This window comes from Taurulus bubalis, assembly GCF_910589615.1.
Source record: "Taurulus bubalis genome assembly, chromosome: 4".
In the NCBI taxonomy this organism is placed as follows: domain Eukaryota; kingdom Metazoa; phylum Chordata; class Actinopteri; order Perciformes; family Cottidae; genus Taurulus; species Taurulus bubalis.
Window position 1 is genome coordinate 14,192,244 of NC_136592.1, and position 72,089 is coordinate 14,264,332.

Consider the following 72,089-nt stretch of genomic DNA (forward strand, 5'->3'; position numbering starts at 1 on the left):
CAGCAGTGTAATTACACCTAATGGCTGGAAATGCTCCTGTTCAAGACATCTTGGTGTATGATGTCTGATTATGGGTGATCATTTTCTGCTTTTTGGTGAAAAAGCACAGCTCCCTGGACCTGGGTTTTACTGAAGATAGTGGTTTAGAACAATGGGCTATTGAATGGTATTGTCACTATCCCAGCTTAAATGTCAGAGGATGAGGCTGACAAGAAACCCAGGGTGCAATTTATAGTAGCATCCTCAACCAAAACTAAGAGACGCTGGTATGATGCTTTCAACTGAAGCAACCCTTCCAACATAAAATATACACTATAACTACAAAAGTCTGCATTTAACATGTGAAGAGATATATTTATTCTTGTTAGTGCAGCGTTCCAATAATTAGCTTAAATTCTGATGATCTTTAAGAAGAGCTGTCACTCATACAAGGTTTATAAAATGAGTGTTACACAGAAAGAAAACCAGGTAGCCTCAGGAACAGAAACATTCTGCCATATTAAAAGGGAGTACGATATACTGTAAGTAGAAGATAGATTACATGATACCGGACTGGCAGCAGTGGTGGAAGAAGCATTCAGGTCCTAAATTTAACCTGCAATATCACATCATCACCCTTTAAGTTAATATAGTAAACTTTTTAGCAGACAATTGCCTGTCTTTACACATTCAGCAGTTAGAGATCAACCTAATAATACATGCTGTGTCATATTTTACTCTTGGTAAATGCAAGTCCAATATTTATCTTCCTTTTAACTTTGTTTTTGGTATATCCATCAACTATCGAGTGAAATATCTGGCCCCTAAGCTTCTAAATGTTCCTCTATTTCTTCCCCAAAGTTGCTAACGGTTTGGTGGTCAGCAGGTAAACTGTGCAGTGTATTTTTACTGAATTCTTGCTAAAAACAGCTGCCTGCAAAGGCTGAAACAACGCCATGAGAGCAGTGATAGTAAACCAGGGTCGGACATCTAAGCTGAGGGGAGCTATTCAGTTGGTAATTGTCAACAGGATCATCACTATGAGTGACCCCTTTCACATTGTCAATATAAAAACATCAGTTATATCTGCTTCAGTTTGCAATACCTGTACAATACATTACTATACGTCCTCCAAACCGTTGCTAAAGTTGATTAAAACACATTAAATAGTCGCAACATTCTCAATTTATAAACATCACTTAACACAACCATAACCATAAATTACATTACATTACATTTCATTTAGCTGACGCTTTTATCCAAAGCGACTTACAATAAAATAAGTGCATTCAACCATGAGTACAAACTCAGAAAAGCAAGAATCAAGAAAGTACAATTTATTCATGAAAGTCCAACTACAAAGTACTATCAGTATGTGCGATTTAAGTGCTACTAAGGTGCTACTTTCTTTATTCAAGGTATAGTCAAAAAGAGGTGTGTTTTTAAGTTTGCGACGGAAGATGTAGAGACTTTCTGCTGTCCTGATGTCAATGGGGTCCTCATTCCACCATTGAGGAGCCAGGACAGCAAACAGTCGTGACTTTGTTGAGTGTTCAGCTCACAGTGACGGAGCTAAAAGCCGATTGGCAGACCTGGGGTGTAAGGTTTTACCATGTCCTGGATGTATTTTTGGTTGTTTTGTGATTAAAAAAAAGAAATTTAAGTTGTGTTCAAGGACATATCAACGCTGCTAGTGGCTACTCCAGTGTCTCTGGATCACCTTTCTGTCAATTACAGACGTCTCTGTTCATTTGCATAATGTACGAAATCCAGCGCCAACGAGCCGATCCACAGCCTTGCATGTGAAAACACGGTCTCCATCTGGTGGATGAAATGCAGCCTTAAATAATCTGGACCAATGAGGACTAACTAGAGAGTAATCATGAAAATGCAGAACAGGTGGGACTGTGTGTGAAATCAGTCGCTTGTTTACTCAATGCTCGTTTACTCAATGCTCGTTTACTCTCTAGTCAGATTTACCTTTACTCTGGTAACATTCACAGTCTATCACTGGTTGACTTGTCACAGCATGAAAAGCACAGGTGAAAGTAATACAATGAACGATGCCAGTGAGCCTGGACCTGTCTCACTTAATTAAAAGGCAGCCACTATTAATATAATTAATTACCACTGCCATTTTTACCCAAAATCTGAACTCAATCATCTGATCATAGGATACAAATGAAATGTGTCACCTAAACAATCACTGTAGTGTAGTTTTGGAACATCTATTCACTTTGTGCGGATACTCAGCCGCTAGAATTAAGGTTCTTGAATTAAAATGTTCTCAAGGAACAATACATCACTCTCTCATCATATTCTTTTCCAAGCGGTCTCTCTTTTCTGACGGGAGCATCTATATCCTTGGAGTCCACCTTTCAATAGCTGAAAAATTGTTGCTCCAGTACAAAAGTAAAGCCAATAATAGAGTCTAGCGCTCTCAAAAGTCTATTTTCTAAACAGGAAGGAGGACATTTGAAGTATTACACATCTACGTACAAATGCAGTATCTTGGGAGCTGGATTTCATAAGAATGCATGGCGAGAAAGATTAAACAAATAATTACCTTTTTGATCACAGATGGAGTAACCAGAGGGCTATAGATATAACAGATATAACAAATAGGTTTGTGAGGTAGTCCTTCTACAGCCCTTCTCTGCCTTGTAGAGGAAGAGGCAGAATTGTGCAGCTGCAACTCCACATTTCGCTGAATATATTGAGTGTAATTATTTTGTCCATGGATGTATTATACACTTATTACAAATATAGGCAAAATTGCCATAAGAAAACCTGTATTAGTTAATACTACTGGAGGCATTTCCAGAGAGATGTTTGGTGGGTGTACAAGTCAATACAGAAAGCAACTAGTTTTATGTAAAAAAGACTATTTTGCCTTTTACCTTTTAAAGCCGAACTAAATTGCCTCTATGTGGAATAAAATGTAAGTAAATACCTGTGACGTTTTTCCAATTGAATGACTATAATAGTGATTTAAAGTTTGACCCCGTTTACATGTGATTGCATTGTTCTAAACACAGTCACATGCCGTGTGTAACAAGAACATGCGTCCCAGGGAGGACTTTCCAAGTTTTTATTTAGTTGCCATTTTCAGACGTGCTTCTTCCTTCTCACAGATATTATAAAAAAAGGAGAAAAATGCCAGACAGCACATATCTCTTCATGATGTTTGAGCGAGGTCTGGACAGACTTCCTGTCAATCTGAGTAATCTGAATGAAATTATCTGAATAATCTGGACTGTTTTGTATTGACCAAGGAGAATTGTCAATGGCATGCTTTCTGGTCCATTTATCTAAATCTCAAGAAATATACATATTAAAAAAATGTAATATACAACATACAATTAACCCTTAACTGACAATCTGAGGCAATGTAAAAACAATGCAAAACCATGACATTTAAATTAGCAGCATATTAAAACAGATGCGCTCAGTCAATTTGAACAGCTTATTGGAATTTTGGGGTTCAAACTGAAGCAGAAATATTTGAAGGATTTTGGATGTGAAGGCTGTAGGGTTTGCACTTCTCGATTTGCTTCATTAAAAATTGGTTTGCAAATGTTTGTATTATGCTCTAAGCACCAGTTGAATTCAGAAGAGAATTCATTCAAGGATCTCAAGCAAAAACATTCTTTCTGTTAATAAAACGTCCTATGAGGACACAGAAATGATTACTGAATACTTTGTGGCATATTTTCACATTTAGAGGGATGGCGTTTGAAATACAACACTGAAAAGAAATAATGTCTTTATTGTGCAGCTATAGAGCTATGAAACTGTCAAAATTCAGGAAGAGATTGTCAGTCACATCAATAGGCTAATGTCAATGAATGATACAGTTCGATTGAGTTAAAATGGAGTGAAAATAGAGCGTTGTACCTTTGGCTCCAATCAATTGATCAAACGGTTTTACTATTTTTTATTTCTGGTTTTCCCAATGGTCTACTATTGTTATGATTAATGAGATGGGTGACTGACACGAAAGAAAACAAAAAGCATCTCTCTTTTGAATCAACTTAAAGGAGAAGAAGCCTATCCAGCTTCAGGTTTGTTTCTAATAGCTTTATATTTTGTCTTTACCCTCTGTTACTAACCAACTGATCAACAGCATGTTGTCAGTTTCTGGGCTCCACGTGTGATTGAAAATATGATTTCTGTAAAAAGCATTATTAGCAAAATGGAATTCAAGTATTAAAGTTAAAGTATTCAAGAAAAAGTGCAGATTAAGTGTATATAAATTCAACAGTGTATATAAATTCATCAAATGTTTTGTACTTAAAATCTTAATCTGCAATGCAACTAAAGATGCAAAATAACTGTAATGGAGTAAAGATTAAATGTCGAGGAGTAGAGGAGTAAACTTCCACCAGTGATTTTATGTTCTTTTTAGTGATTTTATGTTCCTGTTGTGTTGGACAGCCTCGTGGTGAGGCTTTCCTTTCAGACACACTAAGCAACAACATGTACAACATTACTTTTCCTGCCCAGTTATTATGATTAAAGCCTTTTTCTCTTCAAGACATTTTCCATGTTGTTTCTGTGCGGCCAAACAGACTGAAGCAGGAGCTCAGTGCAGACAGAGAGGAGCCTCGTGGGCCGGCAGCATCACTACACTGAAGACAACTTCATTGTTTCTTCCGTCTGTCCAGCGGCCTTAACTGTAATTCTCTGTGTTGTGTTATTTGGTATGAGATGGTCAGATAGGCTCTGAGTGGTTTGTTATAAGATATAGAACGACATAGGCTGCCATTAGCCGTTTTCTTACGTTTATCAATATGAAACAGGCAGCATGTTTATCAGCTCCTCTGTGATGCTCTGTTATGTGTAGAGCCTGTTTATACTGGCATTTGTTTTGAAACATGTTTGCTTTTATGTCATATAGCAGCAGTGTTTTTTTCATTTGAATATTACCATATCAATATTTCTTAATAGCCTTACTGCAAAATATTGTAAGTATTGGGAACAAAAATCCCCTGAAATGACGTCTGTTTATTTTACGTTTTATTTTCTCCTGAGAGGAAATGTAAATGTTCAAATAGAATAGATGATTTACTCCTTCAGCCCAGCAAATGTCTCTTATTTGTGTTTGACTCTTTAAAGGGCGATTTGCGTCAAAGTGCTGAAATAATGACATTATATTTTTAGATTAATTTCCTCCCAGCTTTTCTATTTTTTTTCAAAAGCTTCTGCAATTTCAATGCAATTTCAGGCTCTGATTGCTCTATTGCTTGGATGCTAATCATTGCTACCTTACAACTTGTTTTCTATTCTGCTCTTTTTGCATTTAAGGAGAAGTCATTTCATAAAAAAGAAGAAATGAAAAAGTTACAAGAGGTCAGTAAACAGATGGCAGTCCACAAGAGATCCATAAACAACAAAATGCAGGGACTTCTGATTTTGCAGGACTGTGTTTTATACAATCACAAATGGTTTCTTATATTAGTCAGAGCACTAGCTCTGTATTGAAATTCTCTTAAATAATTAAAATATTTAGTGATCGTCGGTCTATCATGTTGTCAATAGATTTGCATCAACTGAGTTGTTTTTGTAGGTTTGATGGGATGACAATCAGATTTAAAGAAATAAATTAAGTAACATGAGCTCCTTTAAAGATCTCCCTCAGAAAGGAATCACATAAATATTCCTGCAAATTAAACACTCTTATTGTTCATTTAAACAAATATGCGTCTGGTTAAACTGTTAAACTAACTTGATTTAGTTTGTTTCCTGTTTTATTTTTGAAATTCCCTGACCCTGCTTGTGTCCTTTGATAGTTTGACTTCCTGTCTTTGTGGTTTTCCCTCCTTTTTATGTGATCACCTGTGTTGTGTAGTATCTCGTCAGCCTTTCTCTATTCCCTTGTATTCATCAATCTGCCGTGATATAAACACTCAAAATCCCAGATCCGTTTGATGACATATCCAGATTGTATCCAGGTATGGACAGCAAAAAAAAAGCCACATGAAATGTGATTATTGCGTATCGGATCTAAACCACATTTGGAGATGTGGTTGTTTGGAGGGCGAAATGCTACAGCATTGGAAAGCCGCGTCAGCTTAGTATAAATGTAGTTACTGACGCCAACCGTGTTACCACAGGGAGCCATGCAGATAGGTTGGTGATGTCTAAACACACAAATCCTGATCTGATCCCAGCAAAGAACAGTGTTAACAGTCTGTTCATCACTTCAACTGACCCCTTTCACATTGTAACTCTGTTTTCACATTGCCATTTGATGCATGGCTATTATACAATATCAATCATAGCTGCTTTAAAAACACAATGCGAGAAGCACACAACTATTGCTGAACAGCAACCTCTGTGGTCTCAAGTAGCAATTACAGGACAATAGACCATTGGACTTCCCTGCATTTTGCTGCTGCTTTAGAGACACCATGATTAGGTGATCCGATTGAGAGGAGAAACTAATGTCAGAAAACTGACTCAGTAATGTCAGTTACACAGAAATATCTATCTAAAACAGCCATTAGTCATATCAGACCAAGTGAGGCTTTAATATGAAATACACCTTTGGGTGTCTTGATATTAAGCAACAGTTATTTTGTTTGCTTATGAATTCTACTTTTTATTTGTAAGACTTTTATATTTCTCATATTTGAGAATCTCAAAGGATTTTTAAGAAACAGACAAGAGCTGAAGTTTAAGTGCGTAACATGCAGGCTTCATGTGTGAACTTGTCTATGTGTCTTTTTCTAAAGTATACAGTAAAATGATCAAAGGCTGTTTGTATTTTGTATTTTGTTTGTAAGGCTGCTCTCAAATCCTAAAATCTGCTGGGTTTTGCTATCAGTACCAAGTTAAATATTAACTTGACGGAGGTGAAACTCAGAGTTTTTTTATTTTTCATAAAAATGTTCAACTGTGAATAGCTCCGGTCTAAAGTACAGATACTAATGCAATTACAGAGAAAGAGAATTCAAGAATATATAAAAACAAATAAGACTGCACACATTGAAAACCTAAAATATTAAAAGCTCACATCTATTTTGAGTTTTAGGATTAGAGGAAACCCATAGAGGTCACATCCATAAGATGTATATATTCCATTTAATATCTGAATGCCTTTATACAAAGCTGCCCTTTAAATGACCCATTCATCAATAAGATGAGGGAAGTAACTCTCGGACTACTCCGCATACACGAGGCTACCCAGCTAAATTATCTCCTCTTATATTCACAAAGTGCTGCCATCAAACTGAGTCAAATTGTTGGTCTTTCTACTCTTTGATTCTTAAAAACTTGTAAAGTGTATTTAACCAAGTCAGGCGATAATGACTTTCATTCACAATATGAACTCATTTAGTAGAGTCAAGGACTTCTTTTAGTTCACACTCTGAAGTACTATTGTGCAACACTTAAAATAATCTTTTGCACTAAGCAATTTCCTCCAGTCAATAGAGACCGAGCCATCCCAGCTCCAAGTGCATTCCTCAAGAGCTTCTAACAAGACACAGGAGAGCATTTTCCTTTTAAAATGTTAGACTTTATGACTAAAGAGGACACAGGGAATTAATCTTTTATGTGCTTTATAAACCAGATTTTAGCCAAGTTATTCAGAGATACACAGGTCAATTTCTGCTCACAGAGAGATGTGAGGGTATTCATGAATTTTGTTGGTCAAGCTCAGTAAGAAAGACTTGACTTTCCTATGGGATCTTTTATTTTAAAGATTACTCTGCACGAAGGATTCAAGTAACCAGTTTGATGTACAGACAAACTATTTCAGTCATTGCTTTCAGTCCTTTACTCAACTTTTTAATATACTAGAATCACACTGTAATAAGCAATTAAACTGAACCAGGTTAAAATTATTCAACATATTGAAGTTTGATAAACAAAGTCAGATGTCAGTCAACAACACATACATTTATTGAGAAATACTGTGGCACCAAAAGCAATCCAGGAATCACTCAACAAACAAAGAATAAACGTTTTACACACTTTCAAGAAGTCAGCATTAATTATAAACAATTATATACAACAACGTCATGAATAATTATAATTATTTAATGAATTAAATCTCAGTCCTCTGTAGGGGAAGTGACACCTCACTTGCGTTGCAGCTTCTGAATGAAAAACAAACAAGAAACAAACATTGTATTGTACATCAGAAGACCTGCACACTCTCGACTGCTTCTTACAATATCCGTTTCTTGAAATTGTTAAGGATCTTTGAGGTGTTACGTTGAATACTAATAGTACTGCTAATTCATGTTCAAGTTTAGAACAAAGAGGAAAAAACATGAACTTGTTCTGGCAGCTGATGCCAGAAATGATCATCAGTCTTTGTATTTATATAAATAAATAACAAATATCTTTCTATGTAGCTAATTTCCTTTACTGTGTAAACCCCTGATAATTTGTTGGTCTCAACATGTGCTTACTGATTAAAAAAAAAAAAATGTAGAGATGTAGGGACACACAATAAATGCTAAGAAGTTAGGCTCTGTCACATTCTGTGATCATAAAACAAGCTTGTAGAGGCTGAAAAGCTCTTAAATACTGTCAAAAGTACTAGATTATATTTTGTTGGGGTGATATAACATTGGAAGAACAAAGATGCACACAATATTTATACATTTAGAGCTGACAAAGGAAGGAGAGGATAATGCATCAGCAAAGCATGTGTTAGTTTGTTGGCTGTTGTGGAGCATGGAGTCGAACTTTTGGTGCATAAACAACTGCTGGTTTAGATTGTTATGTTGTGCTAGTAGTAGTAGGAGCAGAAATCATGATGGAAATGTTAAATGGTGGACATCTTATTTATATATAAAAAAGTATAATTATCCTTCAATATTTACTTTCAAAGCAAAAGAAGACAAGAAGAATCTAAACTGGTGTTGTAGAGTCAAGGACTTTTTTCCAAGTAAAATCATTTATCACAGCAATTCCTTAAGTCACTGTGCACAAAGTGCATCCCTGAATAGTTTCCAACACAAGTACTTCTCATTTTAAGATAGGCAGATAAATGCCACTAATGTGTTCTATAAACCAGGTCAGTTGTGAAGTGAAAATATAAAGTTAGAGAGGTCAATGCACACAATAAAAGAGGTTTCTCTAAACGGTGCTGTATTCAACCTCTAAATGGACGCCAAGCCGTCAGGTGAGAAGGCAGACAAAAAGCACAGGCTATTCTCGTGGTCGGGGACAGAAGGCTATATGGTGGTTTACCATGGCAGAGGCAAGGAAGTCCAAAGGCAGGGTCGGTAACGGGAAAACCGTCTGTGGGTAAGCGCTGGAAAGTCTGGCATAATGCAGTGAACGATGTGGCACTGCGTGTGTGCGTGTGAGACTGGGGTTTATATACCGGAGGAAGTAGGCGCAGCAGAGTGGGCAGGTGAGAGTGATTGAGCTGATGAGGTGGGTGTGACTAACAGGTGCACTGAATGAGCTGATGAGGTGGGTGATAGATAGTGGCAAGAGAGAAAAGAAGCTGAACTGTGATAAGAGTATCAGGCTTGTTCACATGAACAGAGGAAGGAAAACAACTCTGGATTTCGGTCAATTTACCTATACATCTTACCATTTGAATAAGCACTTTAACGAGTCTTTGTTCATGATGGTTACAAATTTAAGCAAATATTATTACTCACCTGGAAAACAGTCGTCTGTAAAAGTGGATATTGGAAGTTCTCCAAGAAATAAAAACTCAAACATCGGAAAACCTTGACAACTGCCGGGCTGCTTTTGTGATACAATCAATACAGAAGAAAATGGACCTTTGTGCAAAGTTGAAGAAAAAGTTGGAATAAAATCTGATTTGATATTTTCTTGGTTTCTTCTCTTTACAATTTAAAACAAATCTGACTTTAATTGTAGTATTCATACGTTTTGAACCAGTAGAAAAGTAGGAGATGTAGGCATCAATTTAGGAGTCTTGAACCAGGCTTAGTTAGTACCATTCCCAAAACAGCTGGAGGATCAATGACAAAGGCTCATTAGTCATGAGTTTAGTTGTCAAAACTTCAAACAAACATGTTTAATCACTTCAGCAATATTGTTAAGTGATAGACACTTTTGGTCAGCTATTTATTGTCAGTATCTGCAGCCACATCACAAGTATGACATGATCGTGCAGGTGATCACCTTCAAAATGTAATTTCTCCTAACCATCCAGCTGGCTCACACATTTCATAAAAGGCGTCAGCTGAACAAGTGGAAAAGAGACACATGAGAACATACAGACACAAATAACACAAATAAGTAGAAAATGTTTATGAAAACAAAATAAAATAATGACGATATTTGTATGTTGGCAACATTACACATGCTGTGTTGATTATCGTCATACAGATGTATAAAATAAATGATACACAAATCCAGTCAGTGTGTGTGAGAACAGTTCTTTGGTATCTTATAACACTGTCAACCAGCTCATATTAACGCAGCAGATATAGTAAATGAACATGAAACATTATGGCGCTGACAATACATCATGATATCCAGCATATCATGCTGTAAACACTTAAAATAAAGCCTGAAGTCTTTGCAAATATCATTGTCAAATATTGTATCAACAAAACTCATGAGTATGAAGTGCTTCATAAGCATCATTCGATTAGTGTATTAAATAGGAAGCAACTGTGTAACTTCCAGTCAAAGAGGCAACAACATGCTTTACAATTATGGCAAGAGTGGCAAGCACATTCAAACACATCACAGCATGTTCACCAGCTTCTATTGTCTACAGTGAATCAATCATAAATCAAAAATTAAAAACGTAATTGTCTGTAATGTTATACAGAGGTTTAAAAAAAAAAAAGGGGGTGGGGTATCTCATTTTGTTTTCATAGTATATCTGAAAGTCAACAGTAGATGGCAGCAAAGTAGAACTAAATAACGGGAGAGAAACTCACCAGACCGATTCTTTGGCGTTGTCCATTCAAGGATCAATAAAAACTGCTCATGAAAGTAAACCGAATGGTGAAAGTATAAAATAATAATGAGCAAATTGTTGACATGTGCATAAAACGCATACACATTCAAGAAAAAAAAGCATATGGCAAGCGCACATATGCAAAGTCAAAAGAAAACCTGTCTGGTGGTCAGCGTTAACATGAGCACTGGCTTTTTAATGTGACAGTTTACTGCTGCGCCGACAAGGCAGTTCCCAAAGCTAAAGTGCATCAAGTTAGTCAGTCATAACCTGAGTTAAGCAATTTTAAATGCAGGGTCAATTTTCCAAGACAGTTTGTAAAAAGTTCTACAGCAAAAAATATCCCAGCAGTATCAAGTGCACTGACTGTGGCCTGTTTTATTTCCATTCTAACTACCTTAAATCTATTTGTTTATCTTATTCAAACTGTGCAAATTATGTGCAGCTTCCACATCAAACCCACGGCAAAAATATGTGGTGCAGCTTTCATTAACCCCTATGGTAATTTTCAAAGAAGTTGCATGAACAACCTACAGTGTCTCTTCTTTGACTGATCCAAGACACCGAGAGCAGTATCATCATAAAAAGGAAAGTAAACAATACAAAAAGTGCTTTTGCACGGCTACAAATGGTATTATGACAAAAACACTCCTGCTAATGTGCACCCAGCCACATATTGAATGGCATTTGCAGTCAAATATTAACAGCTGGAGACTGCTGAGTGTCTAGATGAGCCTCTGCCCTATATGCTCCTGCAGCCACAGCAGTAGAGGCTGTAGAGAGCTGGGCTCAGCAGGCACAGCCTCTGTGTACATCTGCAGCAGTACCTCCTGTAGAACAAGCAGCAGGGGCAAGCTCATACTCAGTAGCTCGTACAGGAATGCATAGTCTTGGGCATTGTCCCTCAGGTGACTCGCGAGGGCCAGTGCTGTACTACGCACACGTTGGGACAGATACCAGGGGGTGTTACACACAGCACGAATCACAATCAGAGGCCGGCTTAGGTGCTTCCTCATGAACGAGCTGAAGATACCTGCTGAGGATGGACTCTGCAGGTCTGCTGTGCTGCTGGACTCCAAGCTCTGTTCATCATCAACACATCGCTCCTGAGCTTCAGCTCCAGAACGAGTCTATGACAGACGGCAGAGGAGTTAGATATCTTAAATTCTAGTCAATATTACTCAAATAAGATGGATTCTTTTAGAAATGCAAAGTACTCACTGAGCGTAGAAGGAAAGTCCTCTGTAGGTTTGTCTCATTGTTGCGTTGAGCAAAATGAAGTTTGCAGTACAATTTTCCTGTAAAATTACAGCAAAACGTCAGTACAAACTAGATACATTAGTAAAATCTGGATTAAAGAGGATATTGGATGGCACATACCCTGTTCAGAGTCGAAGGCATGTGCTCCCTGTCGCAGGGCGGAGCTGCAGGTGGAACAGCGGAAACACTCCCTGTGGAAGTAGAGCCCCTCGGCACAAACCCTCTCCACCATATAAACACGCCTCTCGCATGAGTGACACTTGTCACCCGACGGGAGAAACGTCCTTCGTACTGAGCCGCCCTGGGAAACAGAGCACCGGCATAGTGATGAGCACCAACGTCAAAAACCTCATTGTAGCTAAATCTTAAACACTGACTTTAATATTTCAGTTAGCACTTACCACTCCTCAAACCTAGCAAACTAAATACTCACATTATAAACACAAGATCACAGAAACAACCAAAACTGCACATTTATGAATATGCAAACAATCTTTACAATTTATTTGACAAAAATAAATGTCCTCAGAACATTCCTTCATCAGAAAGCCTTTGCGAGTACTGAATATGTTTAATCAAGTTTTATTTCTGCACTTTTAACTAAAGGTCTTGCTTGACCTGTGGTCTACAGATCTGTTTTTTTTTTATGCTAGCAAGTAGCCCTTGAGTTTATTTTTCCAAGTTCAAGATTCAACTTTTATGTTAAATACTTTTTACAGGTCACATAACTTTTGCTAGAAATTAAAAATCTGTGTTGAATTAGTTACACTTGGAGGTGTTGGCACGCTTTGTAGAAACACAGGCAGTATTACATGCAGGAAGAGTGAGAATGTAGAAGACCAGGAATACACAGCCGTCAGTGTCGCCTCCTGGTTCTAACATTATCTTGGTGATATGATGGCAAGGTCCATGAGACTGTGTCTGGGTTCATTTCCAGGGAGGGCGACCGTTGTCTTTACTTTAAAGTCTACAGCCTCAGACTAATTTGCAGCTGCTTACTAATATTTTAGCCAAGAGGAAAACATTATTAAGGGAAGTAAGTACAATAATCATAAAAAATTAGAAAGTTTGTCAAGTCTAAATTGTTCCTCAATTGCTTTTCAAGAATCCAATTTGATCCCAACACTGGGTACCAGGAGTACGTTTATATTAAACTGTGACATCTGGCTGTGGAGTTGGAGCAGGCTGTTTGGGATGGGTGGAGCAGAGGAGCACACAAAGTGCCACCACAAGAATGCACACTTCTCTTCTGTGAGGACTACTGGTAATTAAAAGCACAAGGGGCTGAAACAGCAGTTAAAAGCAAAGCAGCAGTCCTAACTCATAAATATGTCCATTATAATTAAGAAAGTATATAACAATGTAAATCTTGGGCTTTAATGCTTGTTTTGTTTTTAAACTCGTTTTAGAACAGGCTGCCTTTAGGATGTTGAGCCTTCACAGCTGAAACAAATATAACATCATGAATATCTTTTTGCCAGTTTATTAGGTACACCTAGATATAATTAAAAGGCAGTTTTATTGCAGCATTTTGGAGAGATGTTCTTTCAACTTTATGGGAACATTTGAGAACAAAAAGCAAACAGTTGCTTATTTACACGTCCAGTAGTTACGGAAAACCATTATGATTCAATTTGAGTCGTCTTTGTGGCCAACTGATGAATGAAAGTCAAATATCCTTGTTCTTTTAGCTCAGTTTTTGGTCTCCACTCCTCCATGTTCATCAGCTAATTGCTATCTGTGTCTATCTGGTCGTGTACAGTGGATTTATTCAGCTTGCTGCGGCCAAAGTCCACGCTATGAGAGCAGTGAGAGTGAACTAAAATATTAAAGTTATAGACCCGACATCTAAACAATGAGCTGAAACTCACTATAAGATAAGATCTACTTCATTGTCCCGCAGGGAAATTTGTCTTGGACTCTATGCCGCCGCATCACACGATACACTTGCCAGCATCACAATCCACATGCACGCATAGAACACAGATCATACATACACTACTCATGCATAAACATGCTTAAATACACATGTTGACAATAGTTACAAATGATAAAACCAGGTTTGAGCGACACAGAAAATAAATAGTCAAGTCACAATAAAATCATATAATACTACTTGTTGCTATAAAGCCCTGTAAAGGGGAGAAGAGCTGCAAATTTAGGAATGAATTTACCCCTATCCCATTGTTTTAATGTTGCCATTTGATACATTGTTATAAAATACAATATAGCTACTTTAAGTGTCACCTTGATGGGAAAAGTCATTGAATTATGACAATTCCCTTCATTTAGAAAAATGAAAGTGTCCAAATGTATATATGTTGTGCAAAGTAAAGAACGAGGGAGGAAATTGGCTGCATGTAACACTGGTTAATCCAAACATAACCTGTTTGCACATGCAAATAAAAACACCAAGCTTGAGATAGTCACCTTGAGTACAGCAGAGCTGTCTGATGAGATCAACCCACTGAGGTGAACAGCTTTTTCCTTTATACTCTTTGCGTGAAACTCTCTAGCCTGTTGTGTCTGAGCTTTTTTCTGCAGGATGACACAGGATAAAAAGACAAGCCATCAGTCTGGCCTCCTCGGTACATTGAGACACATTCTCCCACTAACAAATGGAGCTTTCTGTGTGGAAACATAATTAGGTAGACTAATAACCATTTGATAAGCAGTACACAGTTAAATGATGAAAGGCCTTTCTGTTCTGCTTTCCCAATAAGAAGCAGGATTTGGCAGCTAAGTGTGTGGGCTATTGTTGGGACGAGAACAATAACATCGGTGTGTGGAACGAAAGCTGCCTTATTACATTAATTTCACACCCCACTTGATGTGGTTACTCATACTGTACTAGAGCAGAAACCCGAGACGGCCACAAAGACCTGGCACAGAAATCAGAGACAAGTACGTCGGTTCAGCCCAAAAAAGATGTAGACATTAATAAATTCCATAGTGACGTATTGAGTCATCGGGGCTTAAATAAGTAAAGGCCAAAATACAAAGCAAATTAATTAAAAGGATAATCATGAAATGCAAGATTAGTTTAAAAACACTATGAACATAATTGGATGATACACGCTGATAATAATAATAATAATAATAATAATAATAATAATAATAATAATAATAATAATAATAATAATACGAGGCTGGACAAAATAATGAAGACACCAACTTAAGGGAATATTTCCCTTTTTTCACTTTGTTGGAGTTAAAGGATCAATACTCTCATGTCAGGATGTATAGTATGGAGCGATTAGACTAGCTTCACACAGACTAACTACTAGCTAAAATAATCCCCTCTCGGCTCCTGCTCTGTACTCACACAGACAGCAGTATCTTATCATCTAACTCTCGGCAAGAAAGTGTGTAAGCAAATTTCCAAAACGCCAAACTAGTTCTTTAATTAAAATTACAAACACTGGTAGCCTACATACAGCATATTCCAGATAGCAGCTTGTTGTCAGCTAAAAAGGAAGCATGGCAACCAACACATGAAAGCACCATGAAACATTTTACAGAGCAAAGACAGATGACTTGAAATTGCAAGAAAACTGAAAATGTCATAAAGTCCCATAAATCATGAACATGTCAAACACAGAGAAGCTGCAATGACAAAGATGAGCAGTGGTCACGAAAAGAACACATTTTTAATGGCAGTTTTTTCAATTTATTTTGATTGAGTGTTTATTATTTTAAGAAAATCCAGGTGCAAACTGATGAGATACTTAAATATTTCCCTCATCACCACTATTCTCAACAAAAACACTACACTAATCGACTTGATAAGGAAAACAATTGTGCAGACCTGAGCCAGAGCAGGCAGGCTTTTGGTAAATCTGAATAATCAAAACAGCTTATTTGCAGACGTAAGCCAGCGGCTGCAGCCCTGTCCTGACCCACAGAAACTCTGACTGTCTCAGCTCGTGGCCATGCAGGTCTGTCGGCCTGTTGTTGCCATTTTCGTCAGGCTGGATAATTAAGGGGCTGACTTCACTCTCTGCCTAAACATTACACAAGCCTAAATGTATAATCAGGGCATAATGTATAATCAACATTCACTCAAGAGCATTTTGGGGGATCAGGACATGCAACAATCACAAGGGTTTGAAAAGAGAACAGAGGAGAAGTTAAATATATGAAGGAGGAGATAAGTGATAGACAGATAGTGATCACCTCAGAGACGTGTTCGTCCACCTCCCTGAGGCGCTGGAGCACTCTTGACATGAAATGGATTGCCGAGTGGCAGGAGGGAGAAGAAGCAGGGGGGTCTGCACTCTCCGGCTGAGGCTGGGGCTTCGTCTCAGCGAGCGTCCGATCAACATGTCTGAGCTTCACTACTGAAAATGGATCCTGGGACTCAGGCTGGAGCTGAGGTTTGGGCAGAGTCTTTGGAGACGGGCGCACTAAGTGTTCTGCTGCTTTTCTGATACTGACTTCAAACTGAAAGGGATCATATACAGCAGTGCACATGTGAGCTGTGGTTTAGCTCCTCATCAAGCAACCAAACTGTGAAACTTGAATTCACTTAAGGGCTGAAGGTTTTGTTTCAGTCCATTAACTACAAATCATCAAAGTACTTTACAATGCTGCCACATATTTTTAAAGCTATTTTTTTGTAGGTGTTAGTCATGCCAGCACAGCATTAAAATCGACTTGTAAAGGTAATCCATTACAGTAAATATTCTGTGCGCTTCATGTTTTGCCAGAGTTATGTATCATCAAATGGTAATGTAGTTACAAGCAGGTTGTTTTTTAAAACCTTCTTGGGGAAGTCAAGAACTGAAGTGGCAGTCTGACATTTGAGATCTCAAGTCTACAACTAATAGCTAAATTTAACTTAGAGAAACTGTTAAATTCACATTCAGCCAGCTCATTCTCAGGGCATCAAATACTGGTGCTTTGACAGACTCCTCGGTTCCCAATATACCGACGCACAGGGCATGCTTTAGCATCTGATTTGCATCTGGCTTTCAAGTATCTACCATGTAAATACATCTGCATCAACAATAAGAGAAAATGCTCTGGGAGTGTGATGTATACAAACAAACACACAGGGCATGTGGGAGGGGAGCCAAGTGACAAACCGTCAGTATGTGACGAGTTGGGAACTGCAAAGCTCTTATGAGAAATATGAATCTTTGTCTGGTTTGTTGAGATAAATGGGCAAATGTTATGTCAGCATATGCTGTATTAGTTTCTGATCACCAGCCACAGTTACAAAAAAATCCTAAATTGGATGTGACCTGGTAAACAAATTGATTAAGCGACTCAAAGAAATGGCAAATTGATTCACAAATGCATCATCACCATTGTGTGAATATGCAAGCATCAATAAAGGCAATTTCCTTTCATGTCAGCTTTGTCAAAATTGAATGCAAATTCTTTTCAGTTTGAAAAAATGTAACTTTCTACTGCTGTCAAAATATTAGCCTTAATGTTACCTCCCAAAAGGAGTAGTTTGCAGGATTATGTACATAATGTAACTGTATTTATAGTAACTTTTATTTTTTGAGCTTTCATTCTTATTTAGTTTCTGGCATGAAATGAGGATCAAGTCAGTCAAGACTACAGAATGTAAAAACCGCAGCACGGTCCTTTAAATATCCAGGAAAGAGTGTGCACACATAAAAAAACTGATATATCAAATGATATAATTTACCCAAACCATTAGTTTCTGTTTATAGTATGTGCTTTTAAAAGGCTGTATGTGTGTGACTGCGTGCACACATGTTTGTTTGTTTGTATATATGAATGACTGTTCTCATGTACCAAACATATATCTTGGGACAGTAGTACAACATTGTTTGTGAGTGTTTTACTTTACATGAAGTTTTAAAGACTGTCATTATGCCTTTGTACTTTGTATGTGTCTTAACTGCCGTCTAGCGGCTCCAGACTACCTGCATCTCAGGAGGAGGTTTAGGTGGGACCGGCAGCCTGAGTTTAATGGGCAGATCCTCAGCCAGGTCAAGAGTGTGAAGCGGGGAGGACCTCTCACAGTCTGACTGAGATTTTGCAGAAACGTTAGGAAGACCGTTAAAAAAAAAGGCACAGAAATAGAAAAGGTTGAAAATAGTGAATGCTGGAAACAACAGACAAGAGAAGACTTTGTAGAATTAGCAAAAGGAAAGTTTTGTCAGATAAAACCTACAGACTGCGGACAGATCTCTGTCCGTCAATAAATAAATACATACAGTATATTCACACATATGGACTTAATTACAGGACAACAATACAAACCACAATCATAGCACAATACATGTATATATTTTATATGGGGTAAATAAACAGTTGATATTTTATTTACCTGTTTTCTGCGGACGGTGTAGCTGGGTGTGCTTTCAAACTTGGCCAGCAACTGAGAAGCCATTGAGCGCACTTTGTTTTCCTTGGGCTCGCGATCCTCTCGCGCTGCAGAGCCGTTACTCGACAGGTTGGTGGCCTGACGAGAGTCGGGACAACAGACAAGATCCTACATCAAGATCTACAGCCTTTTTTCTACAGGTTAAATTTGAAATTACAAGTATGTAGTTTAACAACACACCTCCTCCAGATAACTGCACAATTTCCGCCTCCTTTTGTAAATGGGATCTGTACCGTCTGACTTCTTTTCATCCTGTAAAGCACAAGGAAAGACTGAATACAAGGGTCAAAGGAAGGGAGCTTCAAGCCAAAAACAGCTGGGGAAGAAAAACTCTAGTTATTGAATATATTTCCCTTTAAAACTCATCTAACAATGACATGCTGTATGACCATATAAAGAGTCCCATATCAACTGGAAATAAAATTATTGGGAGTCAGAGTGTCAACGTTTTGTATTTAGTACATCAGAATTTTCACATTTCGGTGTGGAGTTACCTTCGGTACTCGTTTCCTAGGCAGAGCATGGTTGAGCACATTATTATTACTTCTGACTTCCTTAGATGGATAATCTTCATTGTTTTCATCCACTCCTCTGGAACCTGCAGTATAATGCGTGGCTGCATTAGAGTTTTCATAGTTTCCACAGTTCACAGACATAAATGTCAGATAATATCAATGAACAATGACCATGTACATTAGGAAAGTCATAAGTGGTCAGGAAAAAAGTGAGTTACTGCATTTGTGCAGAGCAATGTTTCACAAAAACAAAACAAAAAAGCCTTAGATCACACAGACACGTCGCTACAGGCGCAGCCACTTCAAAGCTTATTGAATAACTCAGCTGCATGTCAGAGAAAGGTGAATGGCTGGCCGACGTTAAATAAAACAACAAAGAATACTGTAGGTAAGCATTAAATATCCTTTCAGTGGAGACATGCAGCTGTCTTCATGTTGCCAAGACTCCCAGACTATGAAGTCCACAGCTCTGGTACAAACACACATTCCTCTCATGCCACCGTACTGGACTAATAGGACTGCACAAGACACACATTTTTCAGAGGAAACCAAAAGGAATTCGATACATTCTCTCTCACTGGAATTTCATTTGTTGTGGTTGTTTCTGCATATTTGAATTATAACATACATTGAAGATGAAGACCCGAAACAGAGAAGATAAAACAGCTACGGAGTGGATTACAGTAGAGTAAAGAAAAGTCAAGTCCAGTCGAAAAGAGTAGAGTCGAATTGAGTCAAAAAGGGTAGAATACAGTAAATTCTAGACGAATGAAATTAAGTCAAGAACCGTTGAGTTGTATATAATAACAGTAGAGTACAGTAGAGTATGGCAGACTACCTGAGGCAGGTAGAGGTGTGCCACGCAACAGCTCGTAGAACTTGGACAGATAGGTGATCATCCTGGTCTTATCCAGCTCCTGATCGGGACCGAGCTCCTTCACAGATGTAAATGATCCAATCCCAAATTCCCGCTCACTGATGTCAAAAGCCAGCTGGAGGTTTGCAGAGTGGTCTTCCTCGTTTAATGAGTCAAAATCTCTGATGGAAAATACAGTAATGGTGGCTTGAGTAAGAGGAAGGTAATACAAGAGGTCATAGTTACTGTGTCAGCCCTAGTAGGGTTTATATTTTTATTGTGAGACCATTCATTTCTGTCCGTTTCTGGTTTGCATTTCCACTGATCATTCTACCATGCATACATATAGATATTTCTTTAATTAGATATTATTTTAATATATTTCCACTACTTCTAAAATACAGACTTTCCAGCATCACAACCATCTGAATTGCCCTGAATAATGAGGCAGGAATGTAACAGTGAGGTTTGAGGCTGAGATTCTTTAAAGGATTATGTCTTGACTTTCATTTCATGTAAGTGTCAGGTGACTGATGTTGAGCAGAGTTTAAGATATACGCACACTGATATGAAAACAGTAAATGTAAGCACAATGGAATTACTTTATACTTAAACTTAACTTATCCAATACATTTTTAAAGCCCGGCGGAGGAACTTGTTTTCTGGTAGGAAAAAAACCAGCTCTGACGTCTTTAGTCTGCACCGAGGGTGTGCAGACACCATTAGAAATAATGTAAAGAGGGGGGCAGTAACCTAGCAGCAGCACATGCAAACATTGGTGTTTTTCTATAAGTATAGAAGCTCGCCCTTTCTTCCTTTCTTTCTTTTCTACGAACCTTCTCAACTCTCTGCAGCCTGCTCTGCTGACAGGCATGCATATGGAGGAGGCAAGGGGAAAAATACCAGTGGTTCCTGGAAACTTACAGGACCACATGAAATTGTAGTGGCATGTGGCGAGGTATGAAGGCAATAATTAAAGAGTGAGAGGATATAATTAGATCTGTAAATGTGCTAATCTACAGTTGCACTGGCTAATTATATGCCATGCAAAGCAGTCCAACTCCAAAAAGTGAAAACTAATGCACAGATTTAGTTTTTTAGGGAGGATTTTGTCCCAAACGTGGGTGCAGTATTTATTTCAGTTAAGTTGATAAGCTCACTTACAAAATGGCCTTGGTAAAAAAAGTGTAAAATGTACACAGCTGGCCTCTAAAAACTCCAGTTGGCACTCTGTACTACCAGCTCAGTTTACGTATAGGACAGCTATGCATGAAGTCTTCTTCACATCTATCAGCAGCACAAATTTTGAGTGTTTTAGTTGTGAGGAGCTAGTAGCACAGCAGAAAACACATTGATAAGAGAGTTGCTCTCATGCCAAGCAGAATTAACACACTGATAAGAAATACATTTCCTAGATGTTACAAAAAAAAGTGTCAGAGTTCATTTGAAAAAGCACAAGTGAATGCATGTCTGCATTTAATACTAACTGTAAAGAGATAAGATGATGTTAGCTGGTTTTAGATGGAAAGATGCAGCACTGCGAGCTGGTAGTGATTTCATTTGATGTGTGTTACGTACATCAGCTGGGGTTTGAACCTGTGGATGAGGGCGCACAGAGCGATACCGCTTTTCCAAGAAGACGTCAAATCTGTTATCATCACATTCCTGTAGCCCTCGGTCTGTTTCTGGCACCAGGTAAGCAGCCTCGCCGGTCTGATCTCTGACTCTACAACAGAAACATGGCACGTTAGACTTTTCAACAACATGCTGCAGTTCCTCTTCTAACTTCTAACATTAATGCAGGCTGTGTTAGAAAAGCTAGACCATCAGAGAGGATATGATGTCACAAGCATGGACCAACCCATGGCGTCCCAGTAAATAAGCTCATGACAGAAATCGTGCTGAGGTATTTACACATCTTTGTCATTTTTGTCTGGACATGTACTTTCTCAATGCCTTTGATGACCCAAGAATTACTTCAGTTGAACAGCATGTAGAGCTTCTGTGTTATTGTTAGTAAGTACTTTAAAAAAATCTATAAACACAGGGTCATTTTAAACATGGACGTAAAGTAATGTTGAACCTGTAGAGCAAGATAACGGTGTTGGACACCCGGCGGCTTTTAAAAGCTTTCTGTGTTGATATGAGGATCCTTTCAAAATAACAGAAGAGTGGAAACCCTAATCAATCAATCAGATTCTACATAATAATATAAAGAAGGGTCCACAACCAATCTGAGCTTTAACCTACAGCTCCTGTCCAGTTAGATGTACCTCGTCTGCAAAGATTGACAGGCCGACGGATGGTAGCAGCACGCTCCAGAGAGCAGGAATTCAGCTCTTTGCTGATGAACAAGTGACGCACCTGAAACAGGAAGGAAAGGGAAAAGGATTACAACGAAGACATTCAAGAAGTTGTGTATATGTGATAAAAATAGATGGAGAGATGTTCAGAGTGTGATTTTGCCAAAGTGAGTACTCCCTCTCACCTGGTGTGGCCTGACACAAGAGGAGTTGAGGTTGGGGTATCGAGTCCCCGGGTCTATGGTGTAATGATCAAAATTTTTGGCAATGTTTTCAGTTGTTGTCTGAGGAAGTAGCCTGTAAATACTCTCCCTATAGGAAAACATAGTGCAAGATACATGGTGTTATTTCTGACGGTATTGAATAATGTAAATATGCAAACACACACTTTTATATTTCTAAAACACAATATCTGTGTCTGTGTGTACCTCTCTGCCAGCACTTCCAGAGCTGTCCGACCCTGAGCCCAGCTGTTCACCATCCAGGCTGTGTCAAAGGCAGCCAGGAAGCCTCTGGCGCAACCTGTCCCCATGGGCCAGAAGGGCTGCACAGGAACATATAATATGTATATGAATATATTTGTATCAGCGTATGGGAGACAAAACAACATCAACATTTCCATACTTTAAGTAACATAATCACCATTGCAAATATTGTGATTAGATTGAAAATCAATTAGCAGCAATAAATATTGTTAAGCATATGCTAATATGATTTTGAGACTGTCAAAACACCCACCCAGCCGTAGCAATTTGACAGCCATTTGGATCTTGGTCTTTTATATTCTCTGACTTTTGAGTTGAGCACATTTAACATCTTGTGTAGCATCAAGTGTAGTGCTTGTCACTGTAGCGTCAGGACCACCACAATTAACCAAGTGCTCAAATGTGAGCATACTGGCAATGTCATCAAGGATGAGTTGTTATTCAAAGAGGGGGTGGAGCAGCTCACAGAGTGAAGAAGAAACATTAACAACAGTTGCCAGCATCGCAAAGGACCTCTGTCTCTTTTCTCACAGACTCTTCACTCTACAGCAAAACATGACTGCAGCTTTTGTGTCACTCACAGTTTCATTTCTCAGGCAGTGAAGCTCCTCAACATCGGGCTACATTCCTACACTCACCTGGACTGAGCTCACATACAAAAAAAAGACACTTAAAAAATAAGTAATAAGTGCCAATTAAATTAGTAAAAGATTGTTTGGTAAGATTTCTTCAAATCCAAATGATATTTAACCGCTTATCCTGTTCAGGGTCGCGGGGGCTGGAACCGATCTCAGCTGACATTGGGCGAACGCTACACCCTGGACCGGTCGCCAGACTATCACAGAGCATATAGAGACAGACAACCATTCACGCTTACATCCACACCCACCGGCTATTTAGAGTAATCAATTAACTTAAGCTGCATGTCTTTGGACTGTGGGAGGAAGCCGGAGAACCCAGAAGAAAACCACGCTGCCAGAGGGAGAACGTGCAAATTCCACGCCTTTCTTGCTGTGAGGCGACAGTGCAAGCTACCACACAACCATGCATTTCTTGAAATAACATGTTCTATTTCGGCCTTTCGAGAGAAAAAAATATCTTGAGATTACATGTTCTATTTAGGCCTTTCAATAGAAAAAAACATCTTGAAATAAGATGGGAAAACTTACTTTGAACTATATTTCATGGGTTTTAGAAAGTGTTATGTCATAATAACCTGTAATGCTCAAAGGTAGTATTTTTTTCATTTAACAAGATATTCAAAATGCATAGTCTAAAAACATGTTCTTATATCGCACCGAAATGTTGTCTAATTAGTTAGAGTTAGAGTTTTTACAGTGCTATTGACAGGTCTTGCCCTTCTTTACCTCTAGCAGACTGTCACCAACTAGTGCTACCAGCAGCTGGTGTCCAAATCTCTCCCTGACCAGGGCGGCGTTCTCAGAGGCGTACATGTTTGTGAAGTCAAACATTGCTACATCTGGCTGCCCACAGTGGTTCATGGCAAAATCCAGCGTGGGAAGTTGGTAGTTGGTGCCAAAGTCAGCAGCCTCTCGGGCGTAGCACAGAAGAGCTTCCTGGTTGACATTTTCACTGCTCAGCAGCATCTGGGTGTCGATGTAATCCTGTTGAACAGAAGCGCGACAGTGAGGACAAGTTCACGCCAACTAAGTCTGAGCTTACCAAGATTATTTCCTTCATGATCTGTTCTCTTTGAAAGTTGTTTAGTAATGCTGAACATAGGAGTAACATCAGTATTATTATATTACACTTTTAGATATACAAAAGGGCTTTTAAGAGTACAAATTGTGGACACTATACACTGAAATGAATACAAATAGCCTGGTTGTAGACCACTGAAGTGCTGCCCACATCAACAATTTTCAAGATTCAAATAGAATAAGTCTGATTATGAGGTTGTACGCAATCAAAACTATTGCAAGTATTGGCTGCTATGCTATTTATCTCCCAACCTACATAGTTGAAGGGCTGCTGCATTTGATTGCATTATCGATTTGGGGTTATTATGATAAAATGAGCAAAAATTAATCAATTAAAAGTGAGAATACTAAGAAATATATGACTGTACATAATATAGGACACTATGGCTGTTCTGCTTACATTAATGAGGACTCTCTTGTCCAGCAGGCTCTGTTTCTTGGCAGTCATGACAAAGTAATGCGTGTTGTCCCTGTAGTACACAATGTTCTCCAGATCGATACCTGCAACAAATTACATTGTTTGAGAATGACTGAAAAAACATTAAAAGCACCAAAGGGGCATCAAATTGTTATAAAGGGAATATCGAATTCATCTTCATGCCAACACCACAGTGAGGCAGTTGGACTGAGCTCCTCTCCCACCTGTCTCCTCTTTGAGGTCAAGAAAGAACTTCTGGTTGAAGATGAAGGCCACGCCACTGATCTCTTCTACTTTAGCCTCTGCAGTGGTGTTCCTGTTGATGAAGTTGGCTGTGATGGCTATCGCCAGTTTGCCCCTGAACTCCTTCCTTTTGAAACCTGAGAAAGAAAAAGACAAAGTCAGATAAACAGGGAAACAGGGGAAAAAAGAAGGGGCCAAGCAAACCACTCCAATCTGCTTGTCTGTCAAAACCAAAGGAAATCTCGCCTTAAACCATAATTACAAGGCAGTTATTTCTGGATAAGAGGCAGCTGAAGGTAAGCCTTTATATAGCCGAGGGATCAAAAGCCATGGATTGTAAGAAGCAGCAGGAATTACATCCTATCAATTAAGTTAGAAAGGCTTTTGCTTAATTAACCTTATGAACTGCAGTAAAGGTTGTAAAATAGCCATATAATACAACAGTCTTTCATATTTTTTAATTAAAATCTAGTTTTATTCATATCTTCACAGAATATGATACAATGGATGCTAAGCAATACTGAACCAGGTAAATAGCTTTTTTGACAATTATTGTATAAATATTTTGAAAGACAAAACATGGACACAAGAACAACATTCAAGGGATCTTTCATTGTTAACTTTCAATCAAATCAAACAGAATCACACGAAGGTTCAACATTTCACTGGTAGATTGTATAATGACCAAAAGTGAACGTGAAAGTACTTATTTGGGGTTGAAGTAAAACAGCTACTACTACTACATGATGTCACTGTTAAAAATCACAGAGGAGCTTTTCCCCTCCCGTCTCTTCATTGCAGTGCAGATCTGATTGTATTTAACTCTGTGTTACTGTAGCTAGGACACAAAGGCTGCTCAAAAGCAGGCTGACTGCAGGGGAAAATTATTCCCCCAAGACTTCATCGTAATTGAAGAATGAGCTAAACAGCTTGTCCTGCCCAAAAATGCCCTTTTTAGGAATAAGCATCTGATGCGAATTGGTTGTTAGATGACAGCATTTTTAGGAGAGAGACCGAAACAGAGAGACAAAGAGAGTCCAGCGTGAATGATTCAGATACTTCACCGAGCCCAAGCGCTGCTCTATTTGTGTACAGAGTTTCATGAATAACCTTTCCCCATGGGAGAGATAAATGGCTTCAAACAAGTACAAGTTTATAAAAGGTGAGTGTCAATTATAGCTTCACAACAGAAATAATGCAGCACAAGTTGTTCAAAGTGAGAGTCCAGAAACAGTATTCAGTAAACAGAAGGCATGTTAAGTCAAGTTTACTCTAAAAAAGGCCTTCTCGGTCCAAGTGATGCTTCACAGATTTTCACAATAGTGTAAACACATGAACATGGACAGCCCTTAAAATATATTCACATATACTATATAACATGCATTGTGTAAGGTTTTAACAGCACCAGAAAGTATTAAATTAATTCCTTGTTTAAAGAAAGTGACAGTAGACTGCAACCCTGTGCTTTGAATGTTTTTGGTGTGAAAATATACATTTGCATGACAGCTTGTTACTTCCTTGACCAGACGCAGATGACTTTATATCGTACTAAATGAGCAAAAGTGAAGTACATGCTTGAGGCATCTTTACTGTTCACCCCTTTTGTCTGCAGCCGTCTCACCTTCCAGAGTATTCCTGCGTCCGTCAGCCCCCACCACGACATCAAACTCAAAGTTAGCCACGGGGTGATCAGCAGGTCGGATTGCAGCCCTCCACCCAAGCCCTGAGAGATGGAGACAAAGACGGAGAAGGATTAAGGCACAACATATAAATCCCAGGATTATTTCCTTTGTGTTGTAGTTCAACAATCAGCACGTAGAATGCCAACTGATAAAAGATTGATTATTTTGTTTAAGGACACTTCAACAGTGTCTCAGTTAAGGCAGATGTCAGTAGAGTGACACATATAAGGGCACACTTTAACACTGATGCCATTTTGTTGCTACGATGCCAGTAAAATACAGAAAGCTTTTGCTTTTGTATGTATTGAAAAGGAATGCTAAATGAAAGCCAACTGAATCTGGGCTGCCACCTCGACTAACAAACAAAACACTGTTTCATATTTAATATTAGTAGTTTAAAGTAGTGCTGTGTGGGGGGCACAGGAGTGTGTGAGACCAGCACAATAACGACTTGGCAGTTTGTGGTGTAATATCATGTGGAAAATGCATTCCATGATGTCAAGGGCACGGCTAAGTCCGTCACAGCAGAACCAGAGGGATAAGTCTGTGTCTAAATTTAGGCAAGGCTTTCGTTGTTATCAGTGTACAGTTATGATAGCTGAGGAGACGACACCTGACAACAACATGGAAGTTATTTTCCTCCTGAGAGTCTAAAGTTCAATGTGAAGTGCTGAATGTAAGAAAAGCATAATGACGTGAGTACAAGATAGTACCTCTATATTTTGTTAAAAAGAAAAAAAGAACAATTTCATATTATAATTCTTATTACACAGCAGGCATTTGAGCACCAACAGGGAAGTTGGGCAATATACCTCTGCTAACCTCATCGAAATATGATGAAAAACTAGATCAGTGCCAATGTTTGTCTCCTGTTTATTGGTGGCTGTTAAGGAAATTAAATACTGCAGGTTGAGAAGTCCCTTGGTGGCTGGAAGCAGAGTACTAAAATACATAGTGGGAGAGTAAATACAGATCTTCCAGTAAGCTACACGGCACCTGTCTGAGAAACTGACAGGTGCAGCCTAATGTCTAAATCTAGCTTTACACATTATTTAACTTCTCAACCTCATCCTACTTCACGTCCCAGTTGCATCTTTCCAGCTGCTCAAATCTCCTCATCTTCCCAAAACGTGCAGGTCATGAAACAAATAGTCAGTGGGTGAATATAAAAGCACTGTTGATCTTTTGTTTGGACGTGTGGACAGATACCTTCATTTTCCTGATCCTCTGGAGGTTCCAACAGCTTCACAAACTCCACATTGACGTGAAACTCTACTGCAACAATCAGAGCGACCTTCAGTAGGACCAGCTGCAGCTTCTGAATACCTATGAGACACAGACATCAGTGTTTCATACTGAGCAATTCAAGTGTATTTAATAATATAAGATATCATTATGTTATCCTTATGTCCTCTACAGTTGTAAAACTGTAGTAATGTTCTAGAAATATACATGACTTTCTCCATTTCCTTCTCCTAGAAGTGGTTTTAGAATCAATCAGTCAGCTCCATTTATGGTCCACTGGACGTAACCATAAAAAGCAACAAAAACGGCAGCATGCTTTGTTTCTGTAAAGTCAGATGGACTCACTGATGTGGTCTATGGCCCCTGCGCAGAATTTGCCATAGAACTTTTTGGCCCCGAGGCCCCGTAGGTCATGAATGGTGTAGGGCCAAAGGTGCAGCACATTGTTCCTGGAGAAGGAGTCCCTCTTCTCGATCACCACCACTTTGGCACCCATCAAAGCGAGCTCAATGGCTGTCCGCAGGCCACAGGGGCCTCCTCCGATGATGAGGCACTAAATAAAAGAGAAATGACAAATTTACCTCATTACTTACACAAGGCACAGAGAAATGAGCTTCATCATGGGGACATCTATAATCACAGACGGAGGGGACTTTTCTTGCAGAAGAGGCTGAGATGAAAAATGGTTTACTGCTTACTTGTTTATTAACATAACAGGGAGCATAACATATACAATACATAGATCATAACTGGAAGCAGCACTTTACTGCCCCCCTGGAGCATTTAGAGCAGGGGTGTCAAACTCATTTTAATGAAGGGGCCACATGCTGCCAATTTTTAGCTCAAGTGGGCCGGACCAGTAAAATCACAGCATAATAACGCATACATAATGACAATATTCTCTATGTTTAAATCATTGGTGAAGGTTTTTGGATGATAAACCCTATTTTAAAAAAGATATTTCTACAATAAACTAGAAACATAAAGACCAAAATTTCAGACATCAGCCCACTGTTTACCTGCCTGGGCTCTCTGCAGATTCCCTCGCAGTTGGGCAATATCTGTAGTAATGTCAGTGCTCTAATCAATTGCGACTCTGGGTCAATGGATAGCGTGCCTGTTTTTCAATCAGTGGGTCAGTGGTTTGAGACTCAGCTTCTTTTTTTTTTCCTTCCTTTTCTGCAATTATCCCGGGGCCGGACTGGACCCCCTGGCGGGCCGGATCCGGCCCGCGGGCTGTATGTTTGACACCCCTGATTTAGAGGCTAAGTGGCTCACTCAAGAACACTTCAGCAGGATAGACGATGACTGAGGACCATTGCAGCCTGTAGATGACTTCTTCAGGCCTCCATGTGTGTGCAAGGATCGTTATTAAAACATAAACAGAGCAGCACATATATTCGGAACATCAACCTAAACCATTATTACAACCTTTACATATCTAAGGTGTTATTCCTGAAAGAAAATGCATGAAGTCAGTTGGTTGAGGTTACGGCGCCTGTCTGAGAATGTGTGGCTCGAACATGACATCATCCTCCTGAATGATAGCTGAAAGGAGTGACGCACATGTGCTGGCAAACTGTATCTTTTTTCCTTCTAAACATGTCAAGAGGCCTTATAGGAAATGATGTAGAGAGGCAATGTGTGTGTCTTTATTCTTGTGACATTTAATCCAGAACCAAACCACTTCTGAAGGTGGCCCCTGCTGTGCTCAACGAGGTGGACAGTTGCCTGTCTCGATAGCCTCACCAAATTAGTGCTGAACATATCTTTTCTTTCGCCTTTCCATAAAAGACTTTCATCCAACAGCACAAAGAGCTACCACTCTGCCCGATCGCTAAACATTCCCACCAGCATGCACACAGGGGCTTGCAGCATATTTGAACAGGAGAACTCACTTCCTGCAATCCTGTATGTCCACCAACACGATAACACAAAATGCGGATTGTGCAATGAGGGTGCCACCCGGCCATATCATTTCTGTGAGACAATCAGACTGGGGGCTGATACGGAGTGCCCAGTGCGAGCTGACCAAAATCATACCCTAGATGGCTCTCTGCTCCTGTACCAAAAACAAGATGTTTGTGGCTTTAGTCACTCCATATTCTCCCTCTGTGGGTGAGTAAACCTTGAGGTGGCGTCACTGGGGATGTGGGTGATGAGGAACACAGGGTGTCATCATGTGTTGCCTGAGGTTATCAGGATGAGGTATTCTCAGGTGTGAAACACACAGCTGGTGGAAGCGCTGCATGGACAAGCCTGCCTGCTAGCTACATCTTTAGTTTTTATTTTCTTCACAAAAAAGGTGAGTAAGTGTATTTACATCGCTAGAGACAGATGGCAGGCTATGGAAAATGTTATTAACGTGCACAGCAGTAACTCCATTTATTCAGATGTACGTTAACAGTGAGCACAAATTTATGTCAACCGTATCCATTGGTCTATTAGCCATTAGCAGTAACAGGCTGTTTGTTTAAGCCTGTTTCCACTGATACATTATTCCCGATATGCGGCTTTTCCTGACAGCTTGCGCCACATCTGTTGAGTCAGGACACACTAACTTCCTTTCAACTTCCCACTCGTGACCTTGCTCTCCTCCCAGCTCCACCTCACCCTGCTCACATTTGTGCCCTGCCCTCAGAGTATCACTGTGTACCTTTTCATCATAGCTGACAGTGTGGCTAACACAAGGAGCTCTTTAACTTTCACAGCACCTTGATTTAAATGTTAGGACACGAGCTGCAAGAAAACAATATTTTTCTTTTCAATTAATCTTTGTTCAACCAACAGTCAGTCAAAAGCACGTGAATATTTTGTTTACTATTATATTCAACAAAGCATTGTGCATGACATATTGAATGCGCTTTTTCTGTTTAATCAAGATGTTTTACAGTCTCAGGGGTAAAAGGGCATCGTGTCACAGACCTCTGATTAAGTATGTCGAGAGTGATTCACAACGTCACATTATTAAAAAAAAGATCAATTTGCAATGTATTTGTGCACAGACAAACTGAAAGAAACGCTCTGTGGTTATGAGTCGGTGTCACAGCAGCCAGCTGTGTCAGGGCATAAAACACGGATTACATCATGTCCTTTAAAGATTGCTGCTACAGTTGATATATGAAGGCGAGGCGCCGAGTGATATCACATCTGTCACTGTTAAAGAGCTGCGTTGCCATAAAACCATGAGTCGTCACCTTGTGGTGCTCCCAGGGAGAGGAGAAATTAGTTATCAAGTAAAAGCAGAATGTCGGTCCACTGAGTGATTAAAACGGGCTTCATACTGCACAAAAAGGCAATCTCATAAATGTCCAATAAGTTAGTGTTTTAATAATGCACTGTTTGTACATCTGGTTTACTACTTTGGTGCAAAAAAAGTACTAGTATAGTACCACTTTTCATTTCAAAACACAAACCTTTGAATTGTCAGAATTACGAAATTGGACCTAAAACTTTTGACTCAGAAGTTTAGGAGAGTCACACTTTCTTTAAACGTTTACCTTCTTTCTTCCTATTTTGGTGTTGGCTTAAATAACCTGTAAAACTGAGCTCACGCTGGAGCTTTTAAAAAATAAAAAAAACACACTTTAATAACAATCTGGGCCTTGCTCCAAAATTTCAGGATAAGCCTATAAAGAGCAGCGCACACTCAGAACAACTGGGGCCAAATAATCATAGTTGCTGAGTGATGCTGTCTGTTTCTCTGTGCAATAAAAACAAGCTTGAGGCAGCTGATGCCTGAAAGATAATAATCACACTCCTCCAGGTTTTCCTACTTTCCCACATCACCTTTACTGCCAGGTATCACCCCTACACAACCACCACCACACGGACACCCTGACACGGGTTCTTTGTCCCAAATGCAGCTATCTCTTCATAATTCAACTCAAGGAGTGCTCCTCAAAAGCTCTATTCTTACATGTGTTTAAAGAATGTGCCTTTTGTCTGTAATTTTCTCTTTGAATGTGATTGGCTGTTGGTGTTATTTAGCTACAGAGATAGATGAAGCAGTGTACAGCAAACATCTGTTGCGTTTGACAGTGGGTATGTTTCTTTGCTGTGATTTTTATAGTTTTACCGTTTGCATGGGTAAATGCATACATATGGTTCAGTGATGCATTTGTCTATGATAGAATGTAACATGGTGTTTGTATTTCATTCTGTGCAGCTTTGTCATGTAGCAGCTGTCTGAGAGGGACAGAACAAGTGCAAAGCAACGTATATCTCTTTAATTTCCTGTCCTGTGTGTTGGCTGTTGAAGTGAAGGAGTGAGTGTTACTGCAGTTAATGGTCTGTGTAGATAGAGGAGAGATTTTTATATATATATATATATATATATATATATATATATATATATATATATATATATATATATATATATATATATATATATATATATATATGGTTCCACTCTGTAGTTACTTTAACAAACAGAGTGCTGATTGTTTAAAACAAAAAGGCTGTTGAGATCACTAAGGGACTTCCTAAATCATGGGACATCAACTTGAATGATATATGAACAAAACCGTATTATATTTTTAGACCTTTTTTAGGATACACATACCATGAGTTCAGGCTTTAAAAGGGCTGTACACATTTTAGCCGTGCTGTCCGTGCCGCTTTCTGCACAAAATCAACTTGGAAAGACATGCTTGTGATAGATAACCCATCAGAGTGAACATTTAGTCAGCTTTATCAGTATGTTACTGCAGTGGAAAAACTGCTATTGTCGCTAAAAACTAAAAGATGGATCCAATAGTCAAGAGTGTTGGCTACATTTACAAGCTAAAGTATATTTGTCAAGCAAATAAGAAAGATGTCCATTGTTTCTTCTATTTAAAGTCTGCTGTTTGGCAGTCGACTGTAAAGTCTGGGATCGTGGAGGATCCTTGATTGCACCACGAAGATTTTTAAGTCTGTGCCCACACAAAAATAACTAAACTTGAACTAAAAACCCATATTGTCCATATTAATTGAAACAAGTCACCCGTCTAAGACAGTGCTGAAAATACTTTCATACCACACCACAAAATAACAAAAAACAAGTAGGAATTAAATCTACTATAGTATACTTTGCAAAATGGCCAGCAGTAACAAACATATACATTTACATGAATCTTTTGTGCAAAACATGTCCCCTGTAAATCCATCATCTTCATATCTAGCCTAGGATTGGTAAATATTTTTGTGGTGATACAAAGATATAATTAAATTTACCTTGGTGTCCATACAGGCTTGGCCTTTCTTATACTCCTTTTGGGTTGTCCTCTTGTCTAGTTTGCTCCAAAGTGCGTTGGCCTTCCAGGAGGTGACCTTCGCCTTCAGACTGCTGTAGAAGGTGTCATTGTCCGCAGGGTCGAGGTCCAGCCTCCTACAGAGGACGTTGAAGGCCTGGAGGGCTCCCTTGCAGGTTGCGGCCTGAACAAAGTCCTCAAACAGCTTCCCCACAGTCTCCCTCTCCTCCTCTGCCTCTCCCATCTTTCCCTGCTGCAGTAGATGGTTGAATGTGCTGAGGCTCCTGCTTACTTCAGCAGTCTCTGCCAGATGTGGTCACACCCTCAGCTTGGCCCTCACCGTCATGCCCAGTCTGCGGAGGCAAGACACATAAGAGTCTGATGTCATCTCATGGCAGAAAGTCTCACAGATTTTTTTTCCCATATTCTACTATTAACTTGATTAAATGGACATGATTTCATTTAAATGGTTCATAGATAAGATTGTTACCAACACAGCTGTATTTTATCTTCTCCCTGATTCAAGCTTACATTACCGAATTATCAAGAGTCCTCATTTAGAGTCGATATCTTAGTCACCATGGAGTTAGCTCACACCCACACTGACGAGATAACATTTCAAGTAGAGACAAGGCTGTGATTTAAATACTAAAGAGAAACTCAAGAAAGAAAGTACAATACGTGGTTTAAAAGAGAGTCAAACTTTCCAACAGCTTCACACAGAACAAAATTGGTAAAGTTCAATGGACAAATAGTCAAAACGTTACTGTATCGTTAAAAGATACCAGGACCTTGTTAAAACGGTAACTTTGTTTTAATAAGCTTCAGCTGTATGTTGGTAGTAGAGTCAGGAATTATATGCAATACATTTTTTTAAATCAATAAGTCCTCCATATGTTAGTATACACTTTCTTAAGTGCAGTGAAGGCTAATTTTATGGCTCCAGGGAGTTAAAAGTTAAAATAACATTTCTACTGAATATCAACATGGGTAAAAAGTGGTTTCCTCATTATTGCAACCTGCAAGGAATGCAAACCTTTCATTCCTGGTGTGCAGCACTGAGCATGGATGAGTAGACCGGAAAAGTATTTTTCTTGTGGTATTTATCATTCCAGCTGAAAACCAGACAGTGTTTTCAGCTGTAAAAGAGATAACTTTGAAGTCAATTATAATGCAAACCCACACTAACACCGATTGATTGGGTATGCATGCTAAATAGTCCACCATCTACTGTGACATGAATATTCAGTACGCTTACATATATGCCTGCGTGAGAAAGACACCGTTACTAAAACAAACATGTGTCAGAATCGCGCTGAACTGAATTAAATACAATGCAATTTCTCTTTCCTCCAATCAACCATCAAGTATTTGGAAAACCATGCCCAACCAATCTGTGCCAGAACTTAATTTCAAAAGCAAAATGTGGAAATGTTCTACATTGTAATGCGTGTGTGTGCTCACTTGGGTGGAGACCACAGTTTCTGTGAGTTTTGGGTTAAGTCTGCCTTTGATATTCTAATGTCCCATGGAGTGGGATGGGCATGGTTAGAGGGCAGGTCAGGCTAGCTGTGCAGCACTCTAACAGCCCCCCACAGTATTCAACTATTACTGTCACACCCCTCCCCAGGGCATCAGGTGGTAGTGTGACTGCACCATGAAACTGGTCACACAGAGCTTTAGCCAAGGACAATGAACACCAACGCAATGCAAAGTGAGTTGCAACATTCAATGACCCTTCAGTCTTGGGTCGCAACATGCTTGATTGTGATTTGAATGCGGTAAGATTTTGAATGTTGCTCCTACAGCAACAGTGTTTGTCCCCAAGCTAAAATTAGCATATACATTTGCACAATATCCTGTTTGGGTATGTGTTTGCATCCTGTTTTCAGAGAAATATTCTGGCAGAGAAAGGAACAACAACCAACCCGTAGAAATACTGTACAGCCAGGTGACCTCGTCTGCTTGATACACCTTTGTAACTTCAAAAAGACCCTGTCCTGTGGGTAGATATTGTGGACCCCCGAGGCCTTTCACAGCAGACATTCAGCCTAAAACTGAGAGCTGACATTCCTTTGCCACGTGCACAAAAGAGCCCTGAACCGCTTCATCAGTCCAACACTCTGCTAGATCTCTGGCTGGCTCCCCGAGCCAGATAGTCACACAACCACCTCCATAGTTTTTCACTCTGATTGTCAATGAGTGACGAGCGATGACTGGGACAGGCATGATATAAGATGCAGGTGCTTTAATATTTCATGCATGGCAGCAGACTGTGATGGGAAAATTGCTGGGTATTCTAGCATGTGGTATGTGGAGCGTTTGGGGCCTATATAATATCTTCTAAACGCCTCTGGGGAGTCATGTCATTGACAGTTGAGTTTTACATTATTTTGTTTGAGGTAGTGAGATGTACATTTCTGCCTAAAAAAGGATCAAATGCATTGTGCTGAAAAAGAAAACTTACATTTTTACAATTGCTGTTTGTGGCTGTCTTTCCACAATAACACTAATCATGTTATGTTGAAATTGTTATACTATTCTAAACTTTGGCCAGCGTTCAATAATTTGGGTGTTATGCTTTTTAACGTGTTAGTAGTAAAGAGGTAAAAAAGGCACAACTATTGGAACCATCTGTTGTACGAGTCTGCGAGGACTAATGAAAAGGTACCACTTACTGTCTTCATAGCCAAGTCAATGCGCAACACTCAAACGACATTGTCTCAGACAGAGTCCAATGACTTCACCATCGCAGTCTGGCAGAATGGAAAGTCACTTGTGGGCAGACAGAACAAACCCACAGAACGGCTGTAAAAATACAAGTAATGACAGACAAAGCGGAAAGAGTACACACACACACACACACACACACACACACACACAAACTCGCCACACATCACAACCGACCCATATAATGCTTAAGAGATCAGAGAGTTTAATAGTGAGCAGGTTTTAAGTTTCTTGTCTGTTTAGAAAATTATTTGAGTGAGTGAAACCAACTGTGGCTAATTGAGAAAGAGTGATTCATTTCATTGGAAGCAGTGAGAAATTTATACAATTTAGTTTTATTTAACAATTTACGCTCCTCTATCTCTTGATACTTCATGTATCATTTTACCATTACTCATGTAAGTACTTAACTGTGCTATCGCATATTTCCCAAAGCGAAAAGTGTCTTTACTTTGTTTCGTACAAATCCATAAGATGGATCCGCGATCAAGTGTATATGAATGAAAGCACTGCTGTGAGTCTGAGACACAAAGCCAGCTATCAGTTTCCAGAATGACTGTAGGGAATGTTAGCAATGTAAAAAATGTGCCCATTATACTTGGAGGGCAAAAACTATTCCAATACAAACATGCACATTTTTATAAAACACATATATTCTCCCACATTTACTGTATGTAAAAACAGGCACACATTGTTCAATATCATAAGAACAGTCTCCTTCTTTATACACTAATGTAACTCATCATTAGTGTACAACATGGATGACCAGACCAGAAGCAACCACTTGAATATCAAGTCTCAGAGAACAAAGCTGACACTATTCTACATTTTTTATAATGTCAACAAATCCTATGAAAACCAACAATGTGTTACTTTCCAAATTCCCAACCCTGTCTGTGACAGTCCTTTCTATAAACTCTCTACTTTCTTTCTCCATCTTTGAGTATTTACAACACAGGACAGACGTGTATGAACTTTTTTTTAACATAATGCCATGAATAGGAGGCTTTGGCTACACAAGCAATACATATTGGTCAGATCAATTTATTGTTGTTTTTGGTCTTTTCATTGGATTTGGATTACTATACCTTATTAGCATCATTAACCCAAAATAATACATTTTATAAGTTTATGATTACCCCAAAACTGACCATGCGTTTGCCTGAGCAACCTGCAAAGCCAGTCCTATTTAAAACATGCTGTGTGACTCTGACAAAACTGTAAAGACACTGAACCAAGTGTCAGACCAGTGACGCAATGTCTTCATTTGTTTTTGCAGAGCACATAGCTTCAGGCTATCAGGATACAATAGGAAGCTGACAACACAAGGAAAACATTGGGAGTGCTGGGAAATGCAACATACTGTAGTGCAGCCAGCGACAGTAATTACAGACTGGACTGAAGAAAACCAGGAAGGAACCATCTGTAGGCCTGATAAGCAGGCAGTGTGCCTCAGAAAACAGTAGACTCATCTGGACTTTAGCCCGCAGGCTCTGTCCTTCACCAGGCCTCCACAGTATTATCTCAGCCTTCTGAAATCTGACTGCGTGTTCAGGCAGCAGTGCCCAAAACAAAAGAAGATCCATCACAAGCAAGGTAGAAACAGTAGCATAATGCAGTGAATGCCAGTCAACTTCAGAAGAGAAAAACCTGTTCATTTACACAAACAGGGGCCGGCTTGTGCAGCTTCAGGGCTGCTGTCTGCAGGCCCGTCTGGCCCACGAGGTGTGTTCACCACATGGCTCCTTTGGAGAATGATTTATCCGGACACACTGAGCACAGACTAGCGCCTCCTCAGCTACTGACACAAACAATTCACTTGAACAATTATTCTGACCCTAACTGCACATGCTAGTGCTACAATTAGTCTCCTGAATGTGTTATCATTCACAGCGAGTGTGTCCAATGTTCTAAAATAAAGCGGCCGAGGAAAACAGATTTACATATCCATCAGAACTTTACAAACTAGAGAACTTGGATCCTCCAAAGAGCCAAAGATGGAGTAAATATAAGGCGAAGACTGGCTGCAAACTGACTGGCACTGAGGGTCAAAGATCAGTGGGCGTCATTCATTCGTTCATCTCACAGGGGCACCGTGAAGGTTCAGATGGCGGGATTACTGCTGAGCAGGAATAGCAAATTCTGTAAGCCAACAATCAGTCGAGCCAGGCTGAGAATAGACAAGCATCGTGTTGCAGAACAGCACATGACATGAAAAGATATCAACAGAACCAGATCCTCTAAACAAGACTACTTCAGATGAAAACAAAACTGTTCAAAGTTCAAATCAATACCAGTCATGGGTTCACTGATGTTACACAAGCAGGGGCTGTCTGGTAGCCACACAGACTAAGGCTTCTCACACAACTAAATATTACATTGGACACGATTGACTTTCTGTAACACCAGGAGTGTTTTTGTAGTTAAACTGAATCATGGTGATGCACGGAAAAAGAGACACGATGCCTTATTTTACATTTAAAAAAGCTCCCCGAGACACCTCCCATTGAAACTCTTCCTGCGGAGTGTGTCTGGTTTCCTGTCCAGATGAAAGCTCGGATGAGAGCTGCCTCTGTAGAATTCCACCTCTGTGACTTGAAAGCATGACTAAGATACGTTTAAAACCCTTTTCAGTGTGCTGCTGTCCATGACCAGATGGAATGGGTTAACGATATCCTGGGGTGAATTTACCACAGCAAAGTCTCCTTCAGTGGCTGCGTTGTTAAATGTGCGATTGGGTTAGTTGTTAAATATCCCCTCATATCTTGAAATGTAGCAGAAGCTTTACCAAAGCAGAAATCATGCCGAGCAGGCTCCAAAGAACAACATGCCCCACCTATCTCTGGGAGTTCCTATATCTCTTTTGTGTGGCTGATGTCTGGACGCATGTATCCGTTTTTATGCTGTGGAACAAGGAAGGAAACGTATTGCAGAGAGGAAGGAGAAAGTTTACAACACCTCCCTGGCAATAATGAGCACAAGCTTCCACTCAGTTAGTTTATCGGGCTGCGTCACAGTTACATTGTTTTTATCCACAGCATGACGTCCTCACATGTCTGTATTACTGATGTATTTACAAATTCATTCACGAGGGCTTTCAATTGTTGATTTATCCATTTGATTGCTTGATCTCTGCACTTATAATAATATAATACTTGCTGTTTCTAAAACTAAGATGTTAAGAGTCTAAATAATGTCTTACATTTGTTCATATTAATGTTTACCTGTGTGCAAGAAGCCATTGTCTTATAATGTGACAATAAGAGCAGCTTAAAGACTGAAGCAAACATTAAACCCCAGAGATCTCACATGTGAGTCGTGCATACTGTATGTAACACACAATTGTACGCTAATCTTGCAGGACTGAGAGTCGGAATTGATTTTGCTGACTTATCTACAGTCATGATATGTAAAAGATGAAGTTGTAAACATCATGGTTAGGTTTTCCATAAGCGTCATCATAATGTAGGCCTTTGCTTGGCTGGGCGATTGGAGGCACTTTGTGCAACGCTGTTTAATCTACAATTTTAAACTTCAATAAAACTGGTAATTACAAACTAAAAATGAAAGGCCGACACAGGAATATGCAGTTGTAAGCTACTGAAGCAGTGTTGAAGCCTATCATGCTCAGTGGTTGTTGTTTTTCGGACATTTTGCCAACAGTCAAAGGACCGTTTAAAAAAATGTGGAAGTTTGTATGAATGTCAACGATATTTAGAAAGCAAATTACTTCACAGGTCAGTGTCAGTGGTTTGCTAAACCGGTTTCTCACTGTGAAGTCCAGGACATTATAGAGCGTGTGATCTCCAGATGGTTTTATGTTCTCTTGGCTCAAAGGTAACAGTATTTGTAATCAATGAGCATGTTGACAATATAAATCTTGCAGCTATTTGGCAAAAACACAAGAGTGTTTGATAAAGCATTCGCCAAAGGACTACTTATCTTATTGAGCAATACACTGTTTACAGTGTCTTTCCATATATTTATATCATAGCACGAGAATGACTCAAATAAAGTTTACTGAGAGGGAAATTCCAGCAAGAGGAGAATAATGGTTGCTGTTGAATGTTGATGCACAAAGAGGTTGTTAATCACCGGGAGCATAAATCACATGGACCGTCAAATGCTATGTGTATGAACACTGTTTAGATGTTAGCATGTTCACTGGCGAAGTGACTCTAATAAAGTTTGGATCCTATGTTTGACGGAGAAGGTATGTGGAGTATTCAACGGCCGTAAAGCACACAGGAAATGATGGCTCACACAGCAGTGGGAAGGAGAGCTACCACTGTTTGTATGACTCTTTCTACCCTCCTTAAAAATGTTGCTGAACAAATCATGCATCATCTTGCAAGACACATGAATCATACCAGACTGCCTGTCCATGCAGGATGTTGAAATGTGGAGGAGGGAGAAGCTTTTATGCTCATTGCTCCAAATTTGAATCTGGTCATTTTTTAATCAAAGGTTATGCAAACCTGTAGTCAGACTAGAAAACATTAACAATAGCAGTTTATGTCACTCACTGAACTTCATTCAGTAACAGTACAGCCTGTCAACACCACACCTTTTTTAAACATGCAGTTTGTGGCATTACATCCGAAAGACAGGTCGAGGGCTACTGACAGTCTGGAAGCTGCTGAGCAGGTGGAGTCAGCCTTAAGAAAGGCTGGAAAAAAAAATCAACTCACAGCAGAGTTCAATAGCTAGCTAGTAGCTTGGCAGACTGCTTATACTTAATGGTGGGATTACAAAAACAGAAAAAAAATTAAAAAATTAGGCTGATTGTAACCTGGATGTACCTGGTTCTACTCGTTCTACTGTCTTTGAACATATAGAACACCTGGAAGCCCATTTTTGAAAATGGGTTTGCCTACAGGCATGTTTGAAAAAGAGTTACGCAGCCACTCAAAAGTGATTTATACCTAAAAAGGTGATTTCTGGTACAAACATTAGAATAACAAAAACCCAGGTGGAGATCATCTTTTTGTTAACGGAGAGTAGAGACAAACATCCTGGCTGCCTGACTCCTCTGACAACATTCACAACAAAACACAATATTCAGCACATGTTCATAAAACTCCAAACTCAATTGAAAGAATGACACCTTGATTTGAGCCAAATGACAGTGCAACAATTCAGCATTATCTCAACATCCATTCCCTGATTGATACTAATATAGGCGAATGGCCAGTGTTAGTTCAGTGAACCATGGGCTACTTGGATTAGATAGAGCCCCTGTGCCATAACTTTTAATACAACCTTGCCTGGCTGTTATACTCGAGCCCTTGTCAAACTTACTGCTGGAATACAGGTCCTATTTTCAAAGAAGGAAACCGGCACTTCTGTCAGTTGTCCCACTCTCACAGCACCCACTTGATTAGGAAAGACACACAAACTACGAGGAGTAAACAAAAGAACTAACCTCATCACTCAACCCAATCCAAACTCTTCTTCCCTCCAGTGACTTCAAATACGGACTGGTGTGTGAAGTTTGTCGGTCCTCAGTCAGGCTGACAGGCAGCAGTTTCTCGGTGCAGCTGTGTCCAGTGTTTGAGGGCGGGGCTGCAGAATCGGACACATCCCAAAGCAGGCAGCTACTGTGGCTGCTGTTTAGTCCAGAGGATCCAGGCTTTGTCACATCAAAGACAAAGTTCACTCCCTAAGCGGCCACCCGCCGCCTGCGAATAAATGACTGCTCATTCAGGTTTGGTTTTATGAGGTTGAATCAAATGTGGTCGGACTGCAACTCTACGAAACTGGATAGAAATGCAATCTAGGCCAAAATCATTACATACTTAGATACCAAAAAAAAGTATGTGCAAAAAGCTTAACTGATATAGCTCCAAAATACGCAGATAACTCATATCAGGAGGAAAACTAAACTTCTGATACAAAGCCTACACTGCATGGCTTTTCAGGTGTGGTTCCTCATTTAGCGCATGGCCATCTGGGCGCCATACGTCCCCGGACCGCAGTCAGTCAACACATTATACATTTACAACGTGTCAGCATAAACTACAGTCTACACAGAACATGAACAAAACCATGGAGCGAACAAAGCCGTACAGCGTTAGGTTAGTCCGTGACCCGGTCAGATCTACTAGGAAAGCGAATGGCGCCATCTTGAGGCCAGATTGCGAATCTATACATTTACCAGACTGGTTAAATGGATAATTTCACCCACAAAAAGAAACGTATTTTTTCACACTTACCTTAAGTGGCCGTGCAAATTGTTGTGGTTTCATTTATCCCACCTGTCCTGCTCCATTACAATACAATAGAGACAGGACACGTGTTTGAACCTGCAACGGTACATGTTTTTCATGTGGACTATTCACGTGTCTGAAAGTTGTTCCCTTAAAAACTGCCCACAATTAACACAGTTAGTACACAGTTGTTTCAGTTATGTAGCATATAGCTCATATTGCATTATGACACACCTATGCACTGACTTGTAGAGATAGCATAACGTAAAAAGTAATCATTTGAAATGTCTCGATATGGTCAATACTGTCATTAGCTACAAAGTTAGCTAACGTTAGCAAAAGGCGTTTAATAGCGCACTCACATCATGGACACTGGCCGCAGGAAACGACATCGTGCATCGTCGCTCATGTATTAGTTTTGTCTTGTTAATTAATCATATGGTGTTTAGCCAACTGCTAAGCTACGTTTGTTTTTGTTAAACTTGACCAGAACTATGTGTAGTGGCCATTTGTCTAATAAATTAAAGAAAACAAACGTAAATCAAAGGCCCACTGACGCCAAAAAAATGCATTGTTCATACAGGATTCCGTTTTTCTGATAATTTATTTAAATAAAAAAAAGAAAAAAGGAGCTTCTAAAGCTGCCTCTCCTGTGCAAATAAACAACCACAGGCCTACCCAGGTGCATGCTGGTCCTGTACCTGCTAACTCCTACATATAACCCCAGGTGCCCACAGCGTTACCCAATTAATACACAAATAAACAACCAAATAATAATAACTAAACTCAACTTGAAAACTCAAGTGAAAAGCTATCCTATTATATAACCTAAATAAGCAAACAACTAGAATAAGTAAACAATACTACTTGTGAATAAAATAACTAAATATCAAATAAATATGCACTATGTATTAGACGCAAGTTATGGTCCACGTCAAGCTGATCGAACACCTATACGAGACATTCAGAAACGAGTTGGTTTGTTTCTTTCATTATCTTAAAACCAGCTAACGTGAGTTTATACCTGCTATGGAGATTATGTTATGGAGATGACCGTGTTTGAGGTGACGATCCCTCGGTGAGGAGACGCATCAGCTGCTCAGCATCACCGCCACACCCTCACAGTGCAGCAGCAGCAGCAGCAGCAGCAGCAGCATGACGCGGGTCGCCCTGCTAGTTTTGGCTCTCACGGCGGTCTGCCATGGCATCCTCCCTGAGATAGTGCACTCGGACTTCAGTCACATCCCTGAGGATGATTCCGCTCGGGGACAAACGGAGCTGGACCGCTTTGTAGAAGTGGAGCAGCTGCCAGAGGATCCGCAGCAGAAGCCCGAGGATGCGTTTCACCAAGTAGGCAGACATCCAGCTTTTTTACATGAGATGGCAGTATTTATCTGCTCACTTCAGAAAACTACCCTTTGGTGGTTTGCTGGTATTATGATGCTCGTTTAATGAGACTAAAATAGTTATATATCTGGTGAGAAATATTTTTTTTTTAAAATGTGGAGGCTTCAGTGGAAGGAGCTAGAATATGGGAGTGACTTCTTAATGCATCTCTTAACTGACATCTGTCTCTAATAATCTCTCCAATTCTTCTAGAGGAACAACGAGAGTGTCAGTCTCAGCCCTCATGCCAATAACCTTCCTCCAAGTCATCACAATGAAACTGCTTCTGATAAAGTTATTGATAATGAATATGTCCACACCTCAGTAGAACCGGTGAGTTAATGAACAGTGAGGCAGTTTTTGTTTCCCTTTGAGAATGAAATTTAACATACCGGTATGTCCTACCTTCACACAGGAGACAAACAACATTACCACATCTGTCCACTCTAGTGACCTGGGGAACAATATTGAGCAAGTAAGTTTATTCTGTTTACATAATGTTATTCAATACAGGACAGAAAGAATCCATCAATCTTGAAGCAGAATTCTTGTATTTTTCATGACCTCTGACTGCTCAGTTTGAATTTCTCCACATGGAAAGGCCTTTAGATTACGTAATAATATCTGGCAGGAGCATTCCAGCCACTGACTTGGCATAATGTGTGTGTGTGTGTGTGTGTGTGTGTGTGTGTGTGTGTGTGTGTGTGTGTGTGTGTGTGTGTGTGTGGTGCCTTTGGATTTTCATTCAGCTCTAATTATTTCTTGTGGGCTGCACTATGTTTGAAATCAAAGTTTAAAGAAATGCTAAATGCGGCTGGTTGATCAAAAATGATGACTGTACAATGTTGTTGATAAATAAGTGATGAAGTGTGCTTCGGCTGCTTGTAACTGGAATACACCTTCAGGATTAAACTTCTGCAACACAGATTTAGAAACAGACTTAGAAACATTGTTATTCACAATGTAGTTTTATAAAAATCAAAGAGCATTCTCTGATAATGTCTTTTATATGGTTTAGATTATATGAATACATCAGATTAAACATTTACCTTAATTGTCTTGTCAAAATTATACATGTTGAATCATACTTTTTTTGGTATATTGTTAATCTGTGATAATTTTTGTCACTTTGTATTTTGAATATACTTTGTCCTGTTAGACACATTAAAGAAAGTCAATAGCTGTTTACATGTCGTCTCTGGTACAAGAGTCTGTCCCAGTTACAGGAGTTAAAACTGGAGGAGAAGCCTATTTCTTCATGAATATGTGGCAGATGTTCTGCCTGGCTAATTATCTGCAAAAAAAAAGCTGATGCAATCTAAAACTGTATTTAGTTTAATTTCCCCCCCAAAATACTGTGACATAAATATGTGTTGAATCCAGAGTTGTTGTGCTTTTTCTACTTTGGGGTTTAAATTCACTGTCAGGTCACATGATATGCAGATGGGGGGCCAGACATTTCAAACACTGATTTATTTGCTTGACATATTTTACTAAACAAATGTGTAAATAGGCCATCAGAAACTCACTTCTTTAAACATAAACAATGTAATTCTTATTTTGCATGATAACCAGATTTGTTTTGACACAAAAATGAAGTTCTGAGATGTAATCCTTCCTTTTTGTTGTCTTTAGGGGTGCATCAGTGATGGGGACTGTGTGAAGGGAAGTTATTGCCTTTACGACACAAGCAACTCTAAGTGTCTGCCTTGCAAAGCAATGGATATGGTGAGTGAACCCGACCCCTTTTATATGTCTGCCTGCACTATTTTGGTCAGTTTTCTCTATAATGCTGTTGCTGTCAAATACATATACCCAAACTGTCACTACCGGCCAGCTGGGGTTTCACTTCAACTGCATTGCAGTGTGTCCACAAGTGTAACCGGAGTGTGTTGTTTGTGAACACTCTGTCCTATGAGCTTCACATGAAAGAACAGCACGTGTCAAGGTTAAATAAGAGCCCATCTTTTCCCACTGCTCTCTCTCTCTCTCTCTCTCTCTCTCTCTCTCTCTCTCTCTCTCTCTCTCTCTCTCTCTCTCTCTCTCTCTCTCTCTCTCTCTCTCTCTCTCTCTCTCTCTCTCTCTCTCTCTCTCTCTCTCTCTCTCTCTCTCTCAAAGGACACCCAGAACAAAATGAACATTAGTAATGAGAGTCTTCCATTCTAGAGACTCACCCATTGTCTTTATTTAAGACTCCTTTATTTTATTACTGCTGATTCTGTAGTGTCTTCATTGGATGAACTGGTCTCTGTTTGGCAGAGTATAAAGCAATGCAAAGGGATAAAGATACTGGCAGTCTGCCAAATAAGGGGAACACTGTAAATGGATAATACAAACACAGAGGACAGCATCTGTGTCTCGTCAAAAGCGCCGTGCTGGGATACTCTGCATGGAAATAACCAGAACACCGTTGCCCATATCCCATAATGAACAATTCATATGGGTGTGCATGAACAGAAACTTGTCTCACCACTATCAGAGACCAGTTGACCTGCTGATCTCATTTATATTTAACAACAAAAAACGTTGGTAGACTTCACACTTAGAGAATAATTAATGTCATTAATGCACCTGTGTGTATGACTGTGTTACAAACGTACTTTGCTATAGATGAAAGATATCTTCTGAAAAGATGGCTTTGCTGATGTGTTTTTTAATTAAATTAAAACCTATTTTTCAATTATTTCAGTCCTGCACGAAGGATAATGAGTGCTGTAGTGAACAGCTGTGTGTTTGGGGTCAGTGCAGTCTGAATGCAACAAAAGGAGAGGCCGGCAGCACTTGTCAACACCAGACTGACTGCAGCCCAGACCTCTGCTGTCTCTTCCATAAAGGTACAGTACAACACATAGTTCAGTGACCAGGATGCTGGAGCTTATTGATTCTCTACATTCTCTCGCAAAATATGTCTGTATGTTTGTGTGTTCAGCCCTGCTCTTCCCCGTCTGCTCGGCCAAGCCCATTGAGCGCGAGCGCTGCTTTGGTGCCTCCAACCATCTGTTGGAGCTCTTGTCCTGGGACATCCAGGACGAGGGACCCAGGAAGCATTGCCCCTGTGCAGGAGATCTCCATTGCCAGCACCTGGGGTGAGGAGAGTACATTTCAAAGCAAATAATGTAATTTACTAACTTTAATCCCCAATACTACCCTGCTGTGCTCTGCTTTTTGACAGGCGAGGGTCCATGTGCCTTAAGGGAGAGGACTCGAGTGAAGAGGACCTGACGGACAGTCTATACTCAGAGATAGACTACATAATCTAGACGCAGCTTGATTTTGTATACATTGCCTTGTAAACAACAGGGATCTCCACTGACTCCATAGCTTTGTTGCAAAGAACAATAGCACTTTCTGTTTGTCTATTTAATCCAAAGAGATAAAGCTACACAGCATGGAAAAATGAGAATACATTTTATTTTATTTGGCATATTGAGACCTGAGGTGAAAATGTAGTTATAAAAGTAACTTGTAAAAAAACAGGAAACACTATATTTGCAAAGTCCTGTGTTACTAAACACTATGATACTATATACTGCATCTCTAACCCTTATCTAGTGCTAATTCCAGCCATACAATTAACTGAAACACTAAATATCTGTTGACTACTCCCTGTTCAAACTTGTCACCTGTATCCCACAGATCATCAGCTGATACCACACTGAGTAGCAGCACTGCATCATCCTAATAAAGTAAAACCCAAATAGAACAAAGTGACCACCTACTTTGCAGTCCCACAGCAATACTATGCACCAGGAAGAAAAAAGAAAGCAGATACAGTCATGCTTAATGTACTGCATCATTAATTAAACAGCATCACTTTTAACACTCCCCTCAACATTGCACCTGTATTCATCCACAGGAAACACTACCATGAGAGAATTCCGTTAACATATAAATACCTGCTACTAATGATTACAACACTTGGTCATGTTGCCATCTAGAAAGCTAATTGAATTCTTGCTGCTCCGACATCCTATAATAGTTGATAACAAAGCTGTTTTTTCTCGATACCAGCAAAGTACTGTATTTTTTTGCCAAGACCAGTTTTATGTCACATCATTTCGATGACGTTATTTGCACGGCAAGATGAAACACTGTCCAACGTGCCATGTTGCGATTTATTTGATCGATATTATTTGTATGTATTGTTTTTTCTTTTATTCATGTACTTAATTCTGCATCACTTAATCTCAAATGTCTAATTTTGTATTTTAAGACAAAACTGTTTATTCCACGAAACTAATTGAACTTTAAATTATTCTGTTGATTATACATCATAAGATTTGGAGCTCGTTTGAAAATTAAACAAAATGACTATAAATGATATAGTGTACCTTTAATTCAAGGGCAATTTTTAAACTAGTCAAGGAACTATTGTGGATTCAACAGCTGCATCGCCATCTTAACTTGCACACCTCTGTGGTCCCAAACATGTCATTGGTCCCCAAAATCCCATGTTTGTATATGCTCCGTCTTCCATGTACAGTAATGCGACTTATTTCAAAACGCCAGCAGCATATGAATAAAACCAATACCAGGTGTATGTGTTAATATAGCTTGTGCTGGATGTTATCTTACATACAACTGCCAAATATAATCTCTGCACTGTTCTTAAGCACTTAAAACCTGACATGCAGCTTGTACAACTCCTACCATTGGAAAAATAAATGTTTTTCAAACACCAAAACCCCTTTTTCTCAAAAAGGTGCGTAGGATTTGTGAGTTAAATTAAGCCATTTTAATTTACAGTGACACAAAACTGCAGTTATGAAGAAAAAAAAAGCATTTTAATTAATTTCTAAAATCATCTTTTACTATTTTCACAGACGATTTAAATTTCAAAGAAATAAAACAACAACAAAAAAGATATTGGCATTCCTACAGTGAATAGCTGGTGGCAGCATCAGGATCCCAGAGGGGCCGGGATGCTGAGACTCAGTCTTTGAACCAGTTTCCCGGGAAGACTGACGAGTCCATTGGGCTTTCTACACCCTCTGGTGTCCGTATGTCAAGCAGTAGCAGGTAGAAGCGCCAAAACCCCAGCGAGAGCTCCGTACGACACACACACAGAAATAATAATCTACAACAAACAAACACAAAACAAGGAGATTCTTAACATAGTCTACTTGGGTTTTGTTGCATTGTACTTTGTATTACAGGACCACCAATATCCATGTATCATTAAATCTAGTGGAAGTGATGTAACGAAGGTAAAGCTCCTATAAAGCATGAAGAGTAGCAGTAAGGACAACTCATATCAGCACATTACTCTGGCTATTAAAAGGAGCGGAAAGTTCTTAATTGTTGCTTTTTGGATGAAACAAATCTTGTGAATGAAGTTGTCAAAGTCACTGAGAGAGTGAGTTCAGCCTGGCCAGAAGAGGAGAGACTGAGGAAGGCTGGATAAGAAGTTCTTGGTTGTGTGTGCTGATGGTTTTAAACTATTTAAAAGGAAGTTAAGCAATGTATGATGAGAATTATGTCTACAATAGAGCAGTGCTCATGGAGTGCAAGCATATGGACTTACAAGATGGTCACCAGTGAATCAGAATCAACACTATTCCTGAAACAGGATGAGAAATGCAGTGAGAGTGAAAGAGGCCGACGTGAAAGGAGACGGCAGACTTTAATAGACAGAATGGATGCTTTCTAGCCCAGTTTCACGGTCCTAATATCTCTGCATCCATCTTTGGAGCTTTTACGTTCAATTGATTTGTCTTTACAGTATTTGATTCTTTTTTCTGTATTCAATAGCTTTTGTACTTCCCTTTAAACTTCACAGTACAATACACTATAGTGCACAATAGGGTTTCTGAGCCAGTCCTGGGGCTCAGAGTGGAGGATGAGAGCACGTCAGTCTCACACCTTTGCTTGATGTTCAAGTCACTATCAGGCCCGACACTCAGACTGAGACCCGTAGCCTGGTTGCAGCCAAACGATCCAGATAACGAGGAGCGGTGCTCAGTGCCTCAGTCCTGCACTGAGTCCTTGGGAGGGCCTCCGTCAAGGTAAATCTTGAGGGCCTTCTCCTTGCGTGGCGAGTAGCTGACACGGTGTCCAGTCTTAAGCAGACGACTGCTCTCCTTCTTCATCAGCTCACTGCGCTCCTCGTCCGACAGCTCCATAGGCTCCTCTGTGCTGTCCCTGCACAAACGCCACAGTAACGTTAATCTCAAGTGACCGCCTGTCTCAAGTCACCAGGTAATGGTTAAGCAACGTGTGCTCACAACTCAAATCTAGTAAGTTATTACTGATTGACACCATATTGTGTCTGTGGACTGGAAAAGAAACATCAAATGGTACTTGAAGGTGGACTGTAATTATTTTACCTGTAGAATACCACAGCTCCGTCGTCACAGATGTACAGAGGCCACACGTTAAGAGTCGACACCTTAGGGTTCCACTCCAGATCCTGATGGATCTCCAACACAGAAATATCACAAGGAAATGTTCCCCGACCCTGCACAGAACAGACAGATGGATTCTCAGTCAACAGTTTAGAAGATGGGAGATTAAAGAAACATTAGAAGAAAAATGATGTGTCCTGTGTGAAGCACTGCATCTCACATACCTTTGCAAACTCCAGGTTTTCGAGAGGAATATTGCTCATTTCACTAAGCTGCAAACGGAGGAAAAAAAAAACAAGGCGGATGACCATTTGTTGATCAAGCAATTGATTTCAACAATATTATCAAACATAGCTTTGTGTATTTATCTGTGCTGTGTTTCCTGCATTTTGGTGTTCATTGTTAGTTGACCCAGATGACAGAAGGTAAAAAATTTAACCTTTGATAAGAATACATTATGAAACAAACAGTGAAAAGACTACACAGACATACCTTCTCCTTGAGTTCTTCTACACTGCTGCTCTCCAGAATAACTTCCTGGAAGGGCCCCAGCTTCATTGTAGTGGGGCTCCATCTCCGGGTCAGGATAGCCAGCTGCGACATGGACTTCATCTTCTCCGGTTCTGCGAAACAGATCATAGCAGACCATATACCATGTACCAATATACCAGAGCAAGTACATTATTATTTTATCTGGAGAAAGAACACGTTTCTCTGCTCTCTGGTACTAATTTTTATCCACTCCCAACTTCATGTTCTGGGTTTCCGACAAGAATTATAATCAAGTAATAATTTCATCTTTGTGACATTTCCTCAAGTCTCAAAGTGAAAAAGTGGCTTAGTTACATGGCACAAATTTTGTATTTATTATAAAATAACACATTGTAACTAGTTTGAAAGAAACAGCAGAATGAGTGTTACCATTGAGAACTTCCAGGAAAACTTCCCAGTTGGAGGAGATGCTGATGTCTTCTTCATAGACATGATAGTCCAGAAACACCGTGCCTGGGTTCTTCCACGTCTTTTTCCTGAGACGAATACTAAACACACACACACACACACACACACACACACACACACACACACACACACACACACACACACACACACACACACACACACACACACACAGTTGATAAACACCTAGACCTTTTCATGTTTCGTTAAACAATGTGTAGTAACAAAGTCTCACCTGTCAATGCTGAGGTCAAGCTTGCAATGCTCTTTCAACTGAGGGAGCAGCTCCTCTTTAGACTGTCTGACAGTCATGCCCTTGGCAAACACCGTATCCACAAGGAACTTGCAGGGCTGGGAAACACAACATGGACACATTGTCAATATTTGTGACTACAATGTTCTGCGACTTAGTCAGGTCATTCGGCAACAATCTTCTGGAGCATGTGACAGTTCTTACCTCTGGTTCATTCACTAGTAGTTGATACACTTTCACTCTGTATTCACCCTTTTTCAGTGCTCTTCCTAATCGAATAGTTATCTATGGGAAGCAATAAAATGTACAAGTCAAGTATTGGCACAATTTTGGTCTCTAACCGACAAATCAGTTCTGAAACTGCTTCTGACCTTGTTATCATCGGAGAATGATGAGAGCGTTTCATTGAGCCGTACGCTCTCAAACTCCTGGTTGTTGGCATAAACACGAAACACCTTGAACTGTGTGGTGGTGACTCCCACGTAGGGCTCAAGTTTCAGTTTAAATGCTGCTAAGGTTATTCTCTTGTCCACATGAACCACTAAACCTGGATCAGATCAGAATAAACAACAATTAAACAGTCGGTCACATTTCATGCCCCCTTGAGGAAAGAAACACTTATGAACAGATTTCACTTTGCACATTGCTGTCAATGCAAATACAATCTCGTTCTGCACAAAACTAGTCATTATGCCAGGCTCTGATCATTTAAACTAGTTTATCCGACTTAAGAATGATTAATCCTTTAAACTGCATCATTAATAGAAGGTTCATACATTTTTGTGCATCCGATGAGGAGTCATCTTGAGAACAAGGCTCTGCTCTAAAGTACAGGTAATGCTGTTCTGCCTTGCTCTTCCCATTGTCATCATACTCGCTGTCTGTTCCAGAGTCTTCCTCAGCAGTGTCCCAGGTCTCTTTTTTGCCCTCATGGGCTTTGGAGCGACGGCTACTTGTGATGCTGTGCGAGTCCAAGCCGTTGGCCAGCTGTATGGGTGTGCTGTCTGCATTGCACAGTGTGTCACTGCTGTGGCTGGAGCTCAGGATATCGCTGTCCACTGAGCTGGTGCTGCGGTCATTGTTCACCTCAGAGTCCGAGCGCTCCTCACAGGCAAATTGGTTCTCGGGGTCAGAGGAGGCGCCGCTGCTGCCCCCAGCTGTGGCCGTGATCCGGTTCTCTAACTCTCTGTTGTCTGCAGTCACACAGAGCGAAGAGTTTGAGTCAGCCTCTTGGGACGGGGATTCGATATGTTCAAAGTCGCTGGCGTCAGAGCTTTTCTGACTGTCACTGGTGCTGGAGCCCTGCTGCTGCAGAGACAGATTCTTTAACTTTTCTGTGCTCTCCTTGAGGATTGACTCTACAGATGTCCTGTTATCCTTTGATCCCTCAAAGGGCCCATCAGAGTCACCTGCTACTTTTTGGCAAAGAGTCCTGATGGCCAAGGTACCAGGAGACTGCTCAGGGAGTAAGACCAAGAGCCGGATCGTATTCCCGTGACGATCCAACAGTTTCCACAAAAGGGATTCAGTGAAAGCAACCTGATGATCGGTCGAGTCGGAGCTCTCTACAAAAACCTGATGAAAAGCAAAATGAGAAACAGATCAAATTCAAGCTTAACCTTGTTTAGAAGTGTCCAAGTAGATTTTCTGATATAAAACTAACAACACCATGGCAACACGTGGAAGGACAAAAGTGAGAAAATGTGGGGACCTTGTTACTCCTGAAGAACCCCTCAGCTTTCAGCGTCTTGTTGGGAACATACAGGAGCCGCAGGTCATTATAGCAGCGCTCCAGGACGACGCGCATAGTTTCTGCAGAAAGCCCTGTCGCCTAGGAAGAAACGCACACATAAGGGGCCGATCACACCAGATGCAACTAAGTGCAGCCGCTTCAAAAAACACAATCGCAAAACAGCCCGGTGCGCCTGTGGAGCGGGCCTGCGTCCACAACCGGGGGACATTGATGAGCTGTGCGACTCCGCGTCTTGCGTTTAAAAGTTGAGAATATTTTAACTTAAAAAAACGCTAGAAAAACACGAAGCGCGGCATTTAAAAAAGGACCACAGGAAAACAATGGAGTCGCGTTTGGTGTGATCGGCCCCTAAGGCTGACATCTGAAGGACTGAGCTCGCATTCTCACAGCTAATGTACTAATTGTATTTCACAAGGATCCGTTTTGATGTTTAAGATAAAGACTTGTGGAAGAAAGAGATGATGCAGGGAAGGAACGGAGGAGAGTAGGACACCTTTGCAATAAGCTGTTTGAATTCAGTGATCGTCTGGTTCAAGTACGCCCGAACACTGATTGGAGTGGCGGTGGTCTCACTCTTCAGATTCACAACATGAACCTTCACCATCACCTCTGAAAGGAATCAGCAACACACCCACAGACATACAGCTATTACATTAATTTGCTTTGTATTCTGACAATCTACATCCATCATTGGTGTACAGTCAATTAACTGCTAACTATCAGAGTTGGTCTGCATAATGTAGAGAGTCTACATAATCATGAATCATGGGATTTATGAGACAATAGAGCAGAAGTAATTACTCACAAATACTTGTGTTGCACTAAGTACCACACTATGTGACACAAGATGAGTATGACTCAACAGTAGCAGGCCACTGACCTCCAGGTTTGTAAGGCTGGAACACTTGCTCTGGTTTGCGGGTCTCGAGCAGGAGGTCGAACATATACGAGGACTTGATTCCTCCCAGCAGCAGACCCATCGGTGTGTCCTCCTCACCTTCATAAGAGCGTTCCAGGTACTCGTGGAACTCATCGTACTTTACCAAGCGGCAGCAGTCCAGAGACACTATTCCCTCCAGCTCCATCATCTGAGGTACAGAACATACAGTTGTATCAATCAAAGGTCAGCTGCTGAAAAGTATTACACTGATTAGTTATGTTGCTGGAAAATCAGACGGTGAAGACAAATCATGAACCAACAAACCTTGTAGGCCATTTCTGTTGCTTCTTTAAGAGTTTTGTCCTTGTGTACTTCCAGCTTGCTCTCTGTCATCATCTTTACAGGATGCATGCAGAAAAGCTTTATCTGGAGGTAAAACACAAGAGAGCAATAATAGTTAAAGTTGTTTTACAAGAGAGGCAACTCGTCAACTGATCCTCATTCCGAAGCAAAACAATAGACCTTGAACCAATCTACCTTGCAAGTGTTGCGTTCAATCTCCCGCTGTCGCTTTTCTTGCTCTTCGGACTCTTTCTCCTTCAGAACCAAACTCTTTATGTGCTCTGGGTATTCTTCTGCAGTTAAATAATCTGTAGACAGGACAGACAGGGTTCACATTGAAACTGCGTACTAATTCTATGACCTTTACATCCAAGGCAACCCTAGTAATCGAGAGAGTGAGATTATGTTTCAAAATATTAAAAATATCTGCATAAGCCTGCTACATTGAAGAGATGGAGTGGTGTGGTTTCTACAGGTGTGGTGCACATTACAGAACAATAGATCAACAACCATAAAAGGCACAAGTCATTTTGGCATTACCCATAGCATATTTCATTTCTTACTTGCATTCTTTGAGGGATCCTTCAATCTATAAATCAGCATATATGCATTTGTTGAGCTGATGAGAAAAAAAGATAACTTGTTAATTAATGTTTTGGAATATATGGAGACAATACAGATACAAATACAAATAAATGATCTACTTGTTAAAAAAACTAAAACATGAAAGAACAATAAACAACCCTCTTGACTTTCCTTTGGAACTCAGCTAAATAAACAGGCCAAGTTTATTATTATTGTATTCCCCAAGCATGTGGAGTGCTACATGAGGGACAACTCACCTTGCAAAGGCACTGGAATAATAGCCTCTGCTCCCTGAGGCCCCCCCGTGTGTCTTCCTGATATCCTCTTGGGTGATCTGCTCCACAGATATATACATAAACTTACTAAATGATTGACCGGACACTACCAATGTTATGATGATTAGGATTGTTTGCTTAATTTAGTACTAACTACCTAACACAGATACATCTCTCTGCCGAGTCATTCTGACTGACGTTTAAGCTGTAGGAGGACAGAACAAGCCACTCAAGGGGAAGGCTGACCTTGCTAACGTGCTGATCGTTGAAGCTGTACCACTGGCCATCACTGAAGGATTTGATGCAGGCGTAGTAGTGACCACCTGCAGCGCTCCCAGAATGGACCATGACGGAGAACAGCTCAAAGGTCGGCAAGCTCTGAGAAGAGACAGAACATCTAGTTGTTCATATAAAAAGCAACAACCAAGGTGTATTCTGCAACATCCACGCAACTAATGTTGACAACAGGGACATCAACCAATGAAACTGCAGTTGCAATGGCAAGATATAAGGTCAAGATATGCTATATTTGCAGAGCTAGAGTCACATCATTAAAGCAACACTGACTGAACACTGATGAAGACATTTTATTTATCTTGCACAGGGAAAAAAATGTCTGAAAAAGGTTTTATCTTTAGGCTGATCGCAACAAATTCTCCCAGTTAAGCTTTCATCAATATCCTTTCAACATAAAGCAATCAACTTTATAGTATTTAAAATCAGAATGTTCAGTATTTGAATCAAATAGCTCAGAAAAGAAAAGTGGGCCAAATTTAGAAGGCTATGCCTGTTTCAATGTGCCATATCATATAAAATTACATTCAGGTAAATATAAGTATTGGATCGGACTCGGTATATGCAGATACCCAAAATGGAAAGGACCCGATCACGGCCTAAAAGCTTGATCAGGACACCCGTAGTTATATGCACTTCACACAAAGCAAGTTTTTCCAGTTCCGAGCGAGGGTTCTGGTACAGAGGCTGTCGTGTGCTGTACAGATTGTAAAACCTTCTGAAGCAAATTTATGATTTTGGGCTATAAAAATAAATTGAATTGAATCAAAGTTAAGTAACAAATAATATTAACAACAATCAACACTATCTATAGTGAGCATCCACAATCAGTACCTTTGGCTTCAAAACCTTCTCTGTGCTGCCGGTGCTGTCCAAGCAGATGCCTTCATCCACACAATCATCGGTGGAAAAATCATTGCTCATCTGGTCGCTGTGGCAACTGCCTTCATTCTCTGCTCCGCTGTCAGTGCAGCTCTCTGTCTGAGGCGATTTCTAGAGAGGAGGCCATTTCAAAAACAATAATCGAGGAGATTAATTGATGATGAAAAAAAAACAAATGAAAGTGGGGGGCTTTACATATTTCTTTATCCAAACGTAGCAAGTGAGCAAGTGATGTATTAATCTGATGTAAATCAGAAATAGTGATGGAAGCAAGTGCAGCCATTTCCTCTCTCACCTCATCTTCCACATCGATGAATGGACTCATGTCAAGCTCCTCAGGGAAAGTCATGCGGTCATTCAGCTTGATGCGATGCATAGTGGTGTAGTCAAAGTCAAACCGCTTCAGCTGTAGAGTCAGCAGGTAGGGGAAGTGCAGAAATCTCAGGCCCTGTGAAGAGAAGCGTTTATCAAAGAAGACAGGTCAACAACTTCTTCACTGAACACGAGTCCCATGTCACATTTCCGTGTGCTCACCTTTCGGGCGTCACATTTCTTTTTGCAGCGTTCACAGAAGTACTGGTTGGCCCCATCCAGAGTTTCTGGTTGGATGAATGCATGCAAAGCCTCTTCCTGTGGCAGAAAAATAATTTCAGGTCCATTTAGATGCAGGCCAAAAGTACTTAATTGACATAAACTGTATGAAAATGAGCTGCAAGTACTGAATCAAAGGCAGCCTTGATGCAATTGTAAATCCCAAAGAGGGAATGAGTGCTGCTTGAGTCTTTGCGACCAATGTGTTAAATGTTTAAAAGAAGAGACCACACACCACACTGCCATAGGCCTGGCTGGCTCCGAAGGGTCTGATCACAAGAGGAATGTCCAGGTAAGTATCAATCCTCCAGCTCTCATAGCCACACTCCAGACAACGGACATAATCCTTCAGTTTCCCCTGGTACAGCTGGTTGATCAGGTCAGCCTGAGGATATGCAAGCATGACAGTCAGGCCTTCTAAGCCATTTATTGCTAACAATACAGCATTTGTTTGCAAAATGTTCTCATCCTGCTACATTCTCTCACTAAAAGGAGGCATGAGTGTGCAAATACTGCTGTGTGACACTACTTGTCATCCCAAACTGTTGGATGGATTACAAATAGATACATTAACTAGATCAAAAACAACTTTCAATGTTTTTTTCCCATAGCAAAAGGAAGCCATGTTGTTTTCGAAAAAAAAAACATTTTATCACATCTAAGACTAAGTAAGCCAGGCGATGATAGGTTTACAGGAAGTGCTTATTAAAACACCGTATGCCACAGAGTTTAAGGATGAACAGCTTAACCATCATAGTGAAAATAAAGTTTTACTGCCGATCGTTATCAGACCATATTCAGTAACAATATGCGAGCAAGATATCAGAACTAATGCTTTCTAGTCGATCCTTCAGAATGCCAAATTGTGAAGAACAAATTTGTATTGCAATCAGCAGGAGAGCTAGGAACGCTGGCAGCACCGGTAACAACAGCAGGTTTCATTCAGTCACATTAGGATGCATTTAGGCCCTGTTCAGTAAACAAATGAGTATGCAGCGATGAACTATATGGTTAAATTATAACAATAAACTATAAAGTTGTGATTTGTTCTAATGTAATCCTAAATCTTAAATGTAGTTTTTGGCGAGAACCTTGAATAAATAGTGATGACCTGTTCAACTTCCTAACGCTAGCTTTAAGCAGTTTATAATACATGAATAAAACTAATAATGTTTTTGTTATAAATTAAAATACAATATTTTATTTCCTCATCATTTGATTTGTGTGTTTCTCAATCACCACTATAGATGAATATAAATATAACATTTATACTGACACTTTTACATTTACACTTCAGAGTGGTTTAAATTGTTTTTCTGGAATTTCAGGAGCCTCGCATACCAGCTGCTGTAAAAACACGTGATCTCCAAAAGTTCTAAAGGCCTTTTGTTTTAATTGTGGGGTGGGGGAGGGATTTTATTAATTTAGAATTAATCTTTCGGAAAAACATTTAGCTTTCTCCCACCTGCTCTGTCTGCTTCCACTTTTGCTCCAGGGCATCAAACATGACCCTGCACAGCTCCTGGACATCATGCTGCTGCCAAGCTAAAAGACAAGCGCACAAAAAGAGTAATTGAATGTACAGATACAGAGGCACATGGTTTCTCATTTCACACAAGCGCGCAGACAAGCCATGTGAGTGTAGTCACAAGAGTGTGCAAACACTCACCCTCGCTGCTGTCCCAGCCGAAGCTCCGAGTCACATCAGTGGTCTCGATTGCCCGCTTCTTACTATTCTGCAGCAGAACAAACAGCCTTTGCAACTGGTGTGGTATACTGGTGACGGGATCCTCTTCAGTCTCCTCAAACTCCCAGCTGAAGTTGGACAGAAGTTATCAACATTTTTTAGAAGTAGTACTTCGCAAGTAAAACTTCATAAAGATTTCTATGAGCGTAGTTTCTTACTTGTAGAGTGCATTTCTGAACTCCGGGGTCATGAACAGCGTTTGTAGAAGACTGTTCAAATAGCAGGTCATAGCTTGGTTGACCAAGCCCACGTAACCTACAGTGGTGAGGGGGGAGGGAGAGACAAAAAAGTAAGTGGACCGTTGGGGTTGTATACAAAGGAGTAAGGTCACACATTCAGCTGGTAACAAAACCTCACCTGTTTCCGATTTGTTGAGGATGGACGAGTAAGAGTAAGATGGACTGTTGTAGTCACCACTGCAGCTGGTAGTGCTGTCTCTTGGCAGGGGCCCTATAAACCGCTCTTGGGAACTGTCATCTAGTCCACCGCTGTCTGCTGTTCCCGACTCATCCTGCACACAAACACACAGAGAGATACATTTTTATTAAATGTCCTTAGTTTCCAAAAACAATCTGACTGTAGAGAAAAAAACACATTACCGATGCAATCTGGGGCTGCTCGCCATCTTTGTCTGTGAGCTGGAGGAAATTCTTCTTACCGCCAGGCTCAAAACTAGAATCTGAGAGGGACATCTCACTGCTGTGGTCCAGTGGTGCCTAGAGTGAGGAACAGTAAAAACAAAAATCACATGAACACAACAATCCTTTGAAAATGCAGAAAACAGCAACAAAACATTGAAAACAAGGTCGACAAACTGGAGGAACTCACGAGAAAACTGAAATCTCCACTGAACTCATTTTCATCAGCAAATTCTCTGTGTTGACGCATATGATGAAAGTAGCTTGAAGCCAACATGTGAGCAAAGCTTATATGCAATAGTGTCTTTCTCCCAGGCGAGCTAAGGACAACAAGTAAAGTGCTGCAGTGGAAACATACAGTAGCTTAATCCACTGACCTACTCAGTGACATAACAACAGACACAGCACCTGGGCTTTGCCCTGAGTCAACAGCAGGATTAGCTTGTGCTCATTTAAGAGAAGGAAGTAGTAGGGGTGTACCAAATAGTTGGAAGCTTCATTAATAACGTTGACCTTTAAATTCTAAATTAACAATTTTGTATTAATTCTGTTTAATTCGGGTATTTCTGTCCACTTGCACTTAAAGATAAGGCTACACGATTATTATAAGTATTACACTATTTGTAGAGTTAGACAGTGGTGGCTGTGTATTAGTTATCAATAATTTACAGAAACATTGTGTGCAAATAGTCCATCTCTACACCTCTCAGTCAGACAGACACAGACACGCACACAGAATCGCACAGACACATGGTCCTCAGTCCTGACAATTGTGCTCACCTACTATCCACTCTAATGTATCAAGTCAGTGATTTAGGTAGTTGATATTTTCCCGGGTTTGGTGGTGCGGATTAGCTCTTTTAACGGCTCGAGGGATTGACGATATTACAATCTGACCCTCGCATCACTACAGCAACAGATTGCTTCCAACTCGGGTGATTAAAACACTGTTCTTACACACTTTGTCTTCTTCGTAGCAAAGAACAATAGTATGGCAAACTGATGTGTGAACACTGAAACCATATCTCTACCACCATCAGCTTGATTAAAGTCATGGTTTGGGGATAGCCTTCCCAATGTCGAAGTGGCCGGGGCAATAAATCTTGACGTAAACTTATTTTGAGCGGAGAATAAGTGAACAGCAACTGCAAATATAAATAATGTAATCAATCTCACTAGAGTTCACTTGTACTTTACTTAACCTAAACTCAACTACGTCAACCAAAACAATAACTTAAAAATGTATTAATTATTTTTAGGCCAACTGACCCTTCGATGCAGTTACGCCATAGAGCTGGCAGAGATATCATGGAGCCAACACTATCCCTTACTGCCCTACCTGCAGAAATATGATCTAATTTTTTAAAAACAGCGACTTTAGAGAGAAGCAGACAGAAGGGTGTACAATATACGAAAACAGGTAAAAAGATAAAGACAAAGGCTAAAGCCTTCAGATCAGTGTTAAAGGGAACCACCTCATCACCATAAAAGTCACTGTCTGGGTTAATTCATTTCCTTACCATGTCCGGTGTATTTCCCCAAACAAGGTCAAAAGTGGCTTTCACATATCTCGCTTTGTGGGCAACGTCTTCATAGAGTTTGGAGAGGGTGGTGGAAGCCGGCAGGTTGAGGGTCAGCCTCTCATTGATCGTCTTTGCACTGGTGATGTCCTGTATGATACACAGCACTCTGGGCTCCTCGGCTGCATTCTGGATCTGTAAATCAAAAAGAACGGAGAAAAACATCAGCATGTTGTATTGGCTAAATTCTCATTCTGTATTTTGTGAGTAAGCACCATGTACTGGTGAAAAGTTAAGTGTTGGAATAAATGGTTAGTAAGGCTGTGCAACAAATGTCAGTTAGAAACACACCAGTGCAGAAAAGAAAAACACCATCTCATTCTCATGTCACGCCTCAGTACAAATATGTCCTACTTGGTTCAGATTCAACTTTATTGTCACACACACACACACACACACACACACACACACACACACACACACACACACACACACACGGTGTTAGTGTAGGAGAGGGGTTGGTAATGGTGATGGGATGGGGGCTGTCACCGTTACAGTTAGTAAATGTAACTTTACTTGGTACAAGTTAAGCTACAGTTCTAGAAAACTAAAAACAACTAGTAACGGCTTGAAAGGAATTTGCTTAAGAAGGATCCCTTATCAAGTCGGCTGTACAAATCATGATTGATTGAGATAGATAGATAGATAGATAGATAGATAGATAGATAGATAGATAGATAGATAGATAGATAGATAGATAGATAGCATTCACTGGCACGTCAGCAGGAAACCTACATTTGACTGGACAAGCCTAGTCACTGATCTTTCCTTACACATTTTCAAAACATAAAAACCTGGACAGGTTATCAAATTTCTCCCAAACTGTCCACAATCGATCGCAAAAACAACAACGAAATCCATGCAATAGCTGACTGACACATGCTTCATTTTACTGTATAACACACACATTGTTTCAAGACCCAGCAAGTAATTTTGTCATCTGAACAACCCCCATAGTTTATTTTCTTTTTGGTTTATGTACGGTTACTGTTATTTAGACTGAAATGATCTGCAGACGGAAAACAAAAGGAGATAAAACCGGAAGAAAAATGTACTTAAGTGCTAATGTACTAAGCATGCGAAGATGATGCAGGGCCAGCTTCCTTATCCTCAGGAATTGATGATTAACGAAACAATGTTTGGTTCATAAAATTACTAAACAATGATAAAATTGTAACGTGTTGATATGGGTATTTGTCTTGTATTATCATTGTATTATTGCATGTCTTTTATGTTTGATAAAGCAGTTTTTTGCAAAGCCGACTCCTGAAGAAGAATATCATTAAGGTGCTGCTTCATGCATCTATTAACGCCATGCATTGTCTCTCTCCCATACCAAACACAAGGCAAGGCTACCTGAGAAATCCTCTTGATCTCATCAAAAATACTTTGTCTGCAACTCCAAAACACACCCTAATGATACAATGGAGATAGTTTGAGTGGAACACAACTTAAAACAAACAACAATGACGTATGTGGTAAAACTTCAGTCTAAATTTCAGGCTTGCAGGCTCATACCTAGTATTGTTTATCTGGCAAATCAACCTCTTGGCTGATGACAATACAAGTAATAATACTACAAGTGTATTATGAGATTAAAAGTTATTTTTACCGTGGATATAATCACAAGCTGCTGACATAAAGCCACAGGTACTGCAAAGCACCAGCAGTATTTATTTACAGCTGTAACTCATTCTAAATGGCACAAAAATAATGGCAGGCTACAATGGTGTAAAATGTCACTAACTATAAAATCCTATAAATACAATGTAATGTAACGACTGCACATGGTACACACAGAAAACCTTAAAACAGAGCAGAGATGCGAGGAAGTGAACAATAGCCAATAGTCTTATTCAATGGATCGTTGATAGAACATTACTTTGGCAAGTAACCAGACACCATTTGGATCAACTACAATATCCCAAAAATGGTTTTGGTGGTGACAGTGGCTGGTAAATCTGTAGTTGCACTCCCCGTTGACAGCAGTGAAAAAGACAAAAGAGGCAACAAAGTTGATAATGCACATTTGAATGTCAGTACAGAATGTTCTGTTAAATCTTTGTATTTTTTTTACCTGGCTAAACTAAATAAATTAGCGACCTCAAATTGCTGATTTGTTTAGAGACCATTGGCAGCCTGGCAGTGAAATTTTATGTATAGCAGAAGTCAAGATGCATTCTAAATCCAAAATGATTGATATGGTGTTCTTGTTATGCCAGAGCATATGCTAATATTTGTTCAACATCATTTTAATTCCATCACAAACACAAAGCCATTCATGTGTGAGTGTGTATCTCGTCCGTCACAAGTATTTCATTTAATTGGGCCCATGGCATCAACAGAGAGCACCGGGTGATCTCTGGTATCCCAGAACATCACACCGCCGCTGCCTTCCAACTTCAAACACAAAACTGCAGCTTAAATGACCTACACTTGAGATCATGTTTTCTTCCACAACATAAGATAATTAAATGTAACTGGCCATCGATTTCAGTAACGAAACTAAAGTACTGGAGGTGCCATTTCTCTAGGTTTTATTTTCCTGTCCTACCAGCATGTCTACAAAACGAAAGGATAGTCTGATGCATGTAAATGATCAGCTGATTTAATTATCTTGTTAAGAAAAAACAATTAACTACAGGCAAATTGCTGTTAAAGCTCCAAGAATAGGCTTCACCCCAGTCTGTGTGACAGTTAAATGTAAAAAACAATGGGGCTTCACCTTGCATACACAATTTGTATGTATGTATGTATGTACCTCAAAATGAAATATTTAGATACTAATGTAGACTAAAGGACATAACTCTACTTTTCACTATCTTAACATTGTTCTACCAGTCAACTGTGATTTGAGAAAAATTCTAAGTAATTAAACCTATTTCCTCCACACAACCTGAACCCATTTTCTTCTTCTTTATGTAAAACAATACTTTTACTGCAGAATTTAATTAGATTATATCCATAATCAATGAGTAAGTGTATAACTAAAGACTACACGATTACTATGAAACATACTGAAATTGAATAAGTGTTCAGTGTACGGATCAAACCTAATTGTCCCACCAGCCACATCAACGAGTGACGTCCTAAGCTTGACGTATGACCCTGCCTCTGACGTAGATGCAGTCATATAAAAACCTCCATCTAGGGACAACAGATAACGTGTAGCAACCCAATAGATGCAACCTAAGCTAGGTGAGAACAACACAACACATGAATACAGGGCTCTCAAGTGTCACGCATTGAGCGTGACTGTCACGCATTTCGGTCTTAAATCACGCCCTCCCGCCACACATCGTATTTCTCACGCTGAAAAAAAACTCTAGGCTATTTAATGTGCCGCAGCGCACAAACATGACCTGGTCGCGCTGCCCTCACCATGGAGGAATCAAGCACGTCTCCCCCGAATTCCGTGCCAATCAAAAAAAAAAAAGAAATGGGATACACGAATAGCCAATCAGAAAAACGTATCTGTTGTATCTGGGTGAAATGTAATCCAGCAACCAATGAAAATAAAGCTAGAGGAGGATATGTCACTCTTACCTGTCTTAAAAACTTGAGAGCCCTGTGAATATGACTGCCATGCCAATAGTAACGTTATCCTGTCGGACGTTTTTAGGTTTAAAAATCACACTGTTCCTGCGCAAACATGTCAGCAACCATTACACCATCTGGTAAACATGAATGAAGCTGACAGAAGCTACAGCCCTTCATGTTCTACATGGATGGAAAGCATGAGAACGTAGCACCATCGTAGCTTAAGAGACTATGGTTTCATCATACCGTACGAAGCTAACCACCGAGACAAACAAGCCAAGTAACTTGATCAAGGACGTCACAATAGGAACATTAGGGACACCCAAACAACATGAACGTCACTGTTGTGTGACACGCAGCTGCATCGCCGCCAGTCAGATCCGCTAACATTAGCGTTAGCTTGCTCATTTCACGAGCTAATGTTATGCTAACGTTAACAGCGAGGCTACAAGTTATAATGTAAACAATCTGCACACTCGAAGACTGAATCAGAGTGACGTTTATGTCAACTAATAGTCAGCGTTGCTTTGGCAGTCCGGTGGAGCGACGGATATATTTGCATGCGTGTTTAGCAACTTCAAAAACATGGAGCGACTAGATTATCTGGAGCCAAAGATGCCATTCACCTAACGAGCTCACGGCTTTACTCCACGAGCTGCGCTAATGTCGGCTCAATTTTGGGGAGAATCCAATGTCAACCGCAACAATTGAACCACTCGTGTGTTCTCGATGATCATAAAGGTAACCCAATGATACCACGCTAAAGCTTTAGCTGCCGTCCTAAACTCACTTAGTTTGAGCTATAAACTAGCCGCTAACTGCTGTTAGCTTAGCGCTGTTCTCCGCGTCACGACAGGCCGAGTCGTGTTTGGCTAACGGCTGCTGTTAGCGGAGTTAGCCTCGACGTGATGCAACAACGTCCAACACCCCAAAGTGGTGCTAAAGTGTCGCCGTCATGAATGACCGAGGTCTATCAGGTTGACAGCTAACGTCCGGAGGTCGGGTACTCAACACGGGCAGGGTTCTCGATCACCTCACCTCTTTGGGCACAAACTGGTTCTCCTCGTTAGGCACCATTTCCATTCGTGCGACAGTTTGGACAAGTATCTATCCGGACGAGGGTGTCAGCGACTGAACTTCACAGCGAGAAACGCAAACATCGTTTGTGTCCCGTTTGGAGTAAGTTGTGATACTTGGATAGTAAAATTAAACTTGCTAAAAGTTGTAGGCGTTTTAAAGTGATCGCAACACGGTTCTACTACCCGAACACAAAGTGCCCTGCTATACATAGAGAAAGATGGCCGGTGTTTTACTCCGCGAGACTCCACTCAGGGAGCTTTGGCGTCACATTCCATCCAGACAAGCGTGCGTGATGTGTGCGGCCAGGGTGACGTCGGGGGGTGTGTGTGTGTGTGTTGTATTGTTTTTGATCCACACAGATCACAGCAGTTTTTGATGATTAAATAGAGTGCATTTTATAATCAATCAGTAGTTATTGTCAAACAATATCTTCCCAATCTCTACATGATGTTTTTGTCAACCTTAATTATTTTGTGATGGATTCTATATATATATATATATATATATATATATATATATATATATATATATATATATATATATATATATATATATGTATGTATGTGTGTATGTATGTATGTATGTATGTATGTATGAAAGAGCAATAGTGAGAATGATTGGCATGGTCAATGGTTGCATGCACAGAATCTGCAGTGAATGTGAAAGCATGTGATGCACTGCTGTAGAAAAAAAAAGCTACCAAACGCATAGAGCACATCTATTACTTACCAGGCACCCCACACCCTCAATGACCCCCCCCCCCTAAAAACCCAGTTTTACTATTAGGCAATTGATCAGTCTTTTGTTAACTGATGATGAATACATTAGACTTAAGCAGAAAAGAAGAAGAAAAAGCAAGTGCAAAATGAAATAGTTGGATCAAAACAACAAGTTTACATTCTTGTTTATTTAACTTTATCCAGAATGTATTCATGCGGTTTGGTCATCTCCTGAGGATTTAAGACATTATGAAGTAGTCAGATGTAACATAAATCACCTTTCACCTGATTATCTAATGATAACAGTTAATTGTGTATTAAAGCTAATTAGTTTATAACCACAGAGACTTATTGGAATAAAACATATTTCATAATACAAGTCATGTTTCCATTATGAATGAGCAGAGATTTGACAAAACATTTAGAATGAATGACCTGCATGAATGATCATCAAGTTGTCAACAACCTATTTGTCTCCTTTAGGGAATAACATATTCACAGATGTACTTTTTGAGGCTGCGACACACCTCATCGTACCACTTTCCTTGTGCAACTACTGAAAGTGCAACACAGCTCTCCCTCTTCGTTCCTGTGGGCTGCTTCTTGGAGCGGTCCCAGTTGAAGTAGCTGACTGGCAGGCTGTTGACATCAACATACTGGCCTTCTTTCACTATGTCTGCAACACCGATCCAGAAGTCCTTGGATCCAGGAGCACTCCTCTTTGCATAGTCTCTTAGTTCGTTGTTTTCCATCATGTCCCGTGGCGTTGCAAGAGTTCCTCCTTGTGCAATGCAGTCTTCATTTGCTTCATGGTAATGTTTTGTTTCCTCAATTGTGAGATAACACTTCCTGTAAGCTTTGATGCCACGGAGACAGACTGAAAACACAAAGCACTTTATTGTAATTTAATCTTTTGTATTATTGTATTTTTTTGATCCCACTTTTTCTCCAACAGAATTTGTAGCAATTCTTGCAGCCAGTCATTAACCTAGATAGTTCGGTCGGAATAGTCAATAATTACTTAGCCAAGAAAAGAAAATAATCAAAATAATAAACAACAATAAATAAATACTTATCGTATTTTCATATGATCAACTAAAAGTATTAAAAAAGAGACAAAAACTAAAATACACAATCATTTTCATGTTTTTAATGTTCCATATAATGTGTGTGTCGCTCACATTATTCCCTTCTGCAATTCAACCTTTTAGTATATAAAGTAATGGCTCATAAGAGTGTTGCTGCTCTCTGCTGTTGACTCAGCACACTAAGAAGTTCACAATCTATTAAGTCCACACTTTCATAGCGGCTCATTGGCTTAAATAACAATTAACAGTGAGCAAAAAGCACCATAACATACTGCAACCTAAAATCATAACGATATCCTTACCAACCATTGTCCCATAATTTATTTCTTATTTACTTACAAACATACTGGAGTGCAGTAATGCTTATGAATCTAATCTATTACTGTCATCCCTTCTGTCTTTAATCTTTATGAATGTAGTGAGCGGTAGTGGGCGGTACCTGTCTGCAACGCCTGCATCTCCTTCAGTGAGTTCACCTCCTGCCACAACCTCTCAAGCTGGGTCTTCACTTCATCTTCTTCTGCAGCTGCATCTCCATGAAGAGGCCAGAGCAACAGGTCAGATGAGCATTGGTGGCAAGCATGTTATTCAAGAACTGTGTGTATATTTAGTTACCTCCAGACTGACGGGATGACACAGCCTTCCTGGTGCGAGACGGACCGCTGGAGCTGCAGTGGAGCAAGGAGAAGCAAAGAACGAGGAGGACAGTGAGGGCCAGATGTGCCATTTCTGAGGCCAGTGGATCCGACAGTGACAGCACACAGTGGCACACCTTGTACTGCTGTGAAAGAAACCAAAACGACTGCAGGCAGCTCAATATATATACTGGCCCCTCTGTGTGCCTTTCTGGGTACTCTCCCTGCATTGGCTCCAAATGTTTTTGTCCAAACATCAGGAGGCAGTGAGAGAGGTATAAGGGTGGAGTGGCAAATAAGGATTTCCTTGTGTCTGGCTTTTGATAAATATTTTCTTGGGACAAGGTGCACTAAGCAGTTTCCCCTTTCATTTCACAAACAAACTGGAAATTCATTGACTGCTTTGAGTGTTGATCGTCCCATCCCTGTTCCATGTCAGTTTTGGACACGCTAAATCCCTTTTTAACACGTGAGAAATAACCTTGCACCTAATATAACCTTAAAACTGTCAAATTATATCACCTGTGAAATATAAGATCCATGTATACATTGAGTGGTACACACTAAAGGTAATTTACAACTTTCAGTAAATTAAAACATATTTAACTGTGCTGCTACCTATACACTCTAGATGTTTTTAAATATTCCAATCACACAGACTTGCAGTTGTATAATCTCTCAAAATAAAACTTTGAATAAACCACAGGAAATGCAGCTCCCTGCTCGGTGCAAAGCTATTTTTAGAGTGAGATGTACACAGATGGCAGGGGGGGAGCTTAATAAGAAAAAACCTTTGGGCAAACAGGCTTAGTATAGCAATACAACTCTCAAAACTAGCTCAAGAATTTTTCCCATTTTGCTGTCTTTAAATTGTACACTTCTAAGCACTAGCCCCTCCCCCATTAAATACTACTAATAATTATTATGTATTCGAAGCAAATAAGGTTGTTAATCGAAAACTCTGATACTTTTATTAATTGCAATACTACATGTATGTCAAGATAGTCCTCTAAACATGCACGTAAAAATGCTTTAAAATAGCATTATTTATTGTGTTTGATGTGACACACAGTAGCTGTAAATGGATGTGGAAAGGCACTGTATGTAACATGTTTGGACCCATCACACAGTATCGAGTCCAAGTTGTTGGTTTAGATTGCACTTAAAAAAAGATGTACAACAAATTATTGTATGCTATTCCAATGCAATCTATATTTTCCACCCCGAGGCAGACAGGATGAGAAACATGTCCAATAGTTCTGGTTTAATCAATAATAATAATAATAATAATAATAATGATTAAGATGCCAATTACATAGATCTACAAATAAAACTTGCAGCAGTTCTGGCAACAGCACATACACTGGATCTGGCTTTACTGACTACCTGGTAACATCTTTGCAAAGGTTAACCGTTGTACAATGGAGTACTGCTAGAACATGTCGTTAATTATTCGACAGCAGCATGCTTCTTATTTTTCTCCTTTGAGACACGTAGTCCCTCAGTGTCACAGAAACATTAAACCACTGTCTACAGATCATTTTAAAAATCCCTGACTTTGGTGCCACCTGGCGCCAAACGGAGGGATTGTGCAGAATGTGCAGTTTATTAGTACCATAGTCTATGTTGTGAAGCATACTATCAACCAAAAAAACATTTTAACATCTCAACTTCTAATCAAGTCCAGGTAGAAGCTAGAAATAAATGCATATATTATTTCAATAATATATTAAAGGAGAAGAAAGACAACATTAAATAAAGGCAAGGAACGATATGAATCGAAAATGTGAAATAAATGTGAAATAAATGAAAACATTGAACTAAACCAAAACCCCAATCCCGGCATACTCTGCAGATACATTTATTCAAGTAAACAGAGCTGTACTCAAAGTACAAAACAGAAAATGTGACAAAAATAAATACGACCACAGGTTAACCAGAGTTTATAAGAGATTTTGTGAACAAACTACAGTACTAAACACTTCAAATAATATACATACACTTAAAAACATGCACTCACTCACTCACTCTCTCTCTCTCTCACACACACACACACACACAGCAGACCTGACATTAAAGGCATCAAAATTACAATTATTTCCACAGTGTCTACACGTCATTATCCTTACTTCCAAGTCTAGAAATCAACCTCTAAAATGACTCAAATCATCACTAGTCTACACCCATACGGTCTCTTCAGCATGTATCTATATATGGTTTTGGTGTGACTACGTTGATCCTTTATTTTAATTTCTTTAAATGGCATGATTAAGTGTCATTGTACTCTGGTTTCTGTTTTTTAAGAATTCAAGTAAAGTAATAAATATTTCAGATGACTAGCCAATATAAAATACATTGAATAAGCAAGGCCCAAGAAGTAGTGAAAACAATAGTTAGTTTTTACTTGGATGAATTAAAAATAGAAACAGACCAGTCATTTAAAACATGTGAGTGTGAACATTTGATCTTTGTCAGTCGTTCTTCTCTTACATTTCATTAACAACATGCAGATGTGGAGTAAAGCAGAGGGCATCAGACTTAAATAAAGTAACACACAGCGTTGCTCAGACCTAAACCTCCCGGCCTTGAGACACCAGCTCATTGTAAAAATAAATGTTATGTTGGAGTCGTATGGCACTTTGTTGTGAGGCACCAGCAAGTAAACAACTTTGATCAGACCAGCAAAGCAAAGGCTCCACAAACAGTCTGACCACTTCATGAACCCCCCTAAGAAAATTCTGAATTCACTGATTCATCTCATGTTTTCTTGTATTTACATACAGTATATTTTTATAAATGTTTGTGACCTGTTCATAAATGTACCACTGTATGGTGTCATATATAATGTATTTTAGTCAAAGTTCTGAGTGTACAGAAGGGAAACAACAATAACTTACTACAGAGATCTGGTGGAACCGTATATTAACCTAATTACAAATAATATGATCAGACGAGGAAGAGCTTTTAATAGGTCATTAATCTGTTTTCGTATTCCAGTTAAAAATACCTATTTTGTTGGTTTGTTCAATGCAAACTTTACACAAGAAAAGCATTTCAAGTATTAAACGCTCATGTGTTGTTGATGTTGAAGGCACTGGGGATCCAATGACATACAAGGTTGGCCCCTAAGAATTAAATATTGTGCAAATATCTAAACACAAACCTCTTGACCCTTCCGTGGCTCACACCTTGCTCAAACTTATGTCAATCGTTTGCTTTCATTTTTTTTTTTTACAGCTATTGAGAACCAAATAACATTATATTGTGAAATGTTAAGACATGTTAAGCTTGTTATAGTAAACAACCCTTGTGTACATTAGTAAATCGTTTTTTAAGGGTAATAATCTTAAAGTGATATAGCAAGTCAGCAGCTTTTAATGCTTATTCAGTCAATTAACAGTTGGCAGATGCAATTAATAGTGAAATTAACACAATTACATTATTGGCTCGCATGACATGACTTCATAATACCGTAAACAATATAATACTACATTTAGAATGGCACTTGCACCTGTTGCCTGGGTGAAAAACATTTACCCAAAACGTTTGCTTGACCAATCACCTGACAAACAATAGGTAACAGACAAGAGGCACAAACATATACTGTACATACATCCATTCATGCATACATGAATACATGCATACAGCACATGCATGCATGCATGCATACATACATACATACATACATACTGCACAACATGTGTGTGTGGTTGTGTTCCCCTGGTGAATCTGTGCAGCCTCTGCAGCCTCTAGACCTGTTCAGTGGATGAAGGGCATTCGCTCCTTGCTGTCGTTGTCTCCCTCTGGCTCCTCCTCTTCCTCTCCCGCCTCACTGGTCTCTGTGCTGTCGCTGGCCATCTAGTGGTGAAATGTTAATCAGCCGTCATTAACTGTCTACTGAGCAACATATACAGAGAACATAGCGGTGAACACATGGGATTTGTTCATCAAGTGGTACGGTAAATATTTAAATGTGTCCTCTAATGCTAATAAAAGCGTTATACAAGGTCTATACTTTCAATACGAACATGGCTCAACGTCTAATAGTGTTTCTAGGTTTGATGTGATGTATCACTATGGAAGCGACGGCTGTAAAACAAGAGGGAGTCCTACTCACTACCTCCTTATGACCTGACAATTAGCTGCAGGCATCAGAAATGTCAAATGTAACAAAGCACATAGATCAGAAAATCCGATGTTATAGTGTTTCTGAGAAGCATTTTCACCTCAGATGTTCTTAAAAAATTATCTCTAAATAAATAAGGGAACAAGGGACTACTATTTTTTTAAATCTTCTATAAGTTATTGTAACTCCGCAAAAATGGTTTGTGTTGTACATAATTTTATATCTACCAATT

The 72,089-nt window shown here is 39.8% G+C and overlaps 5 protein-coding genes across 11 annotated transcripts in view; 1 reads left to right on the forward strand and 4 right to left on the reverse strand.

The window, feature by feature from the left end:
- Positions 1-7,869: 7,869 nt before the first annotated feature.
- On the reverse strand, positions 7,870-33,467 carry mical2a (microtubule associated monooxygenase, calponin and LIM domain containing 2a; the record flags this gene model as incomplete). Its single annotated transcript, XM_079217393.1, has 22 exons — positions 7,870-8,084; positions 10,105-12,024; positions 12,116-12,192; positions 12,275-12,455; positions 14,585-14,692; positions 16,331-16,597; positions 18,058-18,162; positions 18,465-18,599; positions 18,702-18,773; positions 19,016-19,119; positions 19,875-20,074; positions 21,471-21,618; positions 22,166-22,256; positions 22,381-22,507; positions 22,624-22,739; positions 24,048-24,305; positions 24,802-24,902; positions 25,044-25,199; positions 26,684-26,785; positions 27,954-28,070; positions 28,335-28,542; positions 33,207-33,467. 21 exons carry the CDS (start codon positions 33,465-33,467, stop codon positions 11,620-11,622), a joined length of 3,339 nt encoding a protein of 1,112 aa, XP_079073519.1. The 3' UTR covers positions 7,870-8,084; positions 10,105-11,619.
- A 9,619-nt stretch (positions 33,468-43,086) lies between these two features.
- On the forward strand, positions 43,087-48,208 carry dkk3a (dickkopf WNT signaling pathway inhibitor 3a; the record flags this gene model as incomplete). The annotated part of the gene is made up of 8 exons (XM_079217529.1): positions 43,087-43,140; positions 43,249-43,512; positions 43,762-43,881; positions 43,964-44,023; positions 45,184-45,276; positions 46,238-46,382; positions 46,478-46,634; positions 46,721-48,208. The coding sequence occupies 8 exons, from the start codon at positions 43,087-43,089 to the stop codon at positions 46,806-46,808; spliced, it is 981 nt and encodes a 326-aa protein (XP_079073655.1). The 3' UTR covers positions 46,809-48,208.
- Positions 48,209-48,310: 102 nt separating this feature from the next.
- On the reverse strand, positions 48,311-65,292 carry usp47 (ubiquitin specific peptidase 47; the record flags this gene model as incomplete). Of its 7 annotated transcripts, XM_079217106.1 has the most annotated exons (29): positions 48,311-49,689; positions 49,875-50,005; positions 50,117-50,164; positions 50,385-50,515; positions 50,814-50,932; positions 51,085-51,200; positions 51,307-51,387; positions 51,474-51,649; positions 51,879-52,677; positions 52,814-52,933; positions 53,349-53,464; positions 53,736-53,943; positions 54,060-54,161; positions 54,273-54,385; positions 54,641-54,696; positions 54,920-54,996; positions 55,184-55,315; positions 56,057-56,224; positions 56,409-56,561; positions 56,648-56,743; positions 56,940-57,089; positions 58,170-58,249; positions 58,374-58,519; positions 58,610-58,706; positions 58,809-58,962; positions 59,051-59,167; positions 60,610-60,804; positions 62,026-62,082; positions 65,248-65,292. In XM_079217106.1, the coding sequence occupies 29 exons, from the start codon at positions 65,290-65,292 to the stop codon at positions 49,515-49,517; spliced, it is 4,158 nt and encodes a 1,385-aa protein (XP_079073232.1). In that variant the 3' UTR covers positions 48,311-49,514. The 7 variants fall into 7 exon arrangements, with proteins under 7 accessions (XP_079073232.1, XP_079073233.1, XP_079073234.1 ...); XM_079217107.1 differs by lacking the exon at positions 62,026-62,082 and having other exon boundaries at positions 56,066-56,224; XM_079217108.1 differs by lacking the exon at positions 62,026-62,082.
- A 937-nt stretch (positions 65,293-66,229) lies between these two features.
- Positions 66,230-67,961, reverse strand: clec3a (C-type lectin domain family 3, member A; the record flags this gene model as incomplete). Its single annotated transcript, XM_079216596.1, has 3 exons — positions 66,230-66,885; positions 67,536-67,622; positions 67,712-67,961. The coding sequence occupies 3 exons, from the start codon at positions 67,959-67,961 to the stop codon at positions 66,488-66,490; spliced, it is 735 nt and encodes a 244-aa protein (XP_079072722.1). The 3' UTR covers positions 66,230-66,487.
- Positions 67,962-71,490: 3,529 nt separating this feature from the next.
- vat1l (vesicle amine transport 1-like) overlaps positions 71,491-72,089 on the reverse strand; it is a gene marked incomplete at both ends in the record, with an annotated part of 9,480 nt that continues 8,881 nt past the window's right edge. The window contains one exon of the mRNA XM_079217142.1: positions 71,491-71,589. Within this exon, the coding sequence (XP_079073268.1) occupies positions 71,491-71,589 (99 nt within the window). The remainder of the gene's footprint in view (positions 71,590-72,089) is intronic.